The following is a 72,089-nucleotide window of genomic DNA, read 5'->3' on the forward strand; positions in this document are numbered from 1 at the left end:
AACACACATGCTTGAAGCATATCTTCTAATATCTGAATCGCCCTCTCAATCTACCCGTCTGACTAAGGATGGAATGTCATGCTAAAAGATAACTAAAACCCTAGAACTTCCTACAAGCTCCTCCAAAATCGTGACATGAAACGCAGGTCTTGATCTGATACTATAGACACAGGCACACTGTAAGAATGGACTATCTCCTTAATATAAATCTTTGCCAGTCTGTTAATGGAGTAGTTGATCTTGATGGGAAGGAAATGGGTGGTCTTAGTCAAACGATCTAAAATCACCCAAATTGCATTCTGGCCATGCAATGCTGATGAAAGCCCTGAAACAAAATCCATAAATATGTGATCCCATTTCCACTCTAGGATAAAAAGTGGCTGTAACTGGCCTACTAACCTTTAGTGCTCAACCTTTACCTGCTAACACGTCAAACACTACGCTACATAATCAGAAATCTCCTTCTTCATACCACTCCACCAATAAGACTTCCGCAGATCCCTATACATTTTTGTGATGCCAGGATGAACTGGGTATAAAGATCTATGAGCCTCTTCTAAGATGGTCTTTCTAATATCAGCATCAGCAAGACCACATAATCTAAAACGAACTGCAAAGCTCCGTCATCTGTAATACAAAATTCCTCTCCCTGACCACTCTATACTTTGACCATTACCTCTACTAATTTTGGATCCTTAAGTAGCTTTAATCATTTCCTGCAGAGTAGGCTACACCACTAAACTGGTAATACATGTCTGAGGATCACTCTTGACCAACTCTATGCTGAGTCTCTCCAGATCCATCATGATCGGATACTGAATCTCTATAACTTCCAGCGCTGGTCCCACAGACTTCCTACTCAGCGCATCAGCTACCACGTTTGCTTTTCCTGGGTGGTAACTAATAATGCAATCAAAATCTTTAATAAACTCCAAACACCTTCTCTGCCTCATGTTCAGTTCCTTCTAAGTAAAAAAGTATTTTAAACTCTTATGGTAGGATAAGATTTCGCAATGCTCGCCATACAAGTAATGCCTCCAAATCTTCAATGCATGTACTACTGCAGCCAATTCAAGATCATGGGTAGGCTAGTTCTTTTCATACTCTTTCAACTTCCTGGATGCATACGCTACAACCCTACCATGCTACATCAATACACAGCCAAATCCCTTCAAGGACGCATCACTATAGATAACATAATCCTCACCCCCTGACGAAATGATCAACATTGGTGTCGTGACAAGCCTTTGCTTCAATTTTTTGAAGCTCTGCTCACAGTTGTCATCCCATTCAAACTTGACGTTCTTCCTAGTCAATCGCATTATAGGCTCTGATAACGCTGAGAATCCCTCAACAAAACAACGATAATAACCAACAAGCCCCAAGAAACTCCTGATCTCCTGGATATTCCTCGGTCTAGCCCAATTCACTACCACTTCAATTTTACTAGGATCCACAAAAATTCCATCCCCTAAGATAATATGCCCAAAAAACGCAACCTTCTCGAGCCATAATTCACATTTACTGAACTTGACATACAACTTCTTTTCCCTGAGCGTCTGTAAGACCTACCTCAAATGCGTCTCATGCTCCTCATAGCTTCTTGAATAGACCAGTACATCATCAATAAAAATAACACAAACTGGTCTAAATATTGGTAGAAGATTATATTCATCAAATCCATGAATATTGTAGAAGCATTTGTCATACCAAAAGACATAACAAGAAAATAATACTGCCCATACCTAGTTCTAAAGGCTGTCTTCGATACATCTTCTACCCTTACCTTTACTTGATGATAACATGATCTGAAAATTAATCTTAGAATACACTCGTGTACCATGGAGCTAGTCAAATAAATCATCTATACAGGGTAGAGGATACTTGTTCTTGATTGTCACCTTATTAATTTTCCTGTAATCTATACACATCCTAATGGACCCGTCTTTCTTCTTCAAAAATAACATTGGAGCTCCCCACGGAGATACACTGGGCCGTATAAAACTCTTATCAAGCAAATCTTGCAACTGATTATTTAATTCTACCAACTTTACTGGTGCCATTCGGTAAGGCGCTTTAGCGATCGGCACTGTACCTGGAAGCAAATCAATAGAAAAATCTACCTCAAGATCAAGTGACAAGCCTGGTAGCTCATCTAGAAAAACATTTGTAAACTATTTTACTATTGGTGTACTAGTGAGCGTCAATTCATTCCCTGACATTTCCTTCACACTGGCCACGAATCCCTAACAACCACTCAAAAGTAGTCTCCTCGCCTGAATAGTTGAAACTAACTGAGGTAAGGATTGCACTCGTGACCCTATAAACCTGAATTTTGATCTTCTCGAAGGTCTAAAAATCACTTCTCTTGAACAGCAGTCTATACTGGCAAAGTTAGCTACTAACCAATCCATGCCGAATATTATATCAAACCCATGCATGTCCAGCACTATCAAATTAGCAGGCAAGACTTTCCCTGGGATATCCACTGGACAGCTTCGGAGCACCTTACTACACCTCACTACTGACCCGGTCAGTTTAGTTACTAACAATTCAGTGTCTAATAATTATGTTTCTGCCCCACATAATCTAGTGCATTCCATAGACACGAACGAGTGTGTGGCTCCTGAATCAAATAATACGATAACTTTAAATGAAAGCATGTTAACCATACATGTCATCACATCGCCGACTGTCTTAATATCACCAGGCATCAAGATATAAACTCTCGTTGGAGCCATATTCCTTTGCTAACCTCCACGAGGCGCCTGATAGCCTCCTCGAGCAGGTCTAGGAGCAAGAGCAGCTCCAATCTGAGCCTAAAAATCTCTCATCATATGTCCTGGCTACCAACATCGGTAGCAGATACCTCGCTTGGCACAACACTCACCCAGGTGTCTCTTCCCACAAGTCAAACAAGCTAGAAAAGATTACATACCCTGACACCTGCAATTCCCTAACTCTTGCTTCTGATCCCTGTAGTAGCCACCTCTCTTCCACAAACCTCGATTGGGCCCCTGCTGGGAACCAGAAGGCGTGGATCTCTTCCTCTGTCTCTGCTCCTCAGCCTCCAACCGCTTTCTGGCTTCTGCCATGGTTGCCCTATCTACCAGCTCAGCAAAATCTTGTAATTTCAATATCGATACTTGCTTATATAATTCTCTCCTCAGACCTCTTTCAAGCTGTCTTACCTTCTTCGTCTCGTCTAGAATAATGTACGGGTCGAAGCGAGATAACTTGATGAACCTTGCTGCGTACTGCTGCACTATCTACTGTCCCTGCTTCAAATTAGGAACTCCTCTATTTTGACTTCTCTAGATGAGGCTGGGAAATATCTATCAAAAAAAATCTCCTTAAACCGATCCCATGTCATCTCTATAGGTATTGTCCTTTGCTGCTCCAGAAGTTTTACTACCATCCACTATCTTTCGGCCTCTCCAGTCAATTTATATGTAGTTAACAAAACCCTTTGCTCCTCAGTACACTGTAGCACAACAAACACTTTTTCAATCTCCTGCATCCAGTTCTCAGCAACTACAGGATCAGTTCCTCCTAAGAAAGTCGAAGGATTCATCTTAATAAACTTCTTAATCGAACTACTGTGGCCTGCAAAACCACCCTGCTCTCTGGAGTTCCTAGCAATTTCAGCTATAACTTGTTGAGCCACGCTATGTAGTACTACGTCTGAATCGCCAACCGCAGTGCTCGAGGGCCTAGCACCCTCATTACCATTATCATGGGTGCTACTACCTCTAGGGTCCATCTTGAAAAGACAATAAACTTAGCTTAAGACCCTACTACCATAACATATCATCTAACTAAAATATTATATCCTTAACTAATTCATCACCCCTGATCTTAATTCAAGGTTCAATCCTACAACCTAGATACCCAACTAGTCAATAGTTTACTATGGCTTTCCTAAAATTGTCACCCTAGTAAAGACACACAAACCATCATGGAAGTCCTGCATCTAGACTACAAAACCAGACCTCAAATTCCCTTATCCTATATACTCTAGTATTGTTACTACTGTATTCTAGAGTCTACAGAACCTAACATCCTAGGCTCTGATCTCAAACTATAACGACCTGCTTAATTTACTACACAATCAACCACATTAAATGCCCTAATACCAATAACTAATGATATAACAAAGTTAACCCAAACCCGTGGGTAACGGGGACACACCTGTTATACACAGCGGACACCTAAGCAGCAATAAATATAAATTTCATTCACCCAACCATAGAATACAATACCAAAGTTACTTACATTCCACTATATTTCTGTAGATGTATATATACAATCCTCAAAACACCAAAAGTTAAAACTAGGATTTTACATCAAAAACCTACTAACCCTAGTTCAAAACTCACCCTTCTAGCAAGGTAGAACAATTGCCTCAACGGTGCGGAGCTTGGTTCACCTATCTTTCTGAGTTCCCTAAAATGGTTTAAGCTGGGATGAGACACCTCTCAGTAAGGGAAATTAACTAAATACAGTTGTGTGGCAACATGAATATTTGCATGCTATAATAAATGTACAATACATATTACATGCCTAAAAACACTACTAATATCATAATTGAATAAACATACAATTTCATAGTTATACTAAATCATATTGTATCTCACTATTCATGAAATCATCTTATATAACCAGTAGAATACAATACCAAAGTTACTTACATTCCACTATATTTTTGTAGATGTATATATACAATCCTCAAAACACCAAAAGTTAAAACTAGGATTTTACATCAAAAACCTACTAACCCTAGTTCAAAACTCACCCTTCTAGCAGGGTAGAACAACTGCCTTAACAGCGCGGAGCTTGGTTCGCCTATCTTTCTGAGTTCCCTAAAATGGTTTAAGCTGGGATGAGACACCTCTCAGTAAGGGAAATTAACTAAATACAGTTGTGTGGCAACATGAATATTTGCGTGCTATAATAAATGTATAGTACATATTACATGCCTAAAAACACTAATAATATCATAATTGAATAAACATACAATTTCATAGTTATACTAAATCATATTGTATCTCACTATTCATAAAATCATCTGATATAACTAGTAGTACTGAAATATACCCAGGATGAATAGTTAGTTGGTGTCATGTATTACCCCTCATGACGAGGTTGTGCAACTCAAAGGCGGGACTCGACAATGGCTGGTTGACCACCGCTAAGTCAAAAATGTCTGTAAGTACGATAGGCCCGCCACACCCTGGTCCGAACTATGAGGTGGACGTCTACAACTCTACACTAAAAGTCACATTGACTATCCATCTCCCCCCCCCCATCTATTGGCAGGGGTAGTTAGCACAGGTCTGAACTGAACTGAACTGTACAGTTACGGTACCATGCTCCTGAAAACTGATCTAAACTATCATCAGGGTTCTGATAACATATAGTACATAATCATATACTGTTTTAACATAAATAGATTGATAGCATTTTCTAAATTCTGTCATAACATAAATAATCACAGTCTTGCGCTGGATACATACATAACTGTATAGCCTTACGCCGGCTAACATACATAACTATGTCCTTGCATCGGCTATCAATCACGGTCTTGTGCCGAACATATCATAAATACTGAACTGAGCATATGTACAGTTTATCATATATTCTGAAAACATCATTTCCTGTATTATCCGTGTTATTCCTGAAAATAACTGTAAACTTGCTTTTTCTGTAAATCTGTCTTAACATAATACAATATACGTGAAATAACATTCATGCCACACAAATTGAATAAAATCATGAATTATGTTCTAAAATTACATCTTCTGACATTTTATATTAAAAATATATATTCCTGTGTAATAGCGGTATATTCCCAAATATATATTTTCCCAAATATACTCATATATAATACATGCTTTCTGAAAATTAATCTGCTATTAAATAATAACAATTTTCATGAAAAATTATTGCTTTAGTTTACTCCCTTACCTGACTACTGGAAAGCCTCTAAAATAACTAATCCTATACCTGCAGGGTTCCCTGTTCAACACCCTGAAAACAACATTGCCCCGAACAAAAATTCCATATTTCTTCAAGTGCTACCTTTTCTACAGTTGCAGGAATGCCAAATACTCAATAAAAAGCCTTATCCTGAACTTGGGATGGAGTCCAAGTTAGCCCCACCAACGATCTACTCCAACAGACTTGAAGAGAATTTCCCCAGGAGTAGCGTGGCGGCTTCAGATTATCAATCTAGCAAAGAACGAACCCAAAATCTTGGAGAGAAGGAAGCAAAATCGAAGAGGAGAGAGAGAGAGAGAGAGAGAGAGAGAGAGAGAGAGAGAGAGAGAGAGAAGTTGTTCGCGTGAATTTTGTCGTGAAAACTGAGTTTAGGCTATTTATACAACTGCACTCGTCTACGAGGCCATGAAGGGAGTTCGTCTGCGAACGATTATTCATCGTCAACAAAATTCAGAACTGAAAATAGCCCCTTGGTAACTTCTCATTAACGAGATGCATGTCCACGTGTCGACGATCCCATCAAGTGTGTTCATCAACGAATGTAGCACGTTCGTCGACGAGACCTTGTTGAATTTCAATTACAATTTCCTTTTCTTCCTCCTCCTATTATTTAATTAATATAATTCACCAGGTCTCTACAAGATCAGTATGAAACTCTCGTATGTCCCTATTCAGGGCAGGTTATATATGTATGTTTTTTAGAGACAGGTGTATTATACAAGTGTAGTAGCACTTTGGGGCCATATAAAGGGCCCGGGCCTTACAATCCCCCTTTTGTCATCTTCAAAAGGGTTAAGCTAAGTAAAAAACATTTTGATCATTTAGAAACAGACTTAGCAAAGAGAACTCCCCCCTTTAAAAAATGATATTTATTTTTCTTAGAAAACTCTCCCCTTTTTAGTATAGATTATGGGCATAAAAATAACTGTTTGAAAGATATGGTCATTAAGCATCCAAAACAGTTTAACTGGTGATTTAAATTTGAAATGACATGTTAATATGATCAGACTAGAAATACCTCAAACCATTTCAATTTAAGTACAACTTAAGACCTCGCAAAAGATTGGAATTTAAAAACATGCGGCAAATGAAAAAGGAGGTTTGAGCATAGGATTGGTCTAACTAGTTCACATTCATTTCATGTATAATTAATGAACCAGTTATGCAACACCCTTAGAAAGCACTTGAAATTTCATGACATGAAATTTTAATATGAAGAAAGCACAAGTCATGATAGGCATTTAAGCACACAAGTAAGAAATAAAGTATGTTTCATTTAAAAAAAAACATTTCTTACTATAATATAGTAAATATATACCTATAGGTATTAAAAATATATCCCCTTATGATTTTCGATAAATACTAGGGGATATGCTTGCTGAAAAAGAAACTTTAATATGAAATTTTAAGCAAGCAATGTTTTTTTGGTATACATTTATGCACATATCATTTCAATAAATAACCAGAAAAACCAACCATATAGATCCTAAAATTATTATAATGATTTTAAGAATAAGGATCAAATGGAAAAACAAAGAACTATGGCTAAGTAGTATATTTCAATTCAAAATTTCAATAAAATTATCACACTTAAGCACAAGCCACAGAAAATACAAAAACATATCTAAGCCTAAAATGTTGGTGAGCAACACAAGAAAAGATTTTATGTTTAGATGCTCCCTCTATCAATTTGAATATGTGCTTAGATTTTGTTAACTACCTTTCCTAACAAATTTTATTGGATATATGTTAAACAATTTCGCCAATAAAACCATTTCTAGAACACACATGCACCAAAAAGTCAAACACTAAGTCATGCATGGTGTTCATGAGTACCAAGAATAATCCATATCTAAGATTTATTCAATAAATGCAGGATATGACGTTCAAGATGCCTAGAAAAACTTCAGACTCAAAAAGTAGAAACAATAATAATATGAGTCCATGGGGTAGGTGCTATTAATCTTTTTCACAAGGATGGGGCTTAAACTCCCCGATATAGTCTCAAGCACACATAAGTGCATTAACGTTCAATAATGAATTTCTTTTAAGCACATTCAACATATGTTCATCTTTCATAACAAAACTTAGCAGGTAAGAGAATATAGGCATTAAGCTCTTCCTAATTTTCTTAAGAGTGGGCATAAGTTCGCACATTTCAATTTAATACATAATAGCCAATCAAGGCTATACTCAAAGGAAATGCAATAGGGGTTCAAAATAAGGATAACACAACTCAGAATACTCAATGAGTGTGTGAAAAAATGAAAGATTTCCCCTAAGTCATGCAATTTCCCTTGTCTTGAAATTTATGAGATGATGATCATCCATTTAGGTCTATAGTGAAAGTACATACCCCAAAGATTTTGACCAAATGGTGTCCATAACTAGTTCATCCTAAGACCAAAAAAAAAGAAAAAAATGTGTACATGTTTTTCAAATTTTATAGCATTTTTAGATTTTACATGTACTAACCTATTCAATTTCAATGCATCCTAGGAAGGGAAATGTGTTTCTTATACTAATCAAGAATTAATTTCACTAAGTATACCAAACAGTATAAGCCCTCCTTTTAACACAACTACACTAATTATCTATTAAAGCATTTTATCATGTGACCAATGCAGTGTAACGACCTGCTTAATTTTCACAATTTTTTTTTCATAATATAATAAAACTAATATTACAAAACTCAGCAGATCATAATCCACTTGGACCCGTGGGTACCAAGGATATAACAGTAACACAATGTGGAAGTCTAAACAGCAGGAAACATAAAATCATCATATCATAAACACAAGACCATCCATTACAATACCAGCGTTACTACATTCACTGTATTTAAGTATATACATCCCAAAAAGAAAGACTTAAGGACCTTTCCCACCAAAAATTCAACCATCCCCATCAAAACTTACCTTGTAGAGAGGGAAGGTCAATAGTACTATATCAGCGGAGCTTTACCTGCTCTTCTATCAGGGGCTCCTAAAATGTTTATGAAATTCGGGGTAAGACACCTCTCAGTAAGGGAAATAAACTAATACTAGTGTGTGGTAACATGAGTATTTCTGTGTTATACATATAATCATATATATAAACATAACCAATAAAAATGTTTGTATCATATCTGGGAAAACATATATACTCATTCAAAAGAAGAACATAAATGATTTCTGATGGCGTAGATCATCTCATATAATAATAATACAAAAACCACCCTGGTAGGTTAGCTGGCTATTGTCATGTATTACCCCCACATGACTGGGTTGTGTGGCCCAAAGGCAGGACCTGACAATGGTTGGCCAACCACTGCCAAGTCAAAAGTACAATCTGTAAGTCCGATAGGTTTGCCAGACCTGGTCCGTACACTAGAGGCGCTCACACTTCTTAAAACCACATCGACCATCCAACCTCACGTCACTCCGTACAGCAACATTAACACAAATATCATGATAAATCATGAACACAGCATCGGTACCGTGCAAGTGCTAGCCTAAACCAAACCAACTAGGTTCTGATAACATATAACATATAATGAAACTGTGATACAAGGATATTTCATACTATTAATCGCCAAATCAATATCATCATGTCATTTTGCATATATACGTATATCATGAAAATCATTAGTTCATACGCTGGTATTTCACATTTTACCATAACTCGGCCCGTACACTGACAAATCATATCCATAGCTCGGCCCGTACGCTGGCAAATCATACACATAGCTCGGCCCATACACCGGCAAATCATATCCATAGCTCGGCCCCTACGTTGGCAAATCATACACATAGCTCGGCCCGTACACCAGTAAATCATATCCATAGCTCGGCTCGTATACCGGCAAAACATATATATAAAATTCTTAGCCCATACACCGGTTTTCATTACAAAAATCCATATCATTAACATATTCCTAGAAAACAGTATTTCATTATAAATTCTACTCATGCCACACGAAATAGGTTTTTTGTATATTTAACATACTATCATTTTTAGCAGTATTTCCCAAATATAAACCATATATAAATATATAAATATATATATATATTTTCCTGAAATCAGATGCTGTAATAACATACATACATTTTTATAAAATAACTAACTTAGTTTATCCCCTTACTTGAATCTTGAAAAGCCCCTAAAAAAATTTGTCCTACACCCGTAGGGTTTCCCATTCAACACCTTGAAAACGACATTCTCCAAAACTAAACTTCAGTATTTTTACGCGTACTATGCTTTCTACAACTGTTAAGAAGTCAAATATTGAGTAGAAAACCTTATTCTGAATCTGGGATGAATTCCAAACTCGTCCTACCAATGATCCACTCCAGCAGACTTGTAGAGAACTTTCCCAAGAGCATCATGGTGGCTTCGGATCATCGATCTAGCAAGAATCTAGCCCGAGATCGTAGAGAGAAGGTAGGAGGGGCGTAGAGGAGAGAGAGAGAGAGAGAGAGAGAGAGAGAGAGAGAGAGAGAGAGAGAGAGAGAGAGAGAGAAAGAGGTGATTTGCGCAGGTTTTCAGCTAAAAATGAATTTTACCCCTACTTATACACTGGCCTTCGTCGACGAGCCACGTCACCTCATCGATGAGGTCATGAAGAAGAGTCGTCAACAAACTCTCTCCTCATCGATTAAATTCAGAATCCCCCAAACCCCTACTCAATATTTTCTCGTCAACGAAACGTACCCTCATCAACGAGCCCAATTGTAATGCGTTCGTCGACGAGGCCTGCTGCCTCTTTCTTTTCCTTTCAAATTTCTATTTTCTCCCTCTCTCTTATTATTTAAGATACCATAATTTCTCCCAGGTCACTACATGCAGTCTTCCCTATATGATCATGTGCGCAATCTTTTGCTAAGGATGAAAAATTAATATTCTTTTATAATTCACTTATCCTTTCAAAAATATCATAGCATGCATTTGATTGCTATCTCAATACATGGTTTTGTTCTTGGAAAAAGTTCTATCGAAATTTCAACAGCATGCTGTCTGTAAATTGAACATTTTCCCATTTTAATCATGTACTCGAAACCTAATAGATCCAAGCAAATAGTTCATAATAATCTGCATCATGTAGAAATCATTCAGTTCAAGCATGCGAGGACCTATATCCACTACTAGCATGTAATTCACATCACTGCATCCACCATGTAGGAGACATTCAAGTTCAAATAGGCATTCTAGTAGTTCCATTTACAATTCATATAACTATCCATCAGCAGATATAATCATTAGGCAAGTAATGGATAGTGATGTCCAACCCAAATAAGTTATCCATCAAATATAGTTAAACTTTAAGCGAAGGATGGATATATGCATTTATTTAAAAATAATTATCCATTCATTAGAAAATATAATCATTTAAACAAGAATGGACATAGGCATTCAACTCATGGTAGTTTAAAAGGAAAATTATCCATTTATTAGATAATATGTTATTACGTAGAAATGGATATATGTAGAGTTCAGTGCAGTTATCAAAAATTAACTATCCATCAAAAGAATTTAAAACAATTAGCAATTTATGGATAGTACACTACAATGTTGTTTTTATGTAGGCATGTAAGCAAAATAAAATTATGAGAGCACTTAAATTAAAGAGCCATGAAAATGACATGCTCCCCCTAAGTTGTGCACTTTGCTTACGCTTTTTTCTTTTATAAATTCTTCACTCTCTTAGTCAAGTGCTCTAAGATTTTCATTAATTTTAAGTTTGACTTTTTATGCTAAGTTTAGGAAAAAATGATATATAGTATAAATTTAATTTCCTATAACTCAATTCAGTGTGGTGGACAAAAATATGCTATATTTAAGATTTTTATGTTAAAACATATATATATATATATATATATATATTATCCAATCATGATGATATGTATATATTAAGATTAGATTGGATATATCAATTAAAACTCACGTATTAGTTAGATTTTCTTAGGGCTCTCAGTATAACGATAGTGTATATTATGTTTAGAATTTTAAGCATTATACACTATTTAAGTATTTAAAACATTCTAACCCTATTTACAACAATTTCTAAAATCTTATGAGTATTTAAAAAATATTCCTATTTAGCTTCTCATAAGATGGCATGCAATCACATAAATATTATATGATTTATAATAATAATCTAACACAAAATGCATCAAGTGAATCATAACATGAACCAACTAATAAATTAGAAGGAGGAAAGATATACCTTTGTGTTTTACTCCTAAAGCGTTTGAGATCGGAGTGGTGTCTTTTTTTCTCTTGATTTTTCAAAATTCTTATGGTTCCCAAAATCCTTAGCACTTAGAAAAATATACATTTACAAAAGCATTAGTGACTAAGGCACAATGAAAGTATACACGACACACAAGATGATATACATTAAGAAACAGGTCATGGACAAATCATTTTCAAATATTGGGAAACTATGCATTTTAAAATCATTTTTCTATGGGATATGATCTCCTTTGCCAAACACTTTCCAAAACCTCTAATCGATTGATTTTACAAAAATCATTTTCAATTTTCAAACGGTAAAATCTATATAATGAAAAAAAGTAGAGGACTTGCAAATAGGGATACACCGAAAATGAGTCGTTGCAATCTTTAACATAAGCAGTTAAGCCTTTTGCAACGAGGCTCTAATACCAATTATTGGAATTGGTGTGATCCCAAGAGGGGGGTGAATTGGGTTTTAAAAACTTTTGCCTAAATTAGGCATTTGCCGATTCATCACAATTCATATCTCATTCAATATTAAAAGCGTGTATGTAAAACGATTAGGTTATCAGTGTAGACATACACATGTGACATATCTCATTGAACTCAAATGTGCGAAAGCAAATAATTAGCATACACATATGGAAATTAAAGTGTAGAATGTAAATGAGATAAAGAAAGATACACACACCATATTTGTTATCGAGGTTTGACCAAACCAGCTTACGTCCCCGCCTTGGACATGCCCCCCAAGGATTACACTAACCCTGCTCACTTAAACGGGCAGAGCAGAAGTCGTTAAAACCTCTCCTTACGAGGCGAGGTAAACCCCAACTCAATTATAAGGTTGAGACTAACTTGTCTCCCTTACGGGGTGGAGACTCCCCAGTTCAATTTACGGGCTGAACCCAACCAATCCCACTTACGAGACTGAAACTCTTCAGTTCAATTCCGGGTTGAACCCAACTGATACATGAAAAATAATTTTGTACATATAAAAATGCTTTTAAATACAAGGAGAGATGTACAACATTAAAAGCTTAAATATGTGCACTCTTCTTATGATATGATTTATGCTCAATAAAGAAAGGATGTTTTCTCAAAACAATATTTTCAATCTTTGAGAAATTATGTGTATGATAAAATACTCAAAGATATGACCCTAACAAAATTTTCTCCCAAAAATATATTTCAATATAGGAAAACCTAGGGTTTGCTCTTCAAATAGGTTTTGCACAAATAATATATATGAATATATGTAAATAATAAATATGTTCTCCAACAAAGATTTTTGCAAATAAAAATATTTGGAGAATCTAGGATTTAAGCTCGGAAAACATTTGGCAATAAATGATTTTTCCCAAGAATATTTATTAAAAGAAATAACCGGAAGAAACCAAAGCTATACTCGAAAAAAGGATTTTCAAAAATAAATAATAAGTGAGAGTAAGCATGTAAAAAATAAATGCCCAAAATAAATATACTCTCTTCCAAAAATGATTGTAGAATAAATGAATGGAAGGAGAGTTGGAGAATTTTATTTTAAAAAAATTGCCCCAAAGGAATAGATTTTTACAATAAAAATGAATTGAGAGAACTTTGATTAACAGAGGATTTGAGAGAAAATTTAGGCTAATCAAAGAAAATGAAGGGGTGTATATATATAAAATTTTAGGAAAATATGACCGTTGGGGACACGAAGGTTATTTTAGAAAAAAATTAATGATGTTTAATTAAAATTAACTTCGTTTAATTACGGTAAAAATTTGACCCACCCGAGAGGTTCGGTTGACCAAGGACAAGGTTCAGTCGACCACTTTTATAAGTTCAATCGACCAAGGCAAATTTCAACTATAGATTTGGTCAACCATATCAAGGCAATTCTGAACCCTTCGTGGGTTCGGTCGACCATGGCTAGAGGCTGGTTGATCATTCATGAGGTTTGATCGACCAAGGCTATTTTGAACTATGAGTTCGGTCGACCAAGTTGGTTGAAAAGTGAATTTTTATAGTTCAGTCGACCGAGGAAGGTTAGTTCAAAAATAGGTTGGTCGACCAAGACAAGTCAAAAATTTGATTTTCCCCTATTCGGTCGACCGTGACATTTAACACACCAAGAGGTCGGTCAACTGAGCCTTGGTCCACATTTTGACTCCGTGGGCATATAGTCACTCGGTCGACCATGGTAATATAACACACAATAGTTGGTCGACCAAGGACAATTAATTTTACAATTTTGCCCTTAATTTGCCCTAAAAAATCCAACGTCTGAGTGATTTAGGCAATTTTTAAAAAGGTTTTATGTGAGTGTTTAGGTCCCTAAGGTCAACCTATAGTCATCTGAGCATTCAAATATATTTATGCAAATGTATGTATTATCATATACCAAAATAGTAAAAATTAAATGCAATACAAGTAGAATCAAAATGTTTTCCTTTTTTACTTTTCATTTTCCACGGAATTCGCTAGGAGAGTGTGAGCTTTATATTCTTACTGGCACCAATTTTTTGGTATCTTATGTTCGTGCTGAAATGAAAACATGTTTATATACTAAATGCATACATAAGACACTGGTGCTTTGTTAGCATCAAAACAGGGATCAGACTCAAAAAGTCAACATAATCTCATTATTATTTTTTAAAACATTTTTTTTTTTTTGTATTGATCTCGATTGGCTTCTATGTGAAGTATATGCATCTTGATGGACATTGAGATTAATAAAGACATTTGTGGTCCAATCTCATTTGGTTATGTACCAATACATTTTGTTTAGTCTCAATGAGCTTCTTTGAAGCTTGAGTATCTTAGGCAGATGCTTAGACAATTTGTAAAACATGCATATATGTTGATCATATTTAGTCATATTGTTTTAACCGCACTCCCATATTGCCATATGACTATGACAAGGTTGTGTGTGGTTGATGATGTAATATCAATACCCCATTGGGTATGAATACTACTTACATTGTTAGATGCACATGATTTCATTCTAGACCTATATGTACGATTATAAGGTTGTGTATATTTTGACGTGCATGATGTTAGTGTCTTTATTAGATATCAACCCTTTACATACTTAGATATACATAATCTCATTTTTGGACTTTTTTATGATTGGACGATGCTTACTTATGTTCAACAGTCTTTGTTATAGTTGTATGTTTATGCTTAGTTTAGGCAGTCCAAGTAGGAGATTGTTAGAATTTTGTGAACTCACATAGCCAATTTATAAAACTCAAATAAAAAAATGTCTAACATTTGAGAGTGTTGAGGTAAAAGGCCTTATGGCAAGTGATACCATATTTATTGGGGCCCAATGCACCAAGTTATGGCAAATAATGATGCATGGGTGTTGTTTGCTCAATAAGCCCATGATGGGTTAGATTTCCCTACGTATTTAAGCAATAAGGAGAGGTCTTACCCTTATCCTAACTCCAGTTTTGTTTCCCATCTAGTCACACATAAAGTAAAAGAAAAAGGATAGTAGGCTCTTCATAGACACACTCAAGTTCACTTTGGACTAGAATGGTGGAATTTATGGTGCAAGGTATGCATTTTCGACATTCTAATTAATGTTTCATGTTCATATGCTTATGATTGATTTGGGAAAATTGATATTATTGTTAAAATTTTATCACTTCCTTGAGGCAATTAAAACTTTTGATAGTGGTTTCCATCCATTAATTATTTATAGTAATACATCATTTAAGGCTAGCAGGTAACTAAATTAGGGATTTCCACTAATTTTTCAATCTAGTATTGGCTTTTATGTTAGAAAAAAAAAAAAAAAAAACCAATAGGATTTTCCTACTTTTACTACTAAATAGGCAACTAGGTCATTATCCTCATCCTATAGCTTGGTTTCCATGGTATGAGACTTCACTAAAAATGAGCATTAATTAGTGTCTATGATTTCAAAAGTCTCATCTAGCCTATGCAAAATCAAATATAGTACAAGAGGATGGAAAAAGAAGTCAAAATGAATTTGGTTTCACCCAAGTAGGGCATTATAAGCTTGATTTTGAATCTACTATGAATGAATTACTTTCTCATCCTTGACCCCACCATGAGCTCCTCCAAGCTAATCCCATTGTCTTGATATCCTCAATCATAATTAGTCATGTTCATTGGAAGAAGGTTAATTTCTTCAAAGTCCGTAAATGGATAATAATTATTGTCACTTTAGTATAGATTAGCACCCTTGACATTAGTCATCCTTCAAAATAGGTGATAATGTATGAAGTCTTTAAGAGTTAAGCCGTGGACTTTGAAGACTTGTGGAGTATGAAAAGATCATTTTTTTTTCCCCAAACCCTTGCACAATTCCTTTAGTTCCTACCATTTTCTAGTGCTAGCCTTTTTTATCTTTGTTATGTCTTTTATTGAGGACTAGTTTTTTACTTCAACACTGCTCTAAACTTTGAAGATAGCTGGCATGTGAAAGTCACATTAATATCTATAGGACAAAGGTTGCCAAAATGGATAAGGGGGTCACACCCTATCATTGTCTTTGTTTCGTCAAGGGGACGTGGCTTCTTGCGCCATATCCAAATCGTTTTTCTTGACTAAATGTAGATAATTTCTTTAGCCAAGAAGGTACTTTGTTCAATCACGATAGCAAAAAAGTCGCTCTAGTGATTGTGCTTCCTTGAGAGGTGGTAAAGCCTGCCCCCTTTAATGGTGCCTTTTGGCGTGCCTATTTCTTTAGTCATTAGGCCTTTATAAGTGGTTTTTTTGTTTTTTTTCAAACCATTTAAGTTAGTTTATCCTTTTATAGATTGGAAGTGGCCTTAAACGAATGATAGGACACCCCCTTTAGGTGTGACTAACAGTTAAAACATTTTGTATGATCTTACCATGCTCCTCATTTAAATCATTACTTTCTCATAAACCTTCTGAGTAACTGCCCTAATTTATATCTTTTAGGTTTCTCTTTACAGCTTACTTTAGACAATCATCTTTCAATAAACTTGACCCATCATTTACTCATTATTTTTGAGGATTCAACCTCCACTTCTATGCAACAAATCCTTTGATTAAGAGGTTTGGTGAAAATTATTATTAAAGTTGCAGATACTACCATCCAAGGGAAGGTTTTTATCAACGCATATCGAAACCTTATAGTAGGAACTAGATGCAACTTTCATTAAAAGCAAACAACCCATTTAAAGCTTATTCTAGAAAATATAAAAAATAAAATGACCTGAGTTTGAGTTTGTCAAATTGTCAATCATAAAAAAATTATTCTAGTTTAAATTCTTTTTTTTTTGTATTTGAGGTGTTGAAACGAAGTGAGTTAAAGAGTAGAATAGAATACAAAATTACACATAGAATGTGTAGAAATTGAATGATTGATCTGTTTTTGGCTTACTCCATCTTTATGTACTCAACTGCCCAAAGGTCAAAACCTTGGGTGCAAAATAGAAGCATTAAGGAAAACATTGGTAGTCACTCAAACAATACCCAACTGTGCTTTATCCCATTCCCCGCTCTCTGGTCCAGTCATTGCACGTCCACACGTCTTGGAAACGCACAAGTCTTCCTTTCTGGCAGCGCTTTTCTAACCGCCCGATCTCATCGCCCGTTTTATGATCGTACCTCCGCAAGCCGAAACGGAAACGCCCCTGCTAGACGGAAAGTAGGAAAGCTCTATGCTCTGTCTCTGCCGTGGAGAGAGAAAAACCCTAGAGGGAGAGACTTCTTGTTCATCTGCGGCGAAGAGACAGAGAGAGAGAGGGAATGGGTGTGGATTACTACAATATACTGAAGGTGAACAGACATGCTAGCGAAGATGACTTGAAGAAGGCGTACAGAAGGCTGGCAATGATATGGCACCCGGACAAGAACCCTAGCAACAAGAGGGAAGCAGAGGCTAAGTTCAAGCAGATCTCGGAGGCTTATGACGTGCTCAGCGATCCTCAGAAGCGTCAGATCTACGATCTCTACGGCGAGGAGGCTCTCAAGTCCGGCCAGGTCCCGCCGCAGCCGGCTTCCGCCTCTCGCGGCGGTGGCGGGCCTTACCCCCACCGCCATCATCCCAATCCCTCCTTCCGCTTCAACCCTCGCGACGCGGATGACATTTATGCTGAGTTGTTTGGATCGGATGGCGCCGGCGGCGCTTCCCGGAGCCGGACGTTTAGGGATGGGTTTTTCAGGACGCCGAATGGGGAGTACGGGTATCCGCAGCCTGAGCCGCCAAGAAAGGCCCTTGCGGTTGAGAGTTCGTTGCCCTGTAGTCTGGAGGAGCTTTACAAGGGAGCGAAGAAGAAGATGAAGATTTCAAGAAACATTTTTGATGCTTCTGGGTATGTAATATATCCCTTTTATTTAATGTTCTTTATTTTTTTTTAAAGAATAATTTTTTAACGTTGCTCAAATTAAGGGTTTATTTTTGTGGAATCTTCTCTCTCTCTCTCTCTCTCTCTCTCTCTCTCTCTCTCTCTCTCTCTTTAAAATTGGGATGTGGGTTTATTGTTCTGATGCAACTATTTCTATCCTACTGATTCAACATCAAATGATCTTAGTATCAATGACTATAATTTTTCAGATGTGTTAGCTTGTTTTGGTGCCTGATTGAAATTGGGAGGTGAGAGAACTATTGACGGCAGATGTTAGTTTGATGTCAAGTGGATACGCGTATTAGCTTGTTGGCATGTGGTTAAGAAATAAGAAATAGAGCGTTGGTGACATTTTTTCCCAATGCATATGGGAATTGGATGGCAAAAATTATTCAGTGTCATGATCTCAGCTAAGTGTGGAGTTTTGCTGGTGGGTTTCACTCTCACGTGAGACTATGGGGTGCACGTGTTGAGAGCATCCAATAACTTATGATGAAAATTTGAGAAGCCTATAGATATGGTCCATAGGGTTGAAGGGTTTTGAAATTGCTAGCTTTTCTTGGATGTTCTGTGTGATAGTTTAGTATTTACTTGGTCCTTAGGTCAATTATGTTTTGAGGTATGAGAGGATTATGGATGAAATGCTTATGAAGCTATGGATGGATTAGAGAGCTTTGACTCTTATAGAGAGCTGTGAGATTTTCAATTACAAAATAGTTTTTGCTTTTTGAGGCAGAAGAAAACTGCTTGGGATGATGAAGGATGCAAATGGAGCAGCTTCTGAATATGTAACTGTAAATTCAATGCTTTCTTCTTGTATCTTCGTGAAAATGTTAGGCTTTTGAGCAAGAATAACTCTAATGTGTTTTCATGCATGGTTAGTTTATGTAAAACAACACTTGATGATGGGAAACGTTAGGTAATTTACTTCTAAGTTCTAGGAACATCACCAGGTGTTGCTGCAGTTGATTGTTATATTGCTATGTGACAAAAGGTTGCTGGAAAGCTCAAGTTTAATTTAAAAATAAATAAATATTTTTTTTTAATTTAATGCTTTGGTATTTATATAGAATCTAGTGAGATAATAGGCCTTGGGGTGTGGGCAACTTTTTATTAGTGAGATTTTGGGGCTTTGGAAAGAGTAGAAAGGAAAGAGCATTATGGAGTTTTAAGACTTTCCTATCATGTGGACTCTTTGGATTGATAGGAGTACAGGAATCTATAATCTCTTCTCAATTGTTGCGAGATAGAGTAGTATTTTTGGCTTCTGTTTGCGCCACTCATTTGGGTTTTCTTGGGGATGACACCCTCCAACCTTCAAAGGGATTGGAGGGCAGCTGTATTGTAATTTTTCTGATGATGCCATCCGACCTTCAAGGGCTTGGAGGGCAGCTGTATTGTAATTTTTCTGATGATGCATCCAACCTTCAAGGGCTTGGAGGGCAGCTTTATTGTCCTTTTTCTGTCTGTTCTTTGGAGGACGTCATGTTGTCCTTTCACTGTACTTTTATTGGTTTTGTTTTAATACATATTTTTCCTTATCCAAAAAATAAATAAATTCTATAGCCATCTTGAGATAGCTGGTCTATAAAAAAAATTTACGTATATGTGTGCAAAATATTATTATATATTTTATATTCTTGATTGATAAGTGCACAAATTGGTTATGTTGACAAGGATCACGTATTATTAGGAAGACATGACATTAGTAGATTATCTATGTTTTTTGCAAATTTAAGTGGAGATACCCACAGAAATAAATGATAGGTAATGCTAGCTTGTAAAGGATGAAGTGAAATTTCCAGTTTGATTTGACTGATGTTGTATTATTGTCAACAGTTACAGGATCATGTGACATCTTACAAGAGAATATTCTTTGAACATGGTTGCAGATTAGACGAAATTCCCTTTTCAATTCACAGCTTACTCAGTAAAATTTGATGTTGTTTTGCTATGCATGTAATGAATGGAAATTTGTGGTTAGGTGTTATAGGTGTTCATTGTCGAAATTGGATGGGGAACAACTCTAATAATTTGGTTGAACTGTCGAAGCATCCTTCATTTTTGTCCTTCTATCCACAAGACATTCAATGCTAGCTTCGGTAGGACCAATTCACCACTCTCCTATTCCATGATATTTTCTTAAAATCTGAATCTGTAGGTGTAGAATTAGTAATTGTTATATTTTAGGTTCATTGGGAGTTCTACTAGGTTTTGGGTTCACAATGAGGGTAGATCGTCCCAGTCCCTTAAGCCCCCACCTCACCTTAGTGGATTTGAGCCTTTGAGCTTCAATTTGGAAACCCCATGAAAGTTGAGGTGTAGTCCTAAGAGAGGGGGTGAATTGGGTTATTAAAATTTTCTTTTAATACCTTTTATAAATTCTTAACCCTTTTGTTAATTTAACAATCACACAACATAGACTTATTTACTTGTTCAATCCATAAACCTAAACATAACACAAGTAATCAAAAGTCAATCAACCAAAAACCAATCAACAACTTTAAACAACCAAAGATACCAAACCAAGATAAAGTATGCAGCTCTTTAGCACTTTCAGCTTTTGCAACCCTGTGAATGTATGAGTTTGTTTCAAGCCCTGTATTAAATGAAATTGTTTGCACTTCTCTTAATAAAGATTTCCACAATCGATTAAACAACGTACTCCCTTTTTGGGTTTCCGCAAAAGTTTAATTAAAACGTACTTTCTTATATTAAGAGTCTTCTTAATCTCAGTTTTCAACTTTCAGCAACTTGCACTTTGCATACACCGCACAATTTATATATATGTTGAAAATAAAAAGAGTAAGGAAAGAGAGTGACAACACGTTTTTTACAAGGTTCGGCTTATCCCCAGCCTACGTCCTTGCTTTAGGCCAATACCACCTAAGGATTCCACTATACCGTTCTTTTTCGGGCGGAACAAACCGTTACAAGCGATACCCCATGCTCAGTCACTCCTAAAATAGGTTAGAGCAACGCCTCTCCAAGCGATACCCCACACTCGGTCACTCCTTCAATAGGTTAGAGTAATGCCTTTCCAAGCAATACCCCACACTCGGTCCAACGATCCAACAACTTAGAATCGTCAATACACTGCAAGAATACAAGAAATAATCTCTGTGTACAAGAACACTCTCACAAGAGCAAATTAGTACAATTTAAAACACTGTATACTTCAATATTCAAATATCAAATTGAAATAGATTGAAGCTCAAGAGAATTTATCACCGGGATCTTTTCTAGATGAGAATTAGCAACTCAGAAGTATAGAGATCAGAGAAGGTTGCTTCAGCACTTCAGAATTCTCAGCAAATCAGTTGTGCAAGGATGAGAGCAAGAGAGAGCTTTTAGAGACCAAGATGGCTTTCAGCTTTTAAACAGATTTTTCAATTTCTTGGTAAATTTAATTTGTTAAAACCATGTATTTATAGGCTTTCAAAAGTAATTTTGTGTTGCGCAAGATTACTTGGAATATTTCCCAAGTTTTCATAAATTTTGGGGCACAAGAAACCTTTATTTGGATTTTAAAACATTTTAAAAAAATTAGTCGTTAATAGTGTTCAGTAGATTGAAGTGTCGGGTTTAGTCTTCTGAAGTACCTTAAAATACTGAAAATTTTAGTTTGGACATAGGGTCAGACGATTGAACTGAGGGTTTAGTCTTTTGAGGGTGTAATTCCTCTTATGTATTCCTTCAGGAAAAACTTTAGTAGACTGAACTTATTCTTCAGTCTTCTGAAGAAATTCTTCAGTAAACTGAAGTAAAACTTCAGTCTTCTGAGGCAACTCTTCAGTCGTCTAGCAGTGTACCTCAGTCATCTGGGCAAACAATTTTCTGGTTTTTCATTTTAGTTTTTTAAAAAATTCTTTTTGCTCTCTTGCTTTGATTGAAATAAGGTCTTTAAGTCCATAATTACCCCTAAAGAGCTTTCAACATATTTCCATAAGATATTTAAACACGAAGTACTTACATAAAGATTTCTTAGGACTTTTGACATTTTAAGCACTTAAGTCTTCATGCTTGTCTTTCTTCGACTCCATTTTGTATTCAGACTTCAATATACTTTAAGCTTTTAGCAAGTTCTCTTTAATATTCATGTTCTCATGATCTTCAAGTTTTATTAGATCATCTCTGAATCCATGCCTTTATATTCTTTAAACTTCATTTGATCATCTTTCTTTAGAGTATAAGCTTTTAATGATCCTTGTGAGCATTTGACCTTGTATTCACATACTTGAATCCTGAAATATCATCACTTAATCAAATATGTTAAGTTCCTCTGATTTGTTGTCATCAAAATAAGATTTTGAGCCTTGTAAGGCCAACAGCCCAGTTTCAAACCATTGGGCTGTTATCTTGGGGATGGATTTTTATAGATTTTGTCACAACTATTACTGAATTCACTCGAGGAGAAGGCTGAGAAACACATTTTTTGTTGATTTTTTTCCCTGTTCTGAAGAAAAAAATTAGTGCAAGTGACGAGAAATTGCCAAGGATCATGATAGGTTATTTCTTGAATGAAATGAGGCATTCATAGACTGAATTTTCATTTTTGTACTTACTCTCAAATTGCTTCATGAATTTTATAGATTCTTTATTTGTGGAGCATGAACTTGGAGATAAGGATACGTGATGCACCTCATAAATTCTTGAAAAAACTTAAATGCAGAATGGTGGGAATATGTTTGTTATATACACGCATGCATGTGCACACACACACATATGTGTGTGTGTGTGTGTGTATTTGATAAACTTCTATTAGCTGGGCATCAACGGGATGCCAACCTAAGGTACAAAAAGTCAACCACCCTGTTGAGTGTCACACACATCAAGAATTACATTATGATAATTCACAATTTGCCCACTGTGCCAGCTGGAAACATCAGCAATCCACTGCTTTTTGTAAATCTGAAGTGGAGTAATTGAATCATTGAAGGCTCTCTTATTTCTTTCTTTCCAAGCACACTAAAAGATGGCGAGAGGAAAGAGATTCAAAGCCTTTATCTACTTCTTGGGGGTTCTAATGCCTTTCAAAGCCGAAAGCTCTCCTCTTACAGAATTTGCAGTTAACCCCCTGATGCCCAATCAAGGACAGCGCCATGTTCCACAGATTTCTTGTCTAAGGGCAGTGGAGAAGGATGTGGTTGACTGATTCTGCATTAGCCACATAAAGAAAACACCTATTGATTACGATTAAACTCCTTTTCTGCAGGTTGTCTGTTAGAATTTTTCAATGTGTTGACTTTCAAACAAAACAGGCAACCTTTGAAGGGGCTGCTGTCTTCCAAATATGAACCCAAGGGAGGTTGCTGCAATTTGTTCTCATCGGAGAGAGCTTCTTGTAAAAAGATCTAACAGCGAAGACACCATTTCTGCTCGAAGCCTATTTTGGTTCACTGGGCATGTTTTGGTACCAGAAATTATATAGATTGCTGTAAAAGTCAGAAAGTGCATGTACTTTCTAGTCCGCCACATTTCTAGTGAAGGGAATATTTTAGAGGATCCCTTGACATAGGATTTGAAGATGATGGGTGATGAGGGCATCCTTGTCACAAGCCACTGTAATGGAAGGGAAGGTAGCTGTAAGATTCTTGCTGTCATGCCAAACACTGTGCCCGAAGTAAACGTTGGCCCCATTCCCCACTTGAAATCTCACATAGGGGTAAGTCATCTCATCCTTTCCTGATAAATTTCCTAACCCCCACTGTGTAGGGTCCTCTACTAGTATGTGTTATCCATTCATTATGCTTGAACCCATATTTAGAAGCTATCATTTCCCAGCAAAAGTGGTCTTTCTCCTTAATGGACCTCCATGATCATTTCTCATGGGGGACTTTATTGAAAGTGTGGAGTAGGGGTGTGATCGGTTCTTTTCGGTTTGGTTTTGGGCAAAACGGATAACCAAACCGAACTAATCGGTTTTTAAATTATTCAAACCGAAATCGAACTGCACACCCACGGTTTAACTTGACCATAAACTGATCTTTTTTGGTTCTGTTCGGTTTTTCTTGGTTACTATTATAAAATTTTAAACTTTAATTGGCCCAACAAAAAGTGGGCCAAACAGAATGCCAAAATTTTTTATGTCAAAAAATATGGGCTTTAACTGCCACAATCCAAGAGAAATGGACTTTGAAAATTGGCCCAGTTCCCCTAATTAAATAGAGAAGCTTGGCTTAGTAAAGTTGAACAGTTAGAATGCATATATTCCAGTCCATTCAGATATGTTTTTATGGGAGGGGGAAGGGTCCTCCCTTGTTCCTCTAGACCGATGTGGGACAACCGTTCCCAGCACCCCCCAGCACCTCACTCTGCCATTAGAGCTCTAATGAGAGATTCCCCCCCAAATCTGAGCACCCAATTCAGCAAAAACCCTGAAAAAAATGTTGCCATCTTCATGCAAGAAGCAACCCTTCTTTATCTCCTCCTTCAGCATCCTCTGGTACTCTTCCAGTATCAGTGTTCTCCTCAACCAGTTTTTTTGCTCTCCAATTACGGCTTAAGCTTCCTAATCTTCCTCACAATGTGCCATATGACTGCTTGCGCCATCCTCAGCAACATCTCAATTGCTTTCCTCAGGGTCATCCCTCTCCAGAAGGTCAAATCTAGGGCTCAGTTCCTCAAGACTGCTGCTTTGAGCGTCGTTTTTTGTGGGTATGTCGTTGACGGCAACATTTCTCTCAAGTTTCTTCCAGCATTCTTCAATCAGGCCATTGGCACCACCATGCCCTTCTTCGCTGCTGTCTTCATGTACATTATGAACTTCAAGAGGGAGGCTTGGGTTACGTGTGCTGCCCTTCACTCCTCAGTCCTCTTGGTTCTCTCAATACTCTCAGCCTCTTACTCTCTACCGTTCAAAGTTCAGCTCTCAGCCTCTCACTCTTTACCCTTAAAAGTTTAATCACTTGTCCCACATCGAAAATATGAACTTGGAGGGTGCCTTTGCTCCCCTATAAATATAACTGAAAGTTTATTTTATTCAGATTTTTTTAAAAATTATTGTTATTATATATCTTTCTTTTTAATATTAATATATATTATTTAAATTATTTTCATATTTATTGGTTTTTTAGTTTTTTCGGTTCGGTTTCTTATAAAACTGAGATCGAAATCGAAATCGAAAGTCAGTTTTTATAAAAGCGAAAACCGAAACTGAATACTGAAACCAAAACACCAAACTGAATTGTCAAATGGTTCAGTTTTGGTTCAGTTTTCGGTTTTTTTATAAATTTTGTACAACCCTAATGTGGAGGGATTTCAACTGCAAACCTTCCAAACAAATAGACTGTTTTACTGCTCCCCACTGGACAAGGTGATATTTGAAATCCTCCCTCACGCATTTTAAAAGAAATCTTCTCTAAATTCCCTCTAGTCTCCTAGCAACTGATGCTGGTAAGGGAAAGAGGGATAGAGTCAATTTCGAATCTCTTACTCCCTCCGCTACATCGTGGCTTGAGAGACCCTTTGTTGAAGTGTAAATCCTCCAAGCTATTAAAAATTGCAATGGGGACAAAGCATCTGGCCCTATATATGTATGTATGTATTTATGTATGTTGCACATGGCTATATTCTATGTAAAAGAAAATAACAAGCATCAAAAGTTCTGGAAAAAAGTGGAACAGGATATGAATTAAAGTTCATGTTAGCCTTTATAGGATGTAATACTTTTTCTTCTGACTTTAGGTTGATTGCTTTAATTGTTTAGAAAATAAAGTATTTCTTATCAGCTTTCTTGAGGGTTCTCACAACGGTGAGAGATAGGGTCATTGTACAGTACAGTTACATTTCGTCAATAGGAATATCTATCTTGTCGATATCCGATAAAAAGAAATTTATTAAGATAGGAGAATTTACTAAGAGGAGGAGAAGTCCTCAAGAAACAAAGGGAAGAAAAAACAAAAGGAAGCTAATAAAAAATACCAAAATTAAGCTAATAGAACATGATGGATATCATGGAAAGCCATACTTCCAGAACACCCTCTCGAGAACACCCACATGGAATTAAAATATGGGACAAAGACACAACCATGTCAGGATCAAATCTAAAGATGAACCTCGATTTTGACAAAGTTGGGCATTCCTATCCTGCCAAAGTACCCATATAAGCGCAAAAAACTGCACTCTATGATATCCTTGCATTCTTTTGCTTTGCAAGGCCTAAGCCTCTGAAGAATGAGGGCAAACCCAGCACTCTCTCAGTTAACTGAAAAGTTTGTTAACGAAGAAATAATTGAGGATAATCCTTTTTTCCAGCATAACGCATAACATACAGCCATATATGGTTTTCAGTGTTTATTGGTGTTAACTCTTTTCAGAAGGGCAGTCCATGCAAAAACCTTTACCTTGAAGGAATTCTAGCTTGCTGCACTCAACTAGCAAGAGGAAATTAATGAATATACCAGTTTGGATCAAAAGAAGAAGATTTACAATGAGAGAACACCAGAATTATCCAAAATTAAAAAGAACCTAACAAATGCTAGAGTGAAGAAAGCTCCTCCGCCTTCCTATGTTAACTCTTGATTCTGAAAATCCAAAAGAAATTACAATACTATCAATAATGAGGAAAGAAGATATGGGTGCATTGGGATGCAAACTAAGATGAAAGATAGAAGAAAGGGAAACTAAAACACATAATTCCCAAGCCAGAAGCCTTTCTAAAAATGAACCATTTCCCACTTTTATATTTGGTACCCTAAAGAAAAAGAAGTTATCTGCGAAATATATTTTCATGAGCTCCCATGGCAGAATCCATGCAAAAATCTATCTACAGTATTATCATCCCACCCGTTCTCCAATTTACTTTAATGAATGCATGCCAAAGAGTTTCCAAAAGACTTACCCACCAAATTAATGTTTGGGATGCCAAAATTTTGAGACTCAAGCTCTTCTCCGTAAACTTACAAACAACTTCTCAACTCACAAGATAATGGAATGATAATCCTTTCACCAACCTGCAACAAAAGAAATTTTTTCATAATCCTCTTTGGTTCACTTGCAACCACCACTCTACTAGAGAATGCTAACACCCTAATGAACCACGTGTTGGCACGAACATTCCAAAACATGGTACATTTTTGTTCTGGATTGCTAAATCTAACGATCCAAAGTTTTAGTTCAATAATTTTCGCATAACTTTTTATTAAGTAAAAGGGTGAAATCATCACATTTTAATTCTATTTTTGTCATTCTTAATCTATTCCTTGGCAGAAACTCTCATCTAGATTTAGAAACAGCTCAACATCCTCTGCAAAATATACAAGTGCCATTACACATTTTTCACCAATATATCTAATTAAGTATACCCCCTACGTTCCGCATTTTAGAGCATGTGCCGTACCACGATCTTGTTTCGTTCCACAAACGAGAACGTTCCACGTTCTAGGTGACGTAGATTCAAATCTTAAGCAAGGACAAACAATATGGATGAATCAAAGAAAAGACATGCTTGTGCCCTCCCATGGGAAAATAGTGCACCCTTCCACTCATCCAGACGTTTAGACACCTTAGTGATCACTGGATTCCAAAAAATCCTGTGGATCAAGGATTCCTACCCAGAGGAGCTCTTGAATAAGTAAAAGGCTGCTGCAGAATCCCACAACCCATGAGAGTGTTGTACCTAAAAGTCACCTCAAGAGTCAGATTAATAGTGTTTATTCTACACTTGCCTAAATTTATCTCATGCCCTAAAGCTAACCCAAAAACTTGTAAGTGGTGAGAATATTACAAAAAGACCTTATCTGACAATAACATAATAGTATCATGAGCAAACTGTAGAGTTGACATGATAACTCCATACCTACCTACAGAAATACAGTGAATAAAAACCCCCATTGGCAACCCTCTTAATCATTATACATCACATAGCAACCGAAATAAAGAGAAGGGGAGATAAAATATCCCTTGCCTCACACCCCCAGAGGCCGAAAGCTTATCTCGTAGGCTGACCATTAATAATCACAGAAAAATGAGGCAATTAAAAAGACAAACCCTAATCCAACAATTCCAACCTTGCCTCTTTGACCCAAAACTGTTCTCATGTAAGACCCTATCCAAAAGAAGCTACAAACCCTGTCATATGCTTTCTCAAAATCTGGCTTTAAGATCAAACTTTTCTTCTTACTCTTCCTAACATCCTTATCAAGTGCATTAGCCACAACGATTACTGCATCCAAATATATCTACCCCCTATAAAAGCCGTCTAGGAAGCAGGAACGGTACTCCCTCTCAACCCCTTAATCATATGATCTTATAAGCACACGTAGTCAAACTAATTATGCATGTAGAAGAAATGAGTTTCATCAGAGTGGCAAAGGATACCTCAAGAAAATTTTCATTGGCAATTGAGTGCTTTGTATTTGCAGCTGCCTTTCTAAATAATTGAGCTGGAAGACAACAGAGGGGTCTAAAGAATTCGAACATGGCAACAAGAAGGTATTTAGGCATTTGTCAACTTCAAGAGACAAATGGAGAGCTGCTTTTTGAAAGTCAAGTGCATTGGAAAGCAGTGACTGTTTGGTTGCCATGTCAAAATTCAAAAGTGGTTTGGAGGCTGGTGGGAGGGGGTTTTCAGACAATGCATAGTGAGAAGTATTTATCTACCATTTGATAAGTGGAAATCATCCTATGACACTGTTTGGAGACATTTTTGGCTCAAAGACAGCCTGGAATTGAGATTATGCAAGTTTGAAAATGCAATTTCTTGGTAACTTGCTAGTTAGGAGGTTTGTAGGAGCCTGTGAGTTGTGTCTGTTGGGTAAGTAGGTAGATAGTTGGCTGAGCAAAGTGTGTCAGGCCCCATCTGGAGTTAGGGTGTGAAATTGATGGATGGATTTTTTTTTTTGTTTTGAGTTTCCTTTCAAAGAGATGGTAAATATGGTTTGGAAATGGAGGTTTGGAAATGGACTAACTCTTTTTTTTTTTTCCCAGTTTGTAAATTTTTATTTTCCTTGTTGTATTTGTACTTAGGTTGGCATCTCCTCATGTCCTTTAGTGGAATTTATCATCTTTGACTACCCTACAAAATTAAGTAAAACTTTCCACACAAAAGAAAAGAAGATAGGCATTAGCGAATGGAGGGGCGCTGATGTTTGGATATCTATGCAGTGGCTGCATGTTGATCTTCTGAAAAAATGCCTGGTTCTGAACTGATGATATGCTAATATATATGGTGTATTATATCTAAGTGTTAAAATATTCAATGCATAAGCTAAAATATCTATATGTAACTATTGGATAGATTGTGGATACATTTTGATACATTTTGAAAGCATCTTATAAGTATTGCAGGTTCCCAAGGAGTATTGATATCCAATATGGATATGATATGGATATGGCTACCTTCTAGAAGTATTCATTCTTCAGTGGTCTTTATTAAAGACATCAATTACCACTAATTGAACTATTTTATGTGAACAAAGTGTATTTCCTTTGATTTTTTCAGTAATAACTAATTAAATTTCATGTGGTACTAGTTATCCATTGGAATCAAGCAAACCAGTTGGCGAGCAGTCCTTTGATTGATTTCTTGGAGTTCATAAATTTAAGAGATTCTCTTTTAAGGCACCATTTACCATAAATTCACCATTATATGCAAGAGACAAATAATTCCTTGGACTTCATGTAGAAGTTTTGCCAGCACATAAATTTTTACCTTGCTAGACAAGCCAGCTCATTGCATTTAGGACGGATAATGGAAAAAAATCCCTTGTTGTTAATGGCTTATAGATGCATAGCAACAATATCTGGAATTACTGAAAAGATAGAAAATGAAAGAGAAATAGAAGGGAAGGGAAGAAGAAGGAAGTAGAAAAAGGAAGACGACTAAAATAAATAAAATCAACCTACAACAATGCAACCGACTAATGGGAAACTGAAATAAATAAAATTACTAGTAAACCCTGCCAAATTATTAAAAAAAAATTAAGACGCACAAGTTAAAAAACCCCACATAAACCTATACTAATTCCATTGGGCTGAAATCTAATAATTCCTTAATCCAATTCTTCGAATGAGCCTCCAACAAGGGTCTATGACTCTATTCATTGCTCTGCTTCTTGATCTACATCAAATTTCCCCCAGCTGGAAAATAATTGGCCTCAAATTTTGAGATGTTGGAGGATCAAAAACAAGAAGCAATGAACTTGGACTGTTTGAAAGCTAGTGCTTGAGTGATGACAGAAACCTTGTTCCTTTGGTAGCAGTGAAGAAAGATAAGAGTTGAATTGAGACACATCATGAATGACGACACTATAGTGTTTTGAAGACTGGAAGTCTTCAAACAAACGCATTCTCTTGTTTTGACCGTCTTCAAGTTGAGTAACTTTGACATGATCAATATTATCATGTTCTTTTCCTTGGTTGGTTGTTTGAGCAAATTTTTGAAAATGGTCGTATTACCATTATAGTGAAATAAATGTGTTTTCATGCCCTTGAGTCACATTCAAGTAATCCAACCAAGGAGAATCAAGGACTAGATGGCCAATATTCATGGGGATGATATCGTGCCAAATGTTATCAAAATAACCACCCATTTGAGTAGGAACTGAAAACCTTTCATAGACGTGAATTATTGTTATCAACTCATGTCAAATAATGCTGTGGGTGCAGCTCAGGATGAAGTGTGAGTTACACTATTTCCAAAAACCACATTCACAAGAGATCTTCCATCAATGGTTACTGAGGAGTTTGCAAACATTGTTTCCATAATAGAGAAATGCGTGAAACAGCTTGATATTTGTGCCCAAAGTATGACAACAGAGATTCCTTTTCTAATAATGTCACCATGTTCCTTTTTTTTTTTTTATAATGAGAATCTGCAAAGAAGGGATCTAATTTGAATCAGCATGCAATTCAGAGAAGTGTACTTTTGGAAAGGATAGTAAATTGGCAGGTCTGCTGATGTGATGATATGGCAAGTCTGCTGATGTGTTTGATGATGAGGCCGATGGTGGTGCTTGCACAGCAGCTTTGGTTAAATTGTTGATTTGAATACAGGCAAAGAAAAGAAAAGGGGCTGGATCATTTGATTTTAAAGTTAATGGGGCTTTTTAATTTTTACTTCATAGAAGAAAGAGGGCAAAGGTTTTATTTTATTTTATAATATTTTAATTTTTTTGGGGCTTAGTCTATTATAAGAGGGCAAAATGTGCCTAGCTGAATAAAATGTTAGGGAGATGGGAACTGGGCTTTTCTCCCTAATTAAAAAAATAAGGTTGGGATTTTATAGTGTGGATCAGGGCCATCAGGCCTTGTGCAGGAGAGGGGCCATGTTGGTTATGGAAGAATATAGGAGTATCATTTTAAATTTCCACAAAATTGTTGAAATTTCAGTCAAAGTTCTGCTTTCCACTGCCCTCAAAATCAAAATGGGACTCGAGTCCGCGTTACATAGTTCCCATCGAAATTTCCATAATCACTTGAAATTTATGAAAATCTCAAAAAAGTTGCATTGGAATTGGTCTTGGAATTTTGGAAAATTGAGAATTGAGTTTTATGATTTTTGTTCTCTTAATATTCATATGGGTGCATCCTGCACCATTTGGTATCTCAGAGCAGTCACTGATATGTCATTGTCATTGCAGCATTGCTGTCCACCACTGCCCACCCTATTGCCACTCCCAGCTGTTGCAACCAAGGTCTTAAATTTCGATTTCAACTCAAATTTCGAAGCTCTAAAAGTACAGTAATTTCGACGGAAATTTCGATTTCGATGTTGATTTGAAAAAATAACGGAAATTAGTAGTAAAACATGGAGTTCTTTGTGAAACTTTAAAAAATGGTTAACAAACATGATAATATAAGTTTTAAGATTAATATAATACAAATTAAATACATCTATATTTTGTATGAGGTGGAAAAGTTGTAAAACAGTATGTGTATCAAAGATATTTGTAAGATAATGTACATTAAACATATTCAGTTAATACAAATGAAATTCATAAATTATTTAAATATTATTTATTATACAAATAATGATAATTTAGACATGAATGGTTAAATAAAATGTTATTGTAAATTTATTTTTTCATATAATTTCAATAGCACTTGTAATAATCTTTTGTTTCTAAAAAATAAATAAAATAAATTAAGATAGAAATTTCACTTCACTCCTAAATTTCTCATTTGAATTCTGATGAAATTTCATAGTATAGTTAAAATTTCAACAAGTTTAACTAAAATTTCGAGATTTCAATAAATTTCGGATGATTTGTTGAAATTTCGACAGAAATTATGCAAGACGGAAATCGACTACCATTTCGATTTCGAGGGTGATGGAAATCGGAATTTTCGACAATTTTGTGGAAATTAAGACCATGGTTGCAACTTTAGCATCTCAGTTTCACTTGGGCTGCCACTGGCTCGAAAGTTGTAACCAGCATCACAGCCACTTCGATGCCATGAATCAAGCATCTTCCAGCCCAATTGAAGCCTGCCCCCCAGATCACCTTTTGCCTTCCTACCACAATTGGAACCCCTGTGAAGTCAACTTAATCTCCAAGGCATCTCCGCAAGCTGCAACCTTGTTAATGACTCAGCAACTTGAGCGTTGCCCCATCATTGACATTTATGAACAATCAATGACATTTTACCCTCAAATCTTGTTGGAGCTTTGCCTTCCTCTGACAACAAGCTCTTGCTGTCAATTCCACATCATCATGCTCCAAGATATCAGTTGGGAGTCAATAGCCAGAGCCTTTGTCTAAATTCCTTCCCATCACACCTATAGTTGCCAGGCTTTTGTGTGAAATCTTGAAGACCAACTCAAACCCTAGCCTACTTCACCTGGAACTCGTCTCAACCACCATTTCCTCAGACTGCTTTGCATCCCATATTCCCATTCTCTTAACCTAGTACCTTATCTTTGAACCTAAGTCCATACTCCTAAACCCATGTGATAATCAATGCCCGATTCTATTATCAAGCATGAGCTACTCTGGATCTTGATTTTAAAATCCAGGAAGTCCAACCAATAACCATAATAGTGTTATGATGATGGCCAAAGATCTATTCAAACTGGTCTATAGGGATGTTATAGATTTGAAGAGCTGGGGGATCACACAACTATGGCCCACAAAGAGCACAACAATGACATTGGAAGAGGGATGTTGTATAGCTTAGTAGCAAGCTGAAACACTGTTACAGCTGGATTAGTTAAGATCCAAAAGGGAACCTGGGACCATTAGTTACAAAAAAAGTGCTCTGCGTCAGTCACAACTGCACGTGGAGATCCACCCACGGTAATTTCCACCATGCGTGCCACCTTTATTGTGCTGTTCAAATTAATTTATCAAATTTTCACGGGAAAGGTGGACATGATTTGTCCAATTGGTTTACATTTTTAGATAAGAGGTATGTGGAGGAATGAATTAAAGTAAACCTGTTTGTTACATGGGCAGTAATGCTATTAAATTGCAGGACAATATGGATTTCCACCTTAGTAACTGCTTATAGGGACCAATAGTAGGCTGGATTTGGATGAAAGAAGTAATAATTCACAAGTTTTGGTTTGTTAACTAAGCTTGGGAGTTTAATTCCAAGTTGTGGTTTTGTTAACTAAGCTTGGGAGTTTCATTCCAAGTTTTGGTTTGTTAACTAAGCTTGGGAGGTTTATCCAGTTTGTGTTCCCTCACCCAACATGGGAAGGATGTCGAAATGTATACACTAGTTCATTAAAATCATTGTGAGATGTCAGTTTGAGGAGAATGAGCAGTATCAAATCATTTAGTATATTGGTGGGCTAAGTTATGGATAAAGCTCAATAGTAAGAATTGCGACTGTTTTGATCAATTTGCATCGTATGCTAAGACTGCAGAGAACAAAAATCCTCTACACATAGTACAACTTTAAGAAATGGGCTAACCTTCTTGGTCCAGACCATTGACTGCAATGCAGCCTATGCCACTTGAGCCAAAAAACACTTATAGGCACTGGTTTGAGTGTTCTATTGGTAATTCCATAAGAAGAAGCATCTAATGTGTTGTAGAAAAAGGAGGGTGAGTAGGAGAGTGACGTGGTGATGCCATACATACCTTGTCAGTAGCAAGGGGCTAGATGCTGAGAAAGGGCCCACTGTCCAGGTTTGTGCTTCTATTCACCAGCGTTTGACAAGACCCAGCCCATTGCTGTTGCCTGAACTGGGATGAACTAGTGATTGTGTTTGGAAATCAGTATATGCAATGGTTGACACTATAGTGGAGGTTAATTTAATTTCAAGACCAGCTTGTATTGCACTCCATACGAACATGCATATTTTTGGCTATCGATTCTCCATTGGAGACTGTTACTTAATATGGTGTGGAATACAGACTTCTGTGGAGATGCAATTGGGATCCTATGTGATGTTTTATGATAGCCAGTCCTGTGTTGTCTTGCTTGGGAGTTGGGAGACCATGGTAGCACATCAATCACGTACTTTACAATGCTTGAGAATTCTGTAAGCATTAAGTTGGATTGGTGCAGAATAAGTTGTGATAACAGTTGTTGCTAGCCTCCTGCAGATGCTAGATCCTGGAGTGCCAGTTCACATTCAACATTTGAGGCCCATCTTTTTTAAAGTGGATAGAAATGAGGGGCTTGCCCTAGCTACAATTCATGGAGGGATGGTCTAGCTCAAAAGCTCACTTATCATCTAAGAAATCATCGAAGATATTTTTTTTATTTTTTTATTTTTTAGTAACTATATTAGGAAAGCATATTTTTTTAATGTTTGAAAGTAGATTTTAGGGACATACTATTTATAAGGTTTTGCAATCATGTTGGATTTTTTTAAAATTTTGAAGAAATTTGAGTACTGAATTTTAGGTCTCCCCCCCCCCCCCCCCCTTTTGATATGCATAAAGATTGTCCTGTGCCACTGTCTCCAAGGAACAATTATTATGGTGCTTAACACTTAACAGTGATTATGATTCTATGTTTTCGTACGTATATGTAGCATTGTAGATACAATCATTCTTTTCCTTTACTGAACCACTCACCCCTTAATACTGCTAGCATTTTTATTCTCTCATAATAAAGATGGGAAGAACCATTAACTGGTACCCTATACCCAATACTTGTTCAAATTGACAATCTTTATGTTGATGGTTAGAAATTAGAAGTTTGCATGCCATTGAGATGACAATATTACACAACTCATCCTTTGATAATTCACAACTAATTACTTGCCACGTAGACATTCTAATTCCTGGAAGAACATTGAATTTCGAAGTAGAATTAATAAGATGGGAGAGAAAGAGAGAGAATAAATAGAAAGGTGGGAAGAAGGGAAGAAGAAAGAAGAGGAAGAAGCACGAAGTGCTATACATTAGAGGGAGAAGAAAAACATTAGATGGAATTGTGATTAGATTCAAATGCCAATTAATTGTTCCACAATATATATCATAATTTATACACACTAATAGTTAAATTACCTAATCACATATTAACCCGTAAAAAATAAAAAGTTCAAAACAAAAAAACTTAATACATGCATCATAGTTTCCTAAATATATGCCTAAAATAGGCGGCATAGAATGACAGTGATGGTCCTCCATCATATTCTCCCACTGAAAAGAACTTGATTCTGAAAACCTCATCAGTGTATCAAATTGTGTCAAAAACCACCCTAGTAATCTAGAATAGATTGCATCCTGTGGCTGAGAAATGGAGTTTACAGGCAGGACGCTCAAAGGTGCCTTAATAAGGTGTCATGTTGTCCATATTGAGAACAGGACTAATGTTCATATGAATAGGGAAATCAAGAAAGTATGCATTTTGTCCAATTTCCTAACGATGGATAATGGGCCAAAGGCACTGACATGGAGTTTCTTAAAGGAATTCTGGCCTAGTATTCAAGTCTAATACGAAATCATGACTATCACCCACATTAAAAATTCTCTAGCCCTATGATGCATGTCAAAGAAGTTTGTAATCCTTACCAATGGTGACAAGTTTACACCTAACCTCATCATACGACTCATGCGGATGTGATGAACAGAAGACTTTGCATGTCCACATATGAGCATCTAGTGGTATAGGAACAAAGGAGCTAGGTTGATGGGTGCACAGGGTTTAGATTCAATATACACTTGAAGGGAGTCTTATCCCTCAACCAATTTATAGAATTATTAATAAGCAAGCTTCACAGAGGTCTTCAATGGCCCAATCATAATAGTAACTCAAGGAAGGTATTAAAATGGAAAGGCTGCAATTCTAGATGTTTATCTTGAATGGTTTGAACTTTGTCTTTTCTTAGTAGGAACATGTATGGCATTTTTTATAACTACTATCATGAATCAATCTGACTACAGATTCTCCTAGAGCTCTCCTATAGATTCTTGAGGTGACTAGTTTCTAACCAAGTAGTAGGTTTCACATTGAGGTGCTATTCTTGTTAGTTGTTAACTTATTATATTGAATCCCAACAATGTTATCGTATGATGTCTTGAGGTGACTAGTTTCTAACCAAGTAGTAGGTTTCACATTGAGGTGCTATTCTTGTTAGTTGTTAACTTATTATATTGAATCCCAACAATGTTATCGTATGATGTGCAGTAATTGATTTGAAAGGCATTCCCCTTTCTGTAAAACATTTATTTAGGGCTAAAAACTGAGGAGTTCTTTTCTAGTTGTGAAGTTTCTTTTTTAAAAGGCTTTGGAGGTGGAAAAATATATGAACCATCTATTAAGGGGGTTGACACTTGTGTTGGCAAGAAAGAAAAATTTGAAAAGCCACTTTTGTATGCTGGGTAACCAGAATATTGTTTCGCTTTGATTATTGTTGTTGAAACAATTAGATGGGTCTCTGTCATGGTGGTGAGAACTCTGAATTAAGTTGGTGGCAGAATATGAAATTATGGATCTGCCTTACGATTTTTCTGTGGGTAACATGGTGAAATTGTTGAATTAATATTTACATGCAACAGCATTAGAAGAGGGACGATGGAATTTTTTTTTTGATTGGAAGTGGAAGTTGCTTTTACATTAGTCATGACTGGTCTGGGATAATTAGACTCATCAATATTGGGGTTAAAATGGTTTGCTGATTGTTTTATGTCAATAGAAAAAATTGCGCTTTTCCTTTCTTCTGTCTGTTTATTTCTACAATTTGAGGACTGTTTCTGTAATGCTTGAAAGTTTTCTGTTTTGGACTAGGATTACTCTGATTGACAGTTCTAGGTTTTTAATGGGTTAATTTAATTGGTTTAAAGATCAGATCTGCATCTGCACTTGCGTTTTCATGAATGCTGGACTCTCCTATAAGATTACTTGTTAATTGAAAAACTAAGATAAATGAATATGTTCTGCTGATGCTGCTAGCAAAGTACTGTGATGTTGTGCTTCTGTTTGTTTATTTTGGCTTAATATATTCAGTCACCCTTTTGCAGTAAGTTTCATACGGTGGAGGAGATCTTGACCATCGATGTCAAGCCTGGTTGGAAGAAGGGCACAAAGATTACTTTTCCTGAGAAAGGTAACCAGGATCCTGGTGTCATTGCAGCAGATCTAATCTTTGTGATAGATGAGAAAACCCATGCAGTTTATAAGAGGGATGGTAATGACCTAGTGGTCAACCAGGAAATAACACTGTTGGAGGCTCTCACAGGGAAGACTATTGACTTGACAACCTTGGACAGAAGGATTGTCACCATGCAAGTGACAGATATTGTCAGACCAGGTTATGAGGTTGTAGTTCCGAATGAAGGGATGCCAATTTCAAAAGAACCAAGAAGGAAGGGAAACCTGAGGGTCAAGTTTGATGTCAAGTACCCGGCAAGGCTTACCTCAGAACAAAAATCTGATTTAAAAAGAGTATTGGGAGGGAGCTCATGATGATTTTAGAATTTATGATCAGGGGTGACCAGATTAACACAGGTAAATATTGCCGTTTCTGTTGGATGTATATATTCTATACGCTAATGCAGTTGAAGAGGTTTTGTGAATACGAGGAATGAAGCTTTCAAAGATTTGATGGGAAAGTTGGAGCCAAATGTAGTATAGTCCGACTTCAATGTCTGCACACCTTGATGATTGTAGAAAATATTTCTTAGGCGATGACAGATGATGATCAAGTCTAATTGGAGGGATCATGTATGGTTTAAGCATACCCCTGCTGCTTTTAGTTTTTTCGTCTTCGTCATTTTTGCGTTTGGTTTTGGATGCTGTGTGTTTGGGAATGAAAGTCGTTTGAGTATAGATGGTTATTGTATTTGTTATTTGATAAACATCAATTTAATATTTGGTTAAAGATGGAAACGTGTGGATTTGCCCTAGTTAGTGCCTTGATGAATGAGTTGTGGGGGGTTTTTATGCCTAGTTTCATCTTGGTTCATCCTATGGCAGACGCGCAAATACATGGCTGATGTTAGACCGTCTGGTTCCAGAGACAAATAATTATTTGCCTAATGTAATAAATGAATATGTTAAATTTGTTTTCAATATATTTCAGTAAAATTATTGATTTGTAATTTTTTTTATATGAATTCTATTGTTGTAATTTAATTAGTTTTTATTTTTAATGTTTTAAACATTTATCCTCAGACTACTGGAAAATCGTGCATTAACACGGTCAAATAATAGCTAGTTTTTTATTCAGATTTAGAATTTGTATAGAAATATTTCGGGATGTTCATAGATGGAGATCAAAGTAACAATGAGTTGTAGGTCATTAAAGGTTAGGTTAGTTTTCTTTATCATTACAAATTTTACCATTTATTTAGCATTTTTAAAAATTATTTTTTGACAAAAAAATAAAATTTGAACTGCAGAGCCCCTTGCTGTATCAATAATTTGATATCAATAGAGCTGCGCCTATACATCATAAAGCTCAATTGGCAGTAAGAGAGACGAGCGCAAGAGCTAGCCTACAATTTCACTCTAGGTGCTAGACCTCCCTTTGATCCTAGAGGCTCTTGAGTTAGATTGTGACACATAACAAGAGGATGATCACAAGCAATACTGTTGTGAAGATTTAATAGTGAGGGGTTGTTTTGTCCTCCTCCCCCTTTCTTCTCAGAGAATTGCAAGGCTACACATTGATGGGCTTCACAATGTGTACCTACTGAACCCATTAAAAACCGAGCCTGGAGTTTTTCTCCTCTGGAGACTTGACCAGACACCATACAATTTTTACTGCGCAGATGGGGGGGAATCAGTCCTTCAACTAACGCAAGTTCTATTGTTGAGTCTCTGGATTAAAGGCTTCACAAATTTCAAATGGGGCTGTCCAGAGGTTTAGGAATAATTAATAATTTTGAAGGTTGGTACCACGTGGATCATTTGTTCACTTGATTTGATTATTATGTCTTCCATACATATTTTATTTTCGCAAATTAAAAAGTGCCATCATCGCCTTCGCCATTTAGAGCCACACAACAGCGCCCACCATCAGTGACCTTTGGCTTTAATCGCACACTAGAAAACAAAATGCGTATGGATGGCATTTCTGGCTGAAATAGCATTAGAATATGTTGCATCTGAGCGCAATGAGTTTTTGAGGATTTTTAATAATCCTCTACCCTTGTTTTGCAACCAAAGTTAAATTGAAAGCTTCCATATCTTTAAAGCCAAGTCCTCTCTCACTTTCTAGGAACTACAAAACTTTTCCCACCCCCACCGCCACCCAGGTCTCTCTCCCCACAAAACCTATGCCAGGATAGAAAAACAATACATGGCCTAGGGCGGTATAGCTGAGGCCAATTGACTTACTGAGGGCCTCCTTTCTCGTGGGGGAAAGGAAGTGATTCGACTGACTTTGAATTCTTCCCCTCACCCTATCAGTGGAGGTTTAAGCAAATTCTTCTTTGTTTTTTTTTTAATTACATGGGAAGCCTTGCTCATCCAATGATCCCCCATGGGCCCCCTCTGCCTGCATCAAATCCATGGGTCAGTGACCTTCCCACCTGATGCACCTCTTGAGCAATCCGAATGCGGTCACGGCTTATACACAGCCGAGTTAGACTTTCGGTCAATCCAAATTCCAAGACTCCAAGTGTAGTCAACTAAAATCGAATCCCCGATGCTCGTATTTGATTGCTCGTTGCTTTACCACTGCGCCATGCTCGTGGGGGCAAATTCTCCTTTAAACTTGCTCAGAAGATGGGCAAGCCCAAGTGTTTATCAAATTCCGTTAGTTCTATCAATAATGTTGACTTTTTGAGTCCGATCTCGTTTTTTTTTAATGACAAATCACTTGTATCTTATGTGTATTTAGTACTTGAATAGATTTACAATTCAGCACACATAAAGTAAAGGGGAAATGGAAGACAATAAGGGACTTAAAGCTCATTTCGTCTGGCGTATTCCATAGAGAGTTGAAGAGCAAGAAAGGGAGACATGTTTTTATTTGTAATGCATTTATTTTATATTTGTATTATAAATGCATGTTTTACATGATATGATGCTAAACTCAATGAACCTTAGACTAATTTTAGGGGGACAGGTTTTTCATGAAAAACCTTTAACTCTAAAAGCAAAACTCTTACAAGGTTTTAAAAAATGATTTTGAAGTTTAATTACGGCTAAAACTAAAATTTTCAAAGTAGTGCTCAGTCGACCGGCCTGAAAGGCCCGGTCGACCGATCAGACCATTTGGCCAAAAATACGTAATTGTAAAGGCCTCAGTCGACCGACCTTACAAGCTTAGTCGACCAGCTAGTACTTTTGGCCAGAATTATATAAGCCCCAGTCGACCGGCCACTAAAAGCTTTATAAGCACTAGTCGATCGGTCAGTTCACTTGGCTATGTTTTGAAAGCCCAATTGACCGACCCTATTTTTGCCTATTGAAGCCCAGTCAATTGGCCTTTAAAGCCCAATTGACTAGATCTTGGTGCTGGCATGCCGAAGCTCGAGGGATTTGAAAATCACTTTGGCCCAGTCGACTGGAGCAAGTGCCAGTCGATCAGACCTCTCAGGTTGAGCCAATTTTGAGCTCTAATGGTCGGAAATTTCAAAAATAAAATATTATTTTACTCTCCAATGGTCAGAAAACGGTCATATTTTGAAAAACTCTATAAATACCTTACCCAATGCTTTTAAAATGGCTATTGAGCATATTGATTAACACTCTTTCATTTGTTAGGCATTTATTTCAAAATCAAAGCTCTCTTCTACTCTTTCATTTGCATAAATATTTTGAAGGGCATATATTATAATTTCTCCTACTCTTTCTATTTTGAAAATACTCTTAGGAGAAATCTTTTATTGGGTCGACTTGAGTTTTTGAAGCATTTCATTTTGCATGTACTTTTTCAAATCAAAGAAGCCTGTTGGAATTGGTGTATTCCTAAGAGGGGAGGAGTGAATTGGGTATTAAAAATTTTGTCCTAAATTCAATGTCTAGCAGCAGTATAACACTTTGAAAATGTGTAGCAAGCTCTAGAAGAGCCTCATTTTACCATTACCTATTAGTTTAGTAGTTTTCCTATATGAGGCATTACACAAACTTATAGGCCTTAAATTCTTGATTTGAGTTGGAATATAATTCTTTGGTATGAAATAAAGGTATCATTCAATTGCTCAAGCATTAGAGCTTGGTGAAAAAAAATTATAACCCCATAAAACACCCTCTCTAAATGGATCTCAATAACTTTGACATGAAAATTATTTAGGATCAAAGAAAGTAGAAGGTGATTGTCACAACACAATAGCCCAAGATAATCCTCTTCTTGTTTAACTCAGAGTTAGGTAAAATAATCAATAACCTAACATCAGAGCAATCAACAAAAGTAAGAAACACAAAATCAGCACACATATAAATGACATCAAGATTTCTGTAGAAAATGTTTCACTATCAATGAAAGACCATGAGATTGAAGTTTACTTTCAATTTTATGCTATGCCAAAACAGTTGAATTACAATATATCTTTCATAGATGAAACTAGATGCATATATAAAATAATAATCCCCAACAAATTTTTGGCACTTTGTAAAATATAAGTCGCCACTTGAAAACAAATAAGAATAAAATATGGGAGATTATTGTCCCACTAACGAAAACTAGTTCTAAAGAGATATAAATAACAATTACGACATACACAATGAAAAAGGACAAATTTCAGCTTAAAACAAGATATTGTCATCTCATCATATGCATCAAGAATAAGTTGACCGTGCAAGCTCATTAAACAGAGAGTTTAAGATTTCTTTCTCGCTTCTCACTCTTCTTGGTTGTCCTTGGCATGGATAAATCATGGCTCCCAAAAAAAAAAAAATCCTTTCCAAAGAATTGACTTTGTTTCTCTAAAGATGACAACTCATCTTCCAAATCAAATTACAACTACACAAATAATTGGATTTCATTCCACAAACTTCCAAACAATTAGGCTTCTACCCAATAGATATCATCTTCCACTTGGGAATGGACCAAGATATTGAAATGGACCACACCAAATATATATAGAAGGAAAACCCAACAAAAACTAGTTGAAAAACCATTTGGACATGTGTGTATGTGTGCATTTGCACATGTATGTGGGTGCACCTGTACTCATCTACACCACCCTACCCACTTTGATCAAGGAAAAAAGGCTATGTTGGTTGCTAACCTCTATATAAGTAGAAACATCAACCCCTGTCTAAAGTTACACCTATTAAAATTGGGGGATATCTCATGGACAGGCTTGATATATATGGGTGAGCACCTACTGGATCCAAAATATTAAGCATTAAGCCTTTGATCTAACCATACAAATAAACACTCATCAGCTACTCTAAATTTTCAATGTGAGACAAACTTACAAGTGAAATTATTAACAATCTCTCTCCTACTTGTGAGTTCCAACCACTCTCCTCTTGAAAGGAAAACACGCGATACTTACCATGCAACAAACTAGGATTAATTACTCAACCATGGGAAAGGACTACAAAACCATGGGTGTCCATTGCTCCTCTTTTGTAGGTCCATATCCATAAGGAAACATGCATGAACACTTGAGCTTAATTTGACCATCTCCCCCTCAAGTAGAAATTGTTTTCTTTGTGGGAGCAAGCCCAATTCTCTTACAGTTGTTCAAGTTGGTCTCGTCCTAATTACACGTCTTAGATTGCATTCTATGTACTTTAAAATTGTCCAACTTTTGTATATTTGGATCTATTTCTTAACTCAAATGATCTTTATTGGCTTCGACCACATATTCGAAAAAGACCATGGGAAAGATAAAACACAAGAAACAAAACGGGGACATCATCATTTCAATTAAAGGGAAAATAAATGGGAAAGCTGAGTCCAACTCCAACTGGCAAACTTCAACGTGCCTTCCATCACAAGATTTGACTTTTAACTTTCTCACACAGCACAGCAGGGGTAGTGGGAGGTGATACGGCATGGTACGGTTGTACCTTGTTTGGATATTTTTTAAAGGCACACAGATCTCCATGCACGTTAGGTGACTCCTCCATTTCAATTCATCATTTAACATTTTATACTTTTTGGGACCCGTCAAAAGTCTGTGCTGCCAAACTGTTCTTTACGAGGTGGGACACGTGCCACATGCCCGTTGGCCCCTCTGGGTCCCACTCCCTCGTCGGTATTTTGGTCTAATGTCTTCCTCGTGTTGGGAGCATGGAGACGCCAATTAAGAATGGGCTGTACAACTTCAATTATTTCCTGGAAAACGTTTTTATTTATTTATTTTAATTAAAAATTATTATGATTGTTTGAATTTGTCACCCGGTAGGTTTAGCAGTTTACGTGCTTAAATCGATTTTGAGTTTCATTGATTTTTTTTTTTGTTTTTTTGAGTTTTCTAATCATCTAATAGTTTAAAATTTTATAAAAAAATCATAGGAAGAAAATTAAGTTATATTTAGGAACATTAAATTAAAAGTTTTGATTTGAATTTGTAAAATATAGAAAAAAATGTAATTTTTTTTATGTCTTGCCAACATTCAAATATTTTTTTAAATATGCATTTAAATTTTTTTAATTATAATGCTCCTTACTGCAGTTAACCTATACAGCAAACAATAATGCCGTGACTCATAATGTGCCGAATAAAGCATATTAATAGATATTTTTAATTATATAAGGGAACATGAATTTTCTCTTTATTTCCTTTTTTTTTTTTTTCACATAAAATCTTTGATCCAAACAGACCCATAAAGAGGAGATGATCAATTTTTCATTTTTGTAATTTTTATTTGGTAATTGCTTCAAATGTTAACATTTATTGTTAAAAATAGATTTAGCTGTACTTTTATTATTTTTTATTTTATTTTCTTATTTTAATTTATTATAATTAGATTAATTCTTTTGTAACACTAGGTACTGTTTTTATGAACTTGTATTCTAGATATGCAACTTACGATGGTCACTACTTTACAAAAGAGGTTAATTAGCTTACACAATATACAAATGCTTAACTCCAAAATTTATATATAAATGTATGATATGTAATTCTTTACGACTCCTTTTATTTATTATGATTCCTTAAATTCATTACAACTTTTTAAAATTTTTAAAAAAATATGAAAAGTAAGTATAAATGAAGCCAAAAAGCACATCATCATTTGATCCATGATATTAATTTATCCACTTATATTACTTTATCTATTATAAAAATCTGAATTTTTGAAGTTTAAAATGATGTGATGTTGGAAAAAGTTTTGAACTTTCTTAGTTTAGTTTTTCATTTTTCATTTTCTTATTTGTTTGATTTAGTTATATATTTTGGCCCTTCGTGATTTTGTGACACCCTATGCTCTACTTACATAGACCTTATTTAAGTCCACCATCCTATTCCTATATTAAAAGTGCTACCTAGCCAATACCTAACTCTCTACTCATCCAATGAATCTCCTCTCTATTTCATTGTTTTATAATAAATTCTTTTTATTTCTTCCTCATATTAATCCTTTTTTTTTTTTTCAAAAAAAAATCATATATTATATTCATGAAAAATTGATTATATTATATATTCCCATTACATTATAGACGTATCTAGGGGTGTGCAATGTATCGGTTCGGCTAATTAATTGAATTTTTTCGGTTAACTCTCCACTATAACTGAACTGACCGATTTACACTCCTTAGCCGAATCATATCGGATCAAACTGAATTTTCGAATTTAACCAAATCAAATTATAATTAATTATAGAAAAAAATATGATTGTATAATTTGTATGCTTTCAAAATTCAACCTAATAATTTATATTTAGTTATTAATTAATTACATAATCAATTACATAATTTGGGAATTTATGGATTTAGGGAATTGTGGGAACCCTAAATTATATAATTTATATTTAATTATTAATTAATTACATAATTCGGTTAAATCGGTTAACCAAAATTCACTTTCTCCATAACCGAATCGAAAACCGAATAACTGAATTTACCAAATTATAAAATCGAACCGAATCAAATTAAAAATTAACCGAACGGAATCAACCGAATTTGATCGGCTAATTCAGTTGAAATCAAATTGTGCTCACCCCTAGACGTACCGATAAAACAAAAAAAAAAGTACATGTTGCATATGATTTCTGAACCTAAAAGTTTCAACCTAACGCTGACATGTGATATTGAATTTTTTTTTTTTTTTTAAATTCAATTTGGCAGATGCATAGCCTACACGGGCCTCCACAATTTAACCTTAAATTTTTCTACATTTGAAAGGGTTGTAAGGAACGATTCCTCTATGAAAGATTTAGAACCCACCAATCAAAAAATTGTATATAAATGTTGGAGCCTATTAAAGTACCGAGAGACTTCCATAATTGGGACTCGCACAAATCATACCTCTCACGTGTATGAATTCAAATATGAGAAATTCTTCCTTACAAGTCTTTCTCTTGAGCTCACACTCTCTTCTTGCCATATTAGGCTGTAATGGTTAAGGCTCGGGACGAATGACATTGCACTAATTTAGTTGCATTCCAAAGTAATGCATGTGAGTTTTTGGTATTGTGTTAAAGGCTCCTTTAGGACTGTTTTTCTTCATTCTCCTGCCTTTCCTGCTTTGCGGCAAACTAGTTTTCCATCCGACCATCTGCTTGGTCATAGAGTTTATTGGGTAATTAGATCTTTAGAATATGTTTGGAGGTATGGGTTCTTAACTTTTAGGTTTGGATGTATGTGAATTTATTGGTGTAATTTTACTTAATTTTCTATTATATTTGGTTCAAATTCAGATAAATTAAAATTCAAATCCTTACTCACAACTTGAAATTTGAATTTTATAAATTTGTATCTTTAAACCACTTTACCTAAAAGTTTAAACTTTATCACTCTCGAGCACGTAGAAAGATAAACAAATCATAAATAACACCACAGAATAAAGGACCCCCTAAGTCCTAACCATACCATGTTAGATTACCACTTTATTTAAAAGGTTAAGCTATTAGACTGTGGGTCTATCAAGTTTTAACAATTAAAATACAAATTAGAGTGCTTCATCTAAATTCTGACCCAAATCCCAAATTCAAGTTGTCAATTACATGTCAAAAATCTAAATTCCGAGCCCCTAAATGCATAATTAGCTTTCAAAAAATAATCAGTTTACTGATCTTCCTCTGATTAATTTGGTAATTTGCCCTCTAAGGGTCGGTCACTAAAAATTAATACTTTCTCAGTTAGGCATGGAGAGCTCTGGGAAAAATGGAAGAAGGAAGGAGAAAAGAAAGAGACAGGAAAACCAAAGTCTGAGATTTCCTAAGTTGATGGCTGCCTAATACCTACTGCCAGACTCTTCTGTTTACTTGTTAGCTCAGCTACAACGTAATACAAGTATTCCTACCGCACAGTGGAAGGATTTGAATTTTGAATATAGGTTGGACAGTGATGTAATATTTTGGTCCAAAAAATGTTTCTTGTTGAAATAAAATCATTATAATATAACAATCTAGAATGCTACAATAATATATTTGTGAAAAATTTGGAATCTCCAAAAGATTTGTGTCTTTTGTCAAATTTCAGTCAGTTAATTATCTAATATATTATGTTGGTATTTTTTATTTTTATTGATGCGAATGCGCAGTAGAAAAACCTCACAAACTCGAATTAATTCAAAACAAGTAATGTAAACACTCAATAATGAATATACGGAACAAGTAATCACTTACAATGAGAATAAGAAAAGTAAACAAAATCAAAGAAACAAGAATTTACGTGGTTCGTCAATTTGCCTACGTCCATGGGAGCAAATGGTTGTTTTTCACTATCACACGTGAAGTTTACATCAAGGGTTACAAAATAGAGATTAAATATTAACCCTATGTGTACAGAAGACTTGGACTACATCTAAAACACTTTTGAAGCAATCTTCCGCCCCAATCTACCGATCTCTTATTCAAATTCCATAACTTGTGCCAAACGAAAATGTCGATGATTTGAAGCCGAAAATTATTTCCCTTGCAGACTGAATCCTGAAACCGTCAATGGTTTTAGTCCAACTGTCAACGGTTATCCTCCTACAACCTTCTCTCTTGTTCTTTGTTTCACGATACTTTCCTGGTACAAGCATTCCACTCAAATATGAGCCACATCTCCAACAGTCTCCACCTTGGCGAATATTTACCACTTAGGAGAAGTCCGAAAGCATAACCCCGCTGCTCCACCCAGGCCAGTAGATTAGGCCAGTAGACGTCTAATACTTCTTTACCCTTTATTTAATCATTGGGACGCATGCACATCAAAATAGAATATATTGCAGCGTAAAATTAGCAGGGTTGCTCCTTCGACTTCCGCTGACCTGAAAGGGGAAGAGAAGATAGGCTTGGAGGACCCGGGGTATACTCTGGGGGATCACTCTAATGCTTAAGTAAGGGAAATGCTTTTAGAGAGGCTGGATGTAACAGTAGAATGAGTTGAATTACTTACCTTGGCCTCTTTTCCAGATCCTTTCTTATAAGGGCTCAAGTTGACCCTTGGTTGGTTTGTCTTTATTGTGCGGAGGCGTGAATTGCTCTCCAATCATAAAGGGCTTGCGCCCATCACTCGACTATTTAAGCCACTGGCGTGGATCTCTCCTCTTCTTTATTGGGTTTGAGCTGATTACTCGTCAGAATGTCTGACCCGAGAGACAGGTGTTGACCTGCTCTCATTGGCTGGATTATTTTGGGTGTATCAGTTGTCTTCCCCTTAGTTTCAATTTTCTGGACGGAATTTTTAACACTCGCTTTGTCTGCATTTTTCCCCCTAGAAGGTGTAATGCTCTTTTTTTTTTTTTTTTGAGCTGATTTTCCGAGCTGCTATGTGGGGGACTTTTGCCGAGCTGATTTCTTGAGCTGGTGTTCTGAGCTGCTCCATGGAGCATTTTCCTGAACTACGGTCCCGAGCTACTCCGTGGAGGACATTTTGCTAAGCTGTTCAGAGATGGGCAGAATTTGCCAAGCTGCTACGCGGAGGACTTTTGCCGAGCTGTCCGAGCTAATTTTTCGAGCTACTATGTGGGGGACCTTTGCCAAGTTGATTTCTCGGGCTAGTGTTCCGAGCTGCTATGGAGCATTTTCCCAAACTGCTGACTCGAGCTACTCCTTGGAAAACTTTTTACTGAGCTGTTCAGAGATGGGCAGAATTTGCCGAGCTGCTCTGCGGAGGACTTTTGCCAATCTGTCCGAGCTGATAGTCTGAGCTGGTCTTCCAAGTTGCTCCATGGAGAATTTTCCTGAACTGCTGTCTCGAGCTACTCCTTGAAGGACTTTTTATTGAGTTGTTTAGAGATGGGCAGAATTTTCCGAGCTGCTCCACGGGGGACTTTTGCTGAGTTGATATTCTGAGCTGTTTCACGGAGGACTTTCGCCGAGCTATTTCAAATTGGGGAGAAATTTCGAGCTGACGTTTCGAACTGATGTTTCGAGCTTATTCATGAAGGGAATTTTGCCAAATTGATTTTAGCGAGCAGGTTCATAGAGCAACTTCGGGGAACGGGACTTGCCGAGCAGCTCGTGCCAAGCTGATCCATGAGGCGAATTTTGCCGAACTGATTTCAACGAGCAGGTTCATGGAGCAACATCAGGAAGCGAGACTTGCCAAGCAAGCTCGGTGGGTATCTCGTGCCAAGCTGACTCATGAAGCGAATTTTGTCGAATTGATTTCGCCGAGCTGCTTCATGGAGCACTTTCTCAGAGCAGGGCTTGCTGAGCAAGCTTGCAGAGGAGCTCGTGCCGTGCTGGCTCATAAACTGAATTTTGCTTAACTAATTTCATCGAGCAGCTTCATGGAGCAATTTTTCAGAGCGGACTTGCAGACCCGGTTCATGGAGTGAATTTTTCCGAACTGATCTTACTGAGCAGCTTCATAGCCATTTAAGCCTATTGAGTTGTGCTCATCTGTTGGGCTGATTTCGGCCTTACGAGTCGTGCTCGTCATTTTGGCCTCTTTGGCTAATGAGTTGTGCTCATTTGCTGAGCTTTTGGCCTCATGAGCCGTGCTCGTCATTTGGGCCTTTGATGCTTATTGAGTCGTGCCCATCTGCTGGGCTTTTCTAGCCTTACGAGTCATGCTCGTCTTTTGGGCCTTTGATGCATAGTGAGTCGTGCTCATCTTCTAGGCTTTTTTGGCCTCACGAGTCGTGTTCGTCATTTGGGCCTTTGATGCGTAATGAGTTATGCTCATCTATTGGGCTTTTTTGGCCTCACGAGTCGTGCTCGTCTTTTGGGCCTTTGATGTGTAGTGAGTCGTGCTCATCTACTGGGCTTTTTTGGCCTCACAAGTCGTGCTCGTCATTTGGGCCTTTGATGCCTAATGAGTCATACTTATCTGCTGGGCTTTTTTGGCTTCATGAGTCGTGCTCGTCATTTGGGCCTTGTATGCTTGGTGAGTCGTGCTCATTTATAAAGGGTTTCAATTCAACCCCTTTTCCGAGGCGTCATCACCATCCTGTCCATCCTACAGAAATGTGATAAACGTATGTTTAAATGTGTCGTACCTTGGGAAGTGGCTTAAATGAACGTTCTCACTTATGGGTTGTTAGTTTGACGCTGTTTTTGAGGCGATGTTGTCTTTCCGAGGCGCCGTCTATCCTCGGAAAGTTGCATATACTCGATATTGGCACCACGGCCGTGCATTTGTCAGTGATTTTCTGTATGTTCATGGATTCTCTTTTTCCTTTCTCTCTCTCTTGAGACGCAAAACTTTTTCTGTAGGCGGGAGTTGTCAAGATTCCTGCCCTTGGGGATTCGTGCCATCCTCTCTTTATAAAGGCCAAAATCCCTAATTCTTTTCTCATATTCAGTCCAAAGGGTCCCCTACTTGTCGTTAGGTACGCTCCTCCTTTCAATTGCATGTTTGTTTTGTTGTTCTTCATGTTCTTCACTGTTTTTGCGTTCACTTTGTCTACTTGATCTTTTCTTTTATGGTGACTTTGCTGTTTTTACGCAAAATTTTTCTGGTTTGATCTGTTTTGGCATCTTTCTTTCTTTGTTTTTTCTGGGGGCTTGCTCGTTTGATTCGTTTGTAAAGATTTTGTTTCGTTCACTCTTTGTTTTCTTGATGGAGTCTTCTTCACAGCCTTTGAGGGCTCCAACTACAGTGAGGAGCGCTCGTTGCAACCTCACCCCCTCTGATCTACAGAATGTTTGTTATTTTTTTGCTATCCCCCAGAGTATTACTGTTAGGGTACCCTCTGTTTCCGAGTCAGCCCTTGATCCGGGCTCTGAGGAGTTCTACCTGTATACAGATTACTTGGATTTGGGTCTTAGATTCCCTTTCCCCCCCTTTATCTCTAATGTATTATGTTTTTACAGAATAGCGCCCTCTCAATTGGTTCCGAACTCCTACCTCTTGCTCACCTGTTTCGCTGTCCTTCTGCTCCATCTGGCCCACTAGCCTACAGTTCCTCTCTTTAGGAGTTGTTTCCAGATGCAAACGAATTCTGTAGAGAATAAGCTGTACTATTTCAACTCTTTACCAGGTTATAAGCTTTTTCACTGGGCAGTTTTTCCATACATAATTGGAAGTCTCGGTACTTCTTCGCCTTGGGGGAGTTGAACTACATGGGCTCTCTGCTCTAGTCTGCTCCTCTGGATGGTAACGTTGTCTATCCCTATCCACCTTTTTATGCAGGGCTACGAGTAGGTTATCCGTTGACTCACCTGTTTTCCTTTCATCCCTTTTCCTTTTGTAGTTTGGATGTGCCACCTTCTTCCAAAGCTTTCTCCTGAAGAGCAGGCTATCCTGAAAGAGCTGCGAGCCCTTGGCGAACAGGGGATTGTCCCTCACGAGGAGCAACTCCAAGTGCGTGTCCTCGTGCAGTGGGGGATCAACCCCGTTTCCCCAAGTCTTACCTCGCCTTTGATTTCTATATAAGTGTTCGGATATTCTCTCTATTGTTGGTGTTTTTATCTCTTTTCTCCTTGTATTTGCAGATATGGACTTCAACAGATATGAATCTCTCATGGGGGAAGTTAGGAAGCAAAGGGTGAGTAGGAGTAGGAAGAAGAGAAGGGAGATCGAGGGAGAATCCTCCTAGAGGGACGCACCTGCTGTTGGTGATACTGGAGCCCATGCTGATGAGAACACTGCTGCTCCTTCTTCGATCCCCTTGGCTCATAATGAGGCAATCTTCCATGAGCCGACCCATTTTGCCTCTGCTTTACACCGCGCGGTACACATCGAAGACTGTGTGTAGGCTCAATACACTCTTCTTGATGCCCTTTCAGCGAAGATCCACCACACCTCTTACCAGGTATACTCTTCAGTTGGGTTATTTTTCCCCTTATACATTATTTTGTCATTTGTCCAGCCCTTTGAAATTTCTTCTCAGCTAGCGACGATGGCCTTAGCCCAAGAAGAGAAGGTTTTCAAGATGTAACGGTAGACCTTGGATGCCAGGGAAAAGTGTGTTGTTGCACAGAATGAACTTCGCGACATTGAGATCCGTGAGTGGGCCCTACAAGCTGAGATTGAGCATATTCGTAAGGAGGAGGTGCCTGCCAAAGAGGCTACTACTGCTGCTAATGCCTCCCAAACTGCAGTAAAGGAGTACAAGGACTCCAATCAGTTCGTTATGGACACCTCAAAAGCTTACAAGATGGGTTTCAAGAGGTGCCGAGATCAGGTGAAAACCAAGCACCCTAACCTTCCCTTAGACGGTGTGAGCTCACATGAATATGGCAACGAGAGTCCCGAATCCGTGGAAGATCTGAACGAGGAAGAGGAAGGGGAGGAGGAGGAAGCTGGGGAGGGGAGCAGGGCAAGCTAGTTATGGAACTTCACTTGTAATATATATATTCTTAAACTTGATTGACGTAGTACAATTACTGTAATCGGAACCTTTATTATTGCATTGTAAGAAACGCTTTCAAGAACAGTATTTTTTTAACATATCTGAGTTCCATGTATTATTAATCTTTTTCTTCTTTACATCCTCCAACTTGTATGTCCCCGGCTTTATCTCGGTTGTAACTCTGTATGGACCCTCCCAGTTTGGCTTCAGCTTGTGCGACCTCGACTCTGTTGGGTTGTTTCGCGTTTTCCTTAGAACCAAGTCTCCAGGCTGGAAATTCCGTACTTTGACGCGACTGTTGTAGTATTTCGCCACCCTATGCTGGTATGCTACAACTTTTAGGCTAGCCTGATCCCATCTCTTCTCCAATAGGTCGATTTCTGATCTGAGTTCTTCATTGTTGGCCTACTCGTTAAAGTATTGACTTCGCTAGGAGGGGATCCCTACTTCTTCTGGGATGACCGCTTCTGCGCCAAAGACGAGCATAAATGGGCTTTCCCCTGTTGCCACTCTCTTGGTGGTGTGGTATGCCCATATGACTGAGGGGAGTTCCTTTGTTCACCCGCCTTGCATAGATTCGAGTCGCGTCCCCAAGCCATGCAATATTGTCCAGTTCATGTTCTCTACCTGTCCATTGCTTTAGGGGTGTGCCACGGAAGCAAAAACAAGCTTAATAGACAGGTCCGAATAGAACTTTTTGAAGCGCTCGTTGTCGAACTGCCTCCCGTGGTCGGTAACTATTGCCTATGGGATCTCGAACCGGCAAACCACTAACGTCCATACAAAGCACGTAATGTTTCACTCTATTATGGTGGCTAAGGGTTCGAATTCTACCCATTTAGTGAAATAGTCGATCGCTACAACCAGAAACTTTCTTTGACCAGTTGCCTGCGATAGAGGTCCTAGGATGTCCATTCCCCACTGGGCGAAGGGGCAGGGACTGGTAAGAGGGAAGAGAAGATTAGACGGTACGTGTGGTACTGCTACGCACCTCTGGCATCTGTCGTATCTTTTGACGAGTTCGAGCGTGTCTTTATTCATTATGGGCTAGTAAAATCCCTGCCACATGGCTTTGTGGGCTAAGGCCCTATTCGCAAGGTGGTTTCCGCACACTCCTTCTTGGATTTCCCTTAGTACGTATTTACCTTCCTCATTGTTTAGACAACGAAGGTATGACAGTATTAGGGACCATCTATATAGCTCCTAACCTATCAGCGTATATCTTGCTGCCTTCCTTCTCACTTTTAGAGATTCCTTGTTGTCCTCCGGTAGGGATCCATCTCGGAGGTACAAGAATAGAGGCGCCCTCCAATCCTCCTTGCTAATTTCAGATTCCACCGAGTTAATGTTGTCATCCGCATATGAGGGCTTCCCTATCCACTGTAGATAAATAGCGTCCTTCCATTCTAAATTGGTTGCTGAGGCCAATTTCACAAGTGCATCGACCTTTTTGTTCTCTGCCTTTGGTACGTGTTCTATATCAAAATGAACAAACCCTTTCGCGTACTCTTGGGCTTTAGCAAGATACTTCTTCATTCTTTGATCCTTAGCCTTAAACTCTCCTTTCAACTACTCTACCACCAGCTGTGAATCACTCGATACCTTGATTCATGCCACCCCTAGTGCTTCTGCCAAGCGCAGACCTGCTAACAAAGTTTCATACTCCGTATCATTGTTGGTTGCCGAGAACTCTAGTTTTAGTGCAAAAAAATTTTCACTACCATCCGGGGCTGAAAGGATGAATCCAGCTTCCCCTCCAATAATGTTAGACGACCTATCAACATGTAGCGCCCATACATCTGACTTAGCAGTAGAATCAGGGAGCCTTTCGGCTGTGAAATTAGCGAGTACCAAGGCGTTGACAGCGGGCCTTGGTTGGTATAGTATGTCGAACTCACTTAGTTCGATTGACCACTTCGTCATCCTTCTCGAACTCTTCGGCCGCTGCAAAATTTGTCTCATTGGTAGGTTTGTTAACACAATTACCTTGTGAGCCTAAAAGTAGGGCCTCAATTTTCGTGCAGCACAAATGATGGAGAAAGTTGTTTTTTCTACCGTACAATAGTTCTTTTCGGCTCCACTCAGCACCTTGCTAGTGTAATATATGGGTTGATGCCTCCTGCCTTCTTCTTGGACCAAGATCGAGCTAAAGGCATTTTTCGTGGATGCTATATATAGGTAGAGGTCTTCACCTGTCTTTGCCTTCGTTAAAAGGGGTGGGGAACCGAGGTATTGCTTGAGCTATTCGAAGGCTTTGGCCTGTTCCTCCCCCCATTCGAATCCTCCTTTCTTCCTTAGAGCTTTGAAGAAAGGTAAGCCTTTGTCTTCTGAGTAGGAGACAAACCTGCTGAGGGAGGCTATCTTTCTTGTCAAGACTTGGATCTCTTTCTTCGTCTACGGGGCCTCCATTTCTAGCAGCGCTTTTATTTTGTCCGGGTTTGCTTCTATGCCTCTATGGGTCACTATAAAGTCAAGGAACTTTCCTGCAGAAACACCGAACACACACTTCGATGGGTTCAGTTTCATTTGGTACCGGCAAAGGAGTTCGAACGTTTCCCTTAGGTCTTTACAGTGTTTCCCCGCTTCCAAGCTTTTTACCAACATATCGTCCACACACGCCTCCATTGTTTTTCCGAGATGATCTTTGAAGATCTTGTTCACCAATTTATGATATGTGGCTCCTACGTTTTTTAACCCGAAGGGCATTGCCCGGTAACAATATAAGCCCCTTTCAGTGATGAAAGATGGTTTTTCTTCGTTCACTCGAATCATAGGGATTTGATTGTATCCTGAGTAGGCATCCATGAAGATGAGGAGCTCGTGCTCAGAATTCAAGTCCACTAGCTGGTTGATTCGGGGGAGAGGAAAGCTGTCCTTCGGGCACGCCTTATTCAGGTCAGTGAAGTCTATACAAGTGCGTCATTTTCTATTCGACTTCTTTACTAGAACCACGTTGCTTAGCCACTCCGGATAGTCTACCTCCCTGACGAAGTTGGCTTGCACCAGCTTCGTCACTTCCTCATTGATTATCTTGATCTGCTCCATCGCGAAACTCCTTTTTTTTTTTGTTTCACAGGTCGGTGGTTGGGGTCGACCTACAGCCTATGCTCCATGACTGCAGGGTCGATGCCTGGCATGTCTACGGTCGACCAAGCGAACACATCAGCGAATTCATCCAACAGTTCGCTCAGCTCTGCTTTCAAGGTGTTGGGCAGGTGATTTTTGATTTGTACATTTCTCTCCTGGTGGCCCTTCAGGGGTATGTGCATGATGTCTTCATCTACTGAACTGATCTGGGGATACTCTCCCCTTACTTCTAGGTCTTCCACCGTTAGGGTTTCTTTTGCCTCCATCTTTGCTTTCAGGGCCATTACATAGTAGCTTCGAGCAGCTGCTTGATCTCCTTTGGCAAACCCTATCCCGTGCGGTGTAGAGAATTTGACTTTGAGGTTGTATGTTGACGTTACAGCTCGGATTGCATTGAGGAAAGGGCAGCCTAATATGATATTATACACCAAAGGTAGGTCGACCACAAGAAACTCTGTCAGCATAGTAACTTGCTGCGGGGTCGTCCCTATTGTCACTGGTAGCGTTATTGTACCCAAGGGGTGAATAATGTCTCCAGCGAATCAAACCAGGGGGGTCAAGACTGGCTCGAGTTGTTCCATGCCGATTTTCATTCTGATCAGGACCAACCAGAACATGATGTTAGCTGAGCTCCCATTGTCTATCAATACGCGTCTGACCTTATAATTCACCACAAGTAAGGAGAGCACCAGTGCGTCATCATGTGGCTGCTGCACCCCTTCTTCGTCTCCGCTGTTAAAGGTTATGTCGCCATCTTTTTTGTTTCACTTGGTACTGGTTTCTCCCTTCTCCATCGAGAGCACCTGTTTAGCATACCTTTTGCGGACACCCACAGTATCTCCTCCGCTAGTGGATCCTCCAATGATCACCGCAATTTCCCCTACGATCTGCTCTTCTTTCTCTTTTACGCTGGACCTCCTCTGCTCAAGAGGTTCCCTTTGTGGATATTCTTTCTTTATAAACTTTGACGGATATCCCCTTCGTATCAGGGCTTCGATTTCTTTCTTCAACTAGATGCATTGCTCTGTGTTATGGCCATGATCCCTATGGAATGCTCAGAACTTGGACATGTTTCGCTTGTGAAGAGGTGTTCGCATGGGTTTGGACCACGAAACATATTTCTTCTTTCTGATCTGCATCAGTAGTTCAGATCGCGGTACATTTAGGGGTGTGTAGATAGAGAACCTACTAGGTTGCCTTATTATCTTTGGGCTTGCGTGTAGTGCACTATTCTCTTGTCTCTTCGCGGATCTATAGGATTCGCCCGTCTCCCTGCCATTACCTTTTCTTTTCTGTTCTATGCGACTTCCTCTTGTGTCCATCATCTGCTCCAGGTTGATGTATTTCTGTACCTGAGCCATTAGCTTCCCCATATCTACCGCCGACTTTTCCTTGGAGAGTATAAGAAACTTTCAGGCCGAAGAGTCCTTGTCAAGGCTGCTAAAGCCACCCCCATGTCCAAGTTGCGGATTTCTAGGGTTGCCGTGTTGAAGTGGTTCATGAATTTCTTTAGATTCTCCTACTCTCCTTGCGCCATACTCACGAGATGACCCGTTGTTTTAGCAATTTTCTAGTTGCTAAGGAAGTGGCCGGTGAATAGCTGTTCCATTTTTGAGAAGGAACCAATCGATCCTAGTCGTGAAGTTCGGTACCAGTCTCTTGCAATACCCTTAAGGGTTGTTGCAAAAGCCCGGCACATAATGGCATCTAGAGATCCTTGCAGCTACATCAATATCTTGAAGGTGTCCAAATGATCAATTGGGTCAGATAGACCTTCGTACCTTTCGAAGGTGGGCATCTTGAATTTGCTTGGCAGGGGAGCCTCTATAATCTCTTTGTTGAATGGTGGCTCTGAGATCTTTAGGGATGCTTCCTCGTAGAAGGGTTTGGCTCTGCCTTCTTTCATCATCTTTTCTATGTGATATATTTTCCTAATCCTTTCTTTGAGCTCCATGGATTTTTATTGGTTGACATCCACGCTATTTGCATCTTCTACCTTCTTCTTGAGGTAGATTTTTTCCTCGTTCTCCTTTGATTTGTCACCTTTCTTGTCTGTACTGGGGCTGTCTTGCTATTGGTGGAGGACGTGCCCTTCCTGACTCTTTTTTTGTAAGAGTTGGTTGAGCATATCCTTCATTTCCTTTTGGAAAGCGAGGAATTCCTCCCTACTGACACCCGATAGTTCTGCGGGTGTGGAGTGGATGGATTGGGACGATTCCTTTCTCGCAGCAAGGATGGAGGTAGAACTGTGTGATGTCGGCATTGTCGAAAGTCGAGAGCAAGATATGATTGCCTCTTAAAAGTAGGTTCCCATAGATGGCACCAACTGTTACAGGGTAAAATTAGCAGGGTTGCTCCTTCGACTTCCGCTGACCTGAAAGGGGAAGAGAAGATAGGCTTGGAGGACCCGGGGTGTACTCCGGGGGATCACTTTGATGCCTGAGTAAGGGAAATGCTTTTAGAGAGGCTGGATGCAACAGTAGAATGAGTTGAATTACTTACCTTGGCTTCTTCTCCAAATCCCTTCTTATAGGGGCTTGAGTTGACCCTTGGTTGGTTTGTCTTTATTGCATGGGGGCGTGAATTGCTCCCTAGTCATAAAGGGCTTGCGCCCATCACTCGGCTATTTAAGCTGCTGGCGTAGATCTCTCCTTTTCTTTATGGGGTTCGAGCTGATTACTCGTCAAAAAGTCTGACCCGCGAGATAGGTGTTGACCTGCTCTCATTGGGTGGATTATTTTGGGCATATCAGAATATATATAGATAATAATCAAGAAAATTCATCTAATTTGAGCAAAAAGAGTCCTTAAAACGTTCCTAATTTTTCCAAAATTTTCCTAAAAATTTTTCTAAAAAGTAAGGTGAACTCCCAAGAGGAGGAGTGAATTGGGTTTTTTAAATTTCTTTACTTACTTTGCATTTAAAAGTTCCTTAGTTAAATTTTAATCTCAGCAATATATACTTTCAGCAATTTACCAATAACCACAATACTATTGATCATCAATTAAGTTTAACCAATATTTAATTTCAAGTTCAAATTATTAATACTCAATTGATTAAATTCCAAAAATCATATTAGGATAGTTCAGAAATAAAGCTCAGATTTTAAATTCAAAACTCAGATTTTATTCCTTTACTCCAATTAATAAAATATAATTTTCAGATTTTTGATTTTTGAAAATACCTTGTAGCCATTTTGATATTCAAAAATCAGAACTTTGATGAATTTATCAAACTAAACAATTAGTTAAAGTAAGCTGAATTTAAATATGCTTCAGAATCAAGATTCCCGCACTCCCAAAAATCACTCCCAAAAATTTAGCAAGATATAAAGATCATACAAGCATTAATATCTTTGCAGAATTTAAAAAGAGTAGGAAAGAAGAGCTAATAACCAGATTTTTACAAGGTTCGGCCTGTAGCCTACATCCTTACCCCAAGCAATTGCTATAACACCTTGAACCCCCCAAGTGGGGCCTGGGGTGTTATGTGTTCCATTCACCTATCTTTGATACCAAAAAATACCATTCATGTAGCGAAAATAATTAAACATTCTCCATTAAAATACCAAAGTTCTATTTTATACAACCTAAAAAGTGTATTCATTCACTTTATATTACATAACCAGGAATTTAAACGAAACTTTTAAATACTTCATATCTTATAACAACTCACAATTACCAAAAAAAAACTAAACCCTGCCTTGGAATTTGCTAAGCTCGATCACCTGAAGGACCTGAAAAGTTAATAATTCAATAGGGTAAGACACTTCTTAGTAAGGATGGAATAAATTATAATAGTGTGTGGCAGATGAATTTTAGCGTACACAATATATATTTGTTTGTTAATCAACAACAATAACTGCTAATACACTTATATACTACGTTCACACATACATAACCAATATTTATAGAGAAAGTTCGCGAGGATTGGGGAGATACACGCCCATACATGTAACGCCCCTTTGTTTTGATACCGTTTGTAACCTTACCACTTTTAATTTGGGTGAGACTACAACTAATACTTATCAGGGCACTCATCTTACTCAGTAAGCCCTCAAGCAGAGAGTTTTACTTCACCTTAAATATTTATGCATTTAAATTCACATACATGTACCCACACACATTCAACATCAATCACACATTTCAGTCACATCCACATAGGATACTACACAAGTTTCACATCCACACAGAATATTGCACAAGTTCATCACAATCGACCTTCACTGCTACACTTCCCAATGACCTATTCATAGTATATCAGTAAAACAAACTCCTCTGGCTTGCCAATGTTTTACTCCATTTATATAAATGATAATATAACAAACTCCTCAAGCTTGTCAATGTTATATCGTGATTTATACCTAGACAATATAACAAACTCCTCAAGCATGCCAACATTATATTGTGATACCTATGAATAACCACATGAAACAATTCATCCAAACATATCAATTCATTCACCACAGTAATCATAACTAGTATATTATGAAGAGTTATTCTCATACCACACGGTTTGAGTGTTAATCATACTGTTATATACGGTAAATAATTTATATACCTCACTCACATTGGTTTTTCCTCAAATATGAATTATAATCAAAACTATCATTTTCAAATGCCTAACTTGTTCAGAAAATCATAGATATATACACAGGCTTATATACTTGAATTTAACTGATTCAAATTTAATAAAAAGCTGATATAATTTATTCCCTTACTTGTTCCTCAAAGTTCTGCCTAAAATGAATGGGAGATAAAAACCCTAACTTTACGGAACCGCCACCGAAACTGATTCGGCAACCCAAGAGAGAAGAGAAAGATGATCGGAGAGTGAGAGTGGCCTTGGGTGAGCGTAGATGTGAGCAAAAATCACGTGAGGGATGAGAGAGAGAAGAGAACTTATTTTTCTAAAAAAAATGACCTAATGTCTATTTATAGGTTCTCAGCCCTGTAGAAAACCGTTGACGGTTTTTCTATGCTTGGCAAAACTGTCAATGGTTTGGAACTTAAATGGTCTCGGTAGTTTGCCCTACAGGAAAACCGTCGATAGTTTTTTCTGAGTCCCACGTAACCATCGACAGTTTGGTCTTGGCCAAACCCTTTTTCCTTCCTTTTTCTTTTCTTCTCTTTTCTTTATTTATTTTCCTTTTCTTTTATTTATTTTTCTTTTATTTTCTGGGTTCGGGTTACTACAACCACTGTGAGGATTCCAACTTTTTATTATAATAAATTACAACCTCTCTCTTTCTCAGGTGGAGATCCCTCTCTAACAAGAATACCCCTTCTTGTTAGCCAATGATTCAACAACCCTAAATTGTCAAAAACAACAAGAAAAACAAACTTTGTTGTTGTACAATGAACACTCTCAGTTAGAGCAGATTTGTAAAAGTTAAAAGCACAATATACTTTAGCATATAAACAATATAAAGAGATGAAACTCAAAGTAAATATCACTGGAGTTCTTTCTTAGACTGTAAAACTCAGTTAGAGCACAAGAACCGTAAGCTTTAATTTAACAAAATCACAGTAACAATAGGAACTCTTTGAAAGTATGAGAATTAGATCAATAGTTGCTTGTTGGTGTGATTAATCTTTGAGTTTAACATGTATTTATAGATAGAAAAAGTAATATTTTGTATTCCCCAAGTTTTTTGAAGTGTTTCCAAAGTTTTCACAAAGTTGGCAGAACAAGCAATCAATTTTGGAAACTTTCCCTTACTGTTATAAATTTAAAAAACCAAAGGTCAGTCGACTGTGATTCACAGGGTCAGTTGCTTGATCTTTTATAATTCAGCAAAATTTCAAACACAGAATGGAGTCATTCGCCTGATCCAGCGAGGTCACTCGCCCGATTCTATTCTGTTTTTTTAATTTTTCATCAACATAAAATGTCAGTCGCTTGATTGTGCAAAACATATGCTTTTAAAACCTTTGTTTCCAAAACTCTTTTTAGCTTTTATACTTGTTACATTGATTTGAGACTTTTGAAAATATTTTCTGAGGTTTTCAAACATAGGTCTCTAAGTCAATATTAATTCCTAAGAGCTTCAACCATTTATATTGAATTTTGCGAAGTACTTACATAAGACTTCATAAAAAACTCTTCTAATCACTAAGTCTTCCCGTATTGTTGACTTTGGTGTGATCCCAAGAGGGGGGTGAATTGGGTTTTAAAATATTTTGGCTAATTTAAACATTTACACCGATTCACCACAATTTATATCCCATTCATAATACAAATGTGTATGTAAATTAATAAAGCGATAAATGCAGACATACACGTAGAACATATCTCGTTTGAAATAGAGGTGTGCATGCAAATAATTATAACTATAAATGAAAGCATACACATGCGGAAATTTAAGTGCAGAAATATAAATGAGATAGAGAGAGAGCGACACAAGATTTGTTATCGAGGTTGTTGACTTTTTGAGTTTAATCCCTGCTTTGATGTTGATAAAACACATGTATCTTATGTGTGCATTTAGTGTGTGAGTAGGTTTACATGTCAGCATGGACATAAGATATAGGAGAAGTAGAAGCCAAGACAAAACTTAAAGCCTACATACAACTTGGTGTATTCCATGAAGAGAAGAGCCAAAGGAGAAAACATTTTATTTCTTATTGTATTGCATTTAATTTTTACATCTTTGGTCTGTAATAATGCATACATATTGCATGATATGTTTTAAATGCTCAGATGATCGTAGATTGACCATAAGGAACCAAGGTCAACCGACGCCAAGTTTTTTAGGCTAAATTAAACCATAGACTGACCTTAAGTCCCCAAGAACCACACAACAAATCAACTATATCTTAAAAGTTATACTTATATGAACAGGGGTGACTTCAAATGAAAATCTGGACTTAAATACACAATTTGAATGGCCTCGGTCGGCCAAACCCAAAGCTATATAAAAGTTTCGATCAATTGAACTTGCTAGAGTCAACAGTTTGACTACTAGATCGACCGAACCCGAACCTATATAGTAGCTTCAGTCGACCGAACCTCCCAAGGTCAACTATTGACCACTTGGTCGACTAATCTTAAAATGAACATCAATACTCCGGTAGACCAAATTGGCACGTGGGGATTTCTGAATGCCTTGGTTGACCAAACCTTTAATTATAAAATAGTCTAGTCGACCGAACGTGCAAATCTAGTCAACCGAACTCAGCCTGGTCGACTGAACCTCGGAGGGTTCAAAATCGCCCTAAGATAGTCAACCGAACCTGTAGTTCAAAAGTTCATTGGTCAATCAAACTTATCGATATGGTCTGCCAAACTCTCTATATGAGTGACCAACCTCTCTAGTTGGAAATTTTTTTAAGGGCTAAAATGTCATTAATTTTTAATTAAACTTTTCCAAAAATACCGAGTATATTGCCAACAGTCATAATTTTTAGAAAATCTATAAATACCCCCTCATTACTCCAGATTAGTTACTTTGATTAGCCTAACTTTTCTCTCAAATCTTTTTCCTATTCAAAGTTCCCCCACATACTTTTTTACTTGAAAAATCATTTTGGGGTCAAATTTTTCACACTCTCCAAATTCTCTTTCATTTATTTTTGTAAATCATTTTAAGAGAGTATTTTGTTTGGACATTTGTTTTTGTATTCATAGTACAAATATTTTTGAACTTAACTCCTAGATTCTCTAAATATTTTTCATTTGCATAAATCTTTTTTGGAGAACATAATACTCATTTTCCCATATATTTTATTTGTGCAAAACTATTTGAAAACCAAACCCTAAGCTCTCCTACTTAGTATTGAAAATATTTTTTGGAGAATTATTTTATTAGGGTTCAAATTTTTGATACATTTTATCATATATGTCTTTCATCAAAGATTGGAATATTTGTTTTATACCCTTTCTCTATTGAGCATTATTGTATATCATATGAGAGTGCATTTGAGCTTAAATGTGTATATTTCTGCTTGTATTTTTTAGAAGCATTTTCATGTACAAAAATATTTTTATTATATCGGTTGGGTTTAGTTTGGAATTGAATTGGGGAGTTTCAGCACTGTAAGTGAGACCAGTTTGGTTCAGCTCAAAAATTAAATTGGGATTTTTCTTACCCTATAAGGAGAGGATGTAAACGACTTCTGCTCCGCCAGTTTAAGTGAGTAGGTTTAACGGAATCTTTGGTGGTATGCCCAAGGTGGGGACGTAGGCAGTATTGGCCGAACCTCATTAAAAAATTTGTATGTCATTCACTCTCTATCTTATTTAAATTCCTACAGTTAAATTTTAGCATGTGTATGAATGTTTATTTAATGTCATAATTATTTGCATACACGCATATGATTTAAATAAGATATACTACACACGCGTATGTTTACTTTCACTGTTAAAATTATTTTACATACACGCGTGTATATTAAATGAGATATGATATAAGGTGAATTGGCGTAAATGTTTAAATTAGCCGAAATATTTTTAAAAACCAATTCACCTCCTTCTTGGGATCACACCAATTCCAACATAGGTTCGGCCAAGCCAGCCTATGTCCCCGCCTTGGGCATACCCCCAAGGATTCCACTATCCTTGCTCACTTAAACGGGCAGAGTAGAAGCCGTTACAACCTTCCTTATAGGGTAAGATGAACCCTAACTCAATTACAAGGTTAAGCCCAACTTGTCCCCCTTACGAGGCGGAGACTCCCCCATTCAATTTTCGAGCTGAACCGAACCAGTCTCACTTATGGGGTTGAGACTTCCCTAATTCAATTAACTGGCTGAACCCAACCGGTCTCACTTACGGGGCTGAGACTCCCCACTTCAATTTACGGGATAAACCCAACCGGTACAATAAAAACCATTTTCGTACATAAAACATGTTTTGAAATACAAGCAAAGATGTACACATTAAAGCTTAATGCACTCTCTAATATGATATGAAATAATGTTCAGTAGAGTGAGGGTATTTTTCTCGAAAACTATTTTTGCACACAAAAATTCATGTGATCTTTGATTTAAAAAATGAAATATGCAATAAGTGTTTTTAAAGATCTAAATGTGATGAGAATGTTCTTTAATAAAAATCTTGCAATGAAAATTTTTGGAGAAGCTAGGAGTTAAGCTCGAAAAAAATATTTATGTGATAAATAATATCTCCCAAAAAATATTTATCAAGAAAATAATCGGGGAGAAACTCAAGCAATACTCTCAAAAATAATTTTCAAGATAAAAGCTATGTGAGAGTAAAAGCAATGGATTAACCATATGAATGCTCAAAAATAAATGTACTCTCTTTAAAAGAATTTTTCAAAAGAAAGATTGAAAGAGAGTATGAGAGAGCTTAAAATATTTTACCCCAAAGAAAATTTTTTTGCATTAAAAAAGGTTTGAGGGAACTTTGATTAACAAAATAATTTGAGAGGATTTTGTAATTAATCAAAGTTGCTAATTAAACAAATGAAAGGGGTATTTATAATTTTTCTGAAAAAGTGACCGTTTGGGACATAGAGGTTATTTTGAAAAAAGATTAATAATGTTTAATTAAAATTAACCTCAGTCAAATGTGGTAAAAAAATTAGCAACCCAAGAGGTTCGGTCGCCCAACGCTTAGAGTTGGTATCCCGAACACTCATAATGGCCCAGAGGCAACTTTCTAATTCGGTCGACTATGGCCAATGGCCGGTCGACTGCGCCAGGCGATTTCCTAAGGCTTCGTGGTTTTGGTCGCCTAGTGAGGGGTTTGGTTTCCTGAGATGGTATGTTTGGTCGACCGAGGGTATTTTGAATTGATAATTCGGTCGGACGAGGCGGGTAGAAAAAGTCAGCTTTAAGGTTCGGTCGACCATGGAAGATTAGTTCAAATCTGGGTCAATTGCTCGAGCCAAGTCAAAGATTTGACTTCCTGCTTGGTCGGTCGACTGAGGCATTTATAACACCAAAGGTCGGTCGATCGAGGCTTAGTCAAACATTTGACTTTCGGCTTACGATGTGTTTGGTTGACTGAGTTGATTATATATAGAGGGGTTTGGTCGACCGGGCTTTTAAATTAAGCTAAAAAATCTAACGTCAGTCGACCGAAGTCTTTGTAAACCCTAATTTGACCCTAAAGTTATATTAAAACCTTTGTAAGATTTTATCTTTTTATGAAAAGGTTTTGTATGAAGTGCAGGGGCCCTAAGGTCAGTATATGGTCATCTGAGCATTCAATTCATATCATGCAGATGCATGCATTATTACAGACCAAAGATAAAAATTAAATGCAATACAATTCAAAACATGTCTTCTTCCTTTTACTCTTCTCTTTATGGAATATGTCAGTACGATGTGAGCTTTAAGTCCTTTTTGGCTTCCATCTTCCTCTTTTTGTGTGTTCATTCTGGAATTATAAACATGTTCAAAACACTAGGCACACATATGAGACACTTGTGTTTGTCAATATCAAAACAGCGATCGGACTCAAAAAACCAATAATCTCCCCCTTTTTGATGATGACAAACACATAAGAGCAAAATGGGTTAAGCTGGAAAAGGATCCCCCTAACAATATGCGAAATAAACAAATAAACACTACAGATCAAGCATATTCATGAAAGAAGACATCACAAATGATCATACATTTAAGTTTAGCAATAAGGCACAGGCTCAGATATTTGCCCCCATGTTTTTGCCCTAAAAAAAATTTCTCCTTTTGGTCATAAACATTTTGCTTATAAAATTCTCCCTTTTTTGGCATCAGAGAAAATGGTTAAGCTAAGTAGAAAATATTTTAAGTATTTAAAATAGACTTAGCTTAAAAGAGAACTCCCCCTTTTTAAATAAATTTTACTTTTGCTTTAAAAACTCTCCCCTGTTTGGCACAAGATTTGGGCATAAAGAAAAAATTAAACTGTTTGAAAAATATAGCCATTTAGCAGACAATAGTAAAATTGGTCATTAAAAAAATAAAAATAAAAGAACATGTAAAACATGGCCAGACCAGAAATATACACAAACCATTTTAGTTTAAGCCTAATGTAAGACCCCGCAAAAGATTGGAATTTAAAAGCATGCAGCAAATGAACAAATAGGTTTGAGCATAGAAGTGGTCTAACTAGCTCGCATGTATTTCATGTATAAGCGATGAACCAGTTATGCAACACCCTTAAAAAAATAAAAAAAATTAAACAATATAATTTCATGACATACATTTTTAATACAATACTAGCACAGACATGAAAGCATTCAAGTACATAAGCAAGAGATAAAGTATATTCTATATAAGGTCAATTCTTGCTTTTAGAAATGTATATATATAAATAAATATATATGTGCAAAATATATCCCCTTATGATTTTCGATAAATACTGAGGGCTTATGCTTGTTGAAAAAGAAATTTTAATTTAAAACACAAGCAAGCATTATTTTTCTAGTTTATCATTTAAGCACAAATCACAAGTACCAGAAAAATGCAACCATATAGATCCAAAGATACTAAATAAATTTTAAAATAGGGATCATATGGCAAAACAAAGAACTATGGCCAAGCAACATTTTAATTAAAAAAATTTTCAATGTAAACATCACATTTAAGCACATGCCACAATAAATTTAGAATATATCAAAGCCTACAATGTTGGTGAGCACAACAAGATAGAAAATTAATTTTGGATGCTCCCCCTATCAATTTGAATACGAGTCTAGATGCTATAAGTTAGAGAATTGCTGTGGGTAGAAGGAAATTCACTCTTTTAACAGATATTGGAGAGCATAACATGATAGGAAAACACAGACACTTGTGTTTGGCAACATCAAAACAGAGATTGGACTCAAAAAGCCAACATGTATAGCTTCCATTCTTCATGTTTAGCTTGTCTTCAAGTTTCAACAGTCTTTAGCTTTATAAGATCTTGTAGCATTAAGTTTGAGCTTTTAACAGACTTGTCAAGCACTTGATATTGATCACTAGAGTCACTTTGATCTTGATCTAAAAATTCTTGAGTTCTGAAACATCATCACTTAACCAAATATGTTAAGTCCCTTTGATTGTTATCATTAAAATAAGATTCTAAGCCTTGTGTAGCCAACAATATTTTTATTTTTGATGATGAAAAATAAGGAGTAAAAATGAGTAAACCTTAAAAAGGCTCCCTCTTACAATAAGCATCAACTTAACAATATTTGAAAAGTGTATATATCATGAATGCATATTAACTTAGTGTATTGCATAAAAATCAATGTCAATATCAGTCATGTCATAATTCAAGATCAATATCATGCTCATAGTTAGCATTATACTTGCTTAGGTATGCAATGTCATGCATATACTTGCTTAGGTATGCAGTGTCATGCTCAATTTTTACTCAAAAATTCTCCCTCTTTTGACATCAATAAAAAAAAAACGAGTAAGATATCAAGAAAAAAATATAAATACCAAGGCAATGAACAACCATAAGCAAAAGTATAGATCCAGTGAAGACACAAAATAGAACTTTGCATTCATTATGCATAAAAAGATAAACAATAAGTATCAAGATAGCATGAGAAAATACAAGCGATTGTATATCAGAATTTTAAATAATTTCCAGTAATGAGCATAAATCATGATATCATCTATTAACAAATCTAACTGCCCCTAAATGAAATGTATTTCATATTTAATAGATTCACAAACTATGAAACCATGTATAGTATGAGTGTAAATATCATGTGAAGCTATCATCATTATCATTCATCATTAGAAATTATCATTATCAATTATTCTTTAAAATTTATCATGTCATGCTCATGCTCAGTTTGCTTACATTCAGTTTTGCTAAAATTTCTCCCTCATTTTATATCAACAAAAGGATAAACCAAAAGAAATATTATGCAAAGGTATTAAGGACCAAAAAGTTTCTCATTTTAAATCGCAATAACAAGGTCCATAAGCCAACATATATTTCAATCAAAACATGGTTATCCATCATTCAGAATGCAAAAAATACATAACATAATCCAACATCAGCATGTGAACTAAGATGGTCAAGAGAAACAAATTAAAGAGCTAAGCACAACAAAATAGCAGTGTTAAACATTTCAACCCAGATTAGTGTTTGTTTAAAGAAAAATGTTTATGCATCTGCATTTTTATCAGATCCAGTTCTTTCCTTATCATCATCCTCTTTGTCTTCTTCTTCACTATTAGTTTCTCCTGAGCTTGACATAGGAAGAAAATGAAGCAACCATTTCCTATTGATAAGCCATAAAATAAGGAGTGTCAACTACGGGAAGAGAGCTGGTGATTGTGCACGAGCTTGTCTCTGCCTTCTACCTTCTTTGGGAAACCACCCTTGGTCATGTTTTTCATAACCCATTTGTCTAATCACGGTAGAGAAAAACAAATCATAATGGGTTCAATTTATAACAGTGTGGATGGTCTAGCTATGCCAAGGTGTTTAAAAAATAAGAGTTAGAATTCCTCTATACAGGATAATCACTCGACATGCTTCTTCTTGAAAAATTATCCATTTAAGAATCAAACTTGACAAATCAAGTTTCTTTCCCTTTAGTAGGAATCATATAAAATAATCAAGACATGAAACATGATTGCATGATCCTACTCTTGCCAAAATATTATACATAATAAGTTTTTGGAGGATTTTTTTTTGTAGGAACACTTGTGGTCGAGAGAGAAAGGTTTTGAAGAGAGGAGAAATATGGTAATAGTTGGTATTCATGCAGTCGTGTGTCCATCAACTATGCTCGAAAGGGTAATTGACTAACTTGTATATTTCCCTAAAATTTCACAAGTCAGTGGCAAGTCAGTTGGCTAAGGCTTAGAGAGTCAATTGACTGATGAGCCTAATCCTAAAAAGTTTAGTAAGTTAGAGAGCGACCAGTCGACTGAGGGTAAAATGTCAGTCGACTGTACATCAGGTCTTTTTTTTTTTTTGAATTACTTCCTTTTTAAAAAAACTTATCCTCGTTCCTTATTCAAAATACTTCTCTACTATGCAATAGGCCTAGATTATTTCAAATTTTCTCTTTTTTGCCTATGAATACGCAAATTTCATATTACTTTCCAAAAACTAGCTGTTGAAGCAAAAAACTCTTTGAATTCAATGCTTTCTAAGTTAAGCCTTGAGCAATCCAACCTATGATTGTGGCCAATAATGCCATGTTCATATAATAGTCATTAATAAGTTCAGAAACTCATCTTTAAGATTATCATACCTCATATCAATCTTTGTCAATACTCTTGTATTAATTTACTTTGTGAACTTCCTTAATTTATTAGAAGCAGCTTCTGATCTGGTCATTAATTTACTCAGTTATATGAACTCAAAAATACTACTTAAGCACATAAAAGGAATTTCATTTTACTTGTACTTGTACTAAAAAGATGAGTATCTCGTTGATTTATTCAATATCTATCACGCTGAATAACTAATTATCATCTTGAACTTCTTTTAATGCCTAATCAAACGACAAGGTCTCATAATAAGTTAGGATCTACAACATTATTGAGACTCATTTAACTTAATCTTCCAAATCTCAAGTTTATGCAAAGAGCAACATATGTTGTGCTAATTTTAATCTTAATTATTTATAACCTTTCTTTAACAATTCAACTGAGGTTATGCTATTTCATCCCTTTAGCTATAGCTGATATAATGAATTATTTACCATGATATGCATAGTCAATGTAGACTTTCAGTTTATGCATTAGACCTTCAAGGTCTCTACTATAATAGACATATCTATTAATAATTCACGTTTTAAACATTATCTACTATTAGAGCACACTTATAGTCATCACTAAATCTCTTCTTATATTTGAAATTGGCTACCTTAAATCTTGTAGGTTTTGGAGGCATCCCTTTTCATTTTAGTATAGATTTAGCTTTCTTAATTTCTAAAAAGGGAATGACAATTCCTAAGATCTATGGAGTCCATAGTTTGTGAACCAGGCTTTCATCTTAGTACCTATACTTTCTTGGGCCTTAATGATTTAACAAGAGATGTTTCTTTTACTCTCCAAACCTGTTTAGTTTTCACACTTTTTCTCTTTAATGGACATTCAAATTTTATATGTCCCTTCTTCTTATATATGAAACATGTGGTGTGAGTGTAAACATTTGAGGAGGTACTAGCATAGTCTTTACAGGCTTTTACACAGTACCCCATGTAGAGGTTCTTTTTCCTTATGTTCTCAACTCCATTGAATCTTATGTCTTCTTTATCCAATGACATTCTTTGTGATCCAACCATTTTATCAAGGTTTTCCTTTTCTCTAGTGAAATTGTAGATGATTTTGGCTTGATCCTCAATTTTAATTTTAAGATCACAGATTTCTGAATCTTGTTTATTTTTACCCTTTGCTTGCAGGTTTATTGAATCTTGAGACATTTTGTTGATTTTAGTTTCTAGTTTAGATATATACAGATCTTTCTCATTTTCCATAGAAGATTGGGATATTAGATCTTTCAATTTTTTCATCATATTTTCATTCTTACTTTCTAATATCTTCATTTTTAAGTCTATTTCTCTTCCACTAAGATTTTTAGATTCTAATTCTTTCATTTTTAGCTTCATTTTTATTTTTCAATGATGTGCATCTTTTAGTTACTGTAACTAGAATCTTATGAGCCTTGAATAATTCCATTTGTATTTCTTCATAAGATGACATACTTTGATCATTGGATTCATCGAATGAACTATATTTATTGTATGAATTATCACAGGATTTGGATGAAGAGTTTTGTTCTTCATGATCGTCCTATGCCATAAGACAAGCATTAGGAACCTCTTGGTCACTTGATTCACTTTTTGAACTACCGGAACTTATATTGTCCCATGTAGTGGCCTTCATTGCCTTTTTCTTTTTCTTTTTAGAATCCTTCTTAAGCTGTGGATAGTACGGTTTTATATGGCCTACTTTCTTGCAATTATAGCATGTAGGAGGTTCATTCCTTGTTTTCTTTTCATTAGTTTCTTCTTTATCTGATTTGGAGTCCCAGAACTTTCTTGTAAATTTATTCTTCTTTCTAAGAATTTTTGCAAGTCTCTTAGTTATGAGGGCCACATCATTCACATCCATTGTCTCTTCATCTTCATCGCTAGAACTTTCATTTGAGGCTTTAAAAGCGATGGATTCCTTGGTTTTAGATTTTTCTCTAGTTCTTTCGTTTATTGTCATCTCATATGTGAGGAGAGATCCTATCAATTCATCAAGGGAGGTGTTTTTCAAGTTTCTTCCTTCTGTGATTGCAGTGGCCTTAGGTTCCCATATTAGTGGAAGTCCTTTAAGGATTTTTCGAATCATTTCATATGTGGAGTAATTTTTTCCTAAGGCATTGTGAGAGTTTATTA

The 72,089-nt window shown here is 36.8% G+C and overlaps 2 protein-coding genes across 2 annotated transcripts; one reads left to right on the top strand and one right to left on the bottom strand.

The window, feature by feature from the left end:
• Positions 1-17,631: 17,631 nt before the first annotated feature.
• Positions 17,632-39,001, top strand: LOC131146504 (uncharacterized). Its single transcript, XM_058096138.1, has 2 exons — positions 17,632-18,521; positions 37,922-39,001. The coding sequence occupies exons 1-2, from the start codon at positions 17,956-17,958 to the stop codon at positions 38,364-38,366; spliced, it is 1,011 nt and encodes a 336-aa protein (XP_057952121.1). The 5' UTR covers positions 17,632-17,955; the 3' UTR covers positions 38,367-39,001.
• Positions 39,002-52,777: 13,776 nt separating this feature from the next.
• On the bottom strand, positions 52,778-54,238 carry LOC131145821 (uncharacterized). Its single transcript, XM_058095005.1, has 2 exons — positions 53,945-54,238; positions 52,778-53,107 (listed from the first exon to the last, which is right to left on the bottom strand). Exons 1-2 carry the CDS (start codon positions 54,236-54,238, stop codon positions 52,778-52,780), a joined length of 624 nt encoding a protein of 207 aa, XP_057950988.1.
• Positions 54,239-72,089: the final 17,851 nt, after the last annotated feature.

The sequence above is a fragment of the Malania oleifera genome, chromosome 13 (genome assembly GCF_029873635.1).
Source record: "Malania oleifera isolate guangnan ecotype guangnan chromosome 13, ASM2987363v1, whole genome shotgun sequence".
Classification (NCBI taxonomy): Eukaryota; Viridiplantae; Streptophyta; class Magnoliopsida; order Santalales; family Ximeniaceae; genus Malania; species Malania oleifera.

Coding starts and splice junctions, on each gene's coding strand:
- LOC131146504 (XM_058096138.1), top strand. CDS start 17,956: ATGGGTGTGGATTACTACAATATACTGAAGGTGAACAGACATGCTAGC. Junction 18,522..37,921: donor AACATTTTTGATGCTTCTGG/GTATGTAATATA, acceptor ACCCTTTTGCAG/TAAGTTTCATACGGTGGAGG.
- LOC131145821 (XM_058095005.1), bottom strand. CDS start 54,238: ATGAAGAAGTATCTTGCTAAAGCCCAAGAGTACGCGAAAGGGTTTGTT. Junction 53,108..53,944: donor ACAACAAGGAATCTCTAAAA/GTGAGAAGGAAG, acceptor TTTAACGAGTAG/GCCAACAATGAAGAACTCAG.